Source organism: Sarcophilus harrisii, chromosome 5 (assembly GCF_902635505.1).
Source record: "Sarcophilus harrisii chromosome 5, mSarHar1.11, whole genome shotgun sequence".
In the NCBI taxonomy this organism is placed as follows: Eukaryota; Metazoa; Chordata; class Mammalia; order Dasyuromorphia; family Dasyuridae; genus Sarcophilus; species Sarcophilus harrisii.
In genome coordinates, this window is record NC_045430.1 from 87627476 (window position 1) to 87692007 (window position 64532).

Here is a 64532-nt window from a genome sequence, read left to right on the forward strand (position 1 = left end):
TCACTCAACATCAGTTCGTGTAAGTCTCTCCAGGACTTTCTGAAATCATCCTGTTGGTCATTTCTTACAGAACAATAATATTCCATAACATTCATATCCCACAATTTATTCAGCCATTCTCCAACTGATGGACATCCATTCAGTTTCCAGTTTCTAGCCACTACAAAGAGGGCTGCCACAAACATTCGTGCACATACAGGTCCCTTTCCCTTCTTTATAATCTCTTTGGGATATAAGCCCAGTAGTAACACTGCTGGATCGAAGGGTATGCACAGTTTGATAACTTTTTGAGCATAGTTCCAAACTACTCTCCAGAATGGTTGGATTCGTTCACAACTCCACCAACAATGCATCAATGTCCCAGTTTTCCCGCGTCCCCTCCAACAATCATCATTATTTTTTCCTGTCATCTTAGCCAATCTGACAAGTGTGTAGTGGTATCTTAGAGTTGTCTTAATTTGCATTTCTCTGATTAATAATGATTTGGAGCATCTTTTCATATGACTAGAAATAGTTTCAATTTCTTCATCTGAGAATTGTCTGTTCATATGCTATGATCACTCTTGACCAAGATGAGATGAGTAACTATATCTCATTATTTTCCTTAGAGTGGAGAGATGCTGAGTGAAGAATGTTGCCCCAAATTCAGGTACGGCTGGTTTTATTGAATTATTTTTCTTTGTTGTATTACAGAGGAAAGATCAAGACTACAAGCAAGAAACAAATTCAGAAATGATTGAGATGTTAAAAAGGGATCTATCAAGTTAGAAAGTAAAGACAGAAATATAAAGTCTCAGCCCTTCCCAGACCAAGAGCTGAAATCACCACAGAGGGCTGTAAATGAAGAGTGGAAAGAGACTGTAGAAGCCATGTGGAACAACACCACTTCCCCCCTTCATTTCACCCATGAGGGAAGTGAGACACAGAGCAGGAAAAATGGCTTACCAAAATCATGCATATATTGAAGTGTTGGGGACAAGTCTTCTGAATGCAAATACAAAGCTCTTTCTAATCCACTGCTTTTCAGGTACCAAAGTCTTTCAGCTTGTCCAAGAATTCACAGGTCCCAAGAATGCTTTCCAAATTTCTTTTGGAGGTGAGGTCAGGTGAGAACCAAAGCATTAAAGGATAGAATGAGAACCAATGGGTGGAAATTATAGGTAGGTTAATTTCAGCTTAATTTAAGAGAATTTAATCCAAAATGAGCTGTCCAGAAACAGATAAACTTCCTCCCAAAAAAAGACAGCACCTCAGAGTAGAAAGGGCCTTCCCTAGGGATTATTTAGTCTAACCAACACCTACCTAAGACATGATTCCCCTTATAACCTCTCTGATGAAGCGTCATCCAGCTCCAAATACTTTTGGTAAGGGGAATCTACTGTCTCTCCAGGCCCCATTTGAATTTGGGTCAGCTCTACCAGTCAGGAATGTTTCTTTTCATCCAAAAAAATCTCCTCTTCATGTTGAGAAGACAATAAATGATATCCTTCTGAAAAAATTCTGCAGAACCCTGTAATTTCAGCAGCTCTCCTCTCTAGAACCAACAGAGCAAGTCCACTTCTTATGCCAATGCTTCCCATTTTTGAAGCAATCAATCCTGAGCCTTCCCTGAATCCTACCCCAATTATTCTGCTTTTTAGATCTTTAACCTCTGATCTCCTTTAACCTTTCCTTGCACATATTCCTTGACTCAGTTTCTGGTACCCCAGGCCTCCATTCCTCTTTACCTCTCAGGAAAGAATAGCTGATCTTGGTTGGATTTGGTCTTCCTTAGGTCAGTGGCAAGTTTCCAGGCAGCTGCTGCAGGGAGCATGTATCTAGTTCAAAAGATCTAATTACATCCTCTAAGAGGAGATTATCATACCTGGTGCACAACTTCAGTTGGACCAAGTTTGGTTGTTGTCAGTGTAATTTTTGCCTTGGTCACTGTCTTCAGTTTTCCTCTCAGAAAGATCTTCAAGTTTGAATTGGCCAATACTTCCACAGAAAGTTACCTCCAATCTCCAAAGAAGAACTGATTGGTGATCCAACCCCAAGTGTCCCCAGTTCTTAGTTTGGTCAGTTAAAATCTCAAGAAACAGTTATCTTATCAAACCTTAGAGTGGCCAAGAGGCCAATAGACTTATTAAAACAGACTTACCACCCTAATTGCCAGGAATTGTTAAGTCATTTTGGGGTTTTGAGGGTAGAGCATCAATGGTATCAGAGATATGGAAGGATGAAAAAGGGGCCTAAAGGGATCTAAAATAGATCCTTGAAGCTTAAATGACCCTTTATTGTAACCCCATCTCAGCTGTCAGTACAAGGCACATTCCTACCCTTTCCTAACCTCACTCATTGTGTTGTCAATGATTGGTTGTTTGGTTTTTTCATCTGTAACACGTTTGTGTCTACAACACCATCACCCAATCAAGTAGATTTTTCTCTATCCTGGATGAGCATCAGGGACTTTAGGAAGAAATTTAAACTATTCTGCTTTTAAGCAGAAGGTTTATCCCTCAATGTGCTCAATGTGTGTGTGTGTGTGTGTGTGTGTGTGTGTGTGTGTGTGTGTGTGTATGTGTGTGTGTGTGTGTGTGTGTGTGTGTGTGTGTGGTGTATGGAAAGAGTTAAATGATTTAGCTATTGAGGACCCAGGTGAGAAGCTTTAGTCATCAGTGGTTGGGCTTAAGAATGGGAGGGTTTCTGAGGACAGATTGTGTAGATGAGATGTGAGAGAAGACTCAACTTCTAAGATTTTTTTATTACTCCTCTCATTGTCTTGCTATTAATTATCAGAGACTGTGAAGAAGTTGTGTATTTGAATCATTCTCCTTGTCCCCTTGGAATAGCTAGGCGATTTAAGAGCCAGAAATCAAAGCTGGAAGATACATCACCTATGAGCTCAACAGAGGCCATGGCTGAACACTCAGGGGTCAGTGAAGAAGATGTTACAGGGTCACAAAAACTATTGTTTTCAGAACAACAGGTACCCCCAACTAGATTATTGGAAAATATGACATTGGAAGACATTTCTTGTGATCTTGGGAACATCCAAGAACCCTTGATAACCACATCAGAGCCAACTGGACCATCTTCAACAGTTGCGGCTGTTACCACTCAGTCAAGCTTGCTGCCTATGGCTAGACCATCTCCGGCAGCTTGTGAATCTGTGGAGGTGCTAGCACAGCCAGATGTGGGAAGGAGAGTAAAATGTAGCGACATATGCATGGCAGAAAGTTCTAGCTCACTTTCTAAAGTTCAGAAAGTAGAAGTAACCCCACAGACTCGGGGAGGTTTGGAATCTGTGACAAGAAACACTCATGTAACCTCAAGGCCTTCCCCAAGACCTACTGCCTCTAAGGGGGCATCCCAGAAGCCCACCGGGACAAGTCTAATAGCCAGGAAAGCCTTCCAAGGGCCCACCTGGGTAAACCCAACACCCTGGAATGCCTTGCAAGGGCCCACCTGGGTAAACCCAACACCCTGGAATGCCTTGCAAGGGCCCACCTGGGTAAACCCAACACCCTGGAATGCCTTGCAAGGGCCCACCTGGGTAAACCCAACACCCTGGAATGCCTTGCAAGGGCCCACCTGGGTAAACCCAACACCCTGGAATGCCTTGCAAGGGCCCCCCTGGGCAAAGCCAACAGCCGGGAAAGCCTTCCAAGGGCCCCCCTGGGCAAAGCCAACAGCCCGCGAGGCTCCCCAAGGGCCCCCCTGGGCAAAGCCAACAGCCCGCGAGGCTCCCCAAGGGCCCACCTGGGCAAAGCCAACAGCCCGCGAGGCTCCCCAAGGGCCCACCTGGGCAAAGCCAACAGACCGGGGCTCCCCAGGGCCCCCTGGGCAAAGCCAACAGACCGCTGGTCCCCAAGGGCCCACCTGGGTAAACCCAACACCCTGGAATGCCTTGCAAGGGCCCACCTGGGTAAACCCAACACCCTGGAATGCCTTGCAAGGGCCCACCTGGGTAAACCCAACACCCTGGAATGCCTTGCAAGGGCCCACCTGGGTAAACCCAACACCCTGGAATGCCTTGCAAGGGCCCACCTGGGTAAACCCAACACCCTGGAATGCCTTGCAAGGGCCCACCTGGGTAAACCCAACACCCTGGAATGCCTTGCAAGGGCCCACCTGGGTAAACCCAACACCCTGGAATGCCTTGCAAGGGCCCACCTGGGTAAACCCAACACCCTGGAATGCCTTGCAAGGGCCCACCTGGGTAAACCCAACACCCTGGAATGCCTTGCAAGGGCCCCCCTGGGCAAAGCCAACAGCCGGGAAAGCCTTCCCAAGGGCCCCCCTGGGCAAAGCCAACAGCCCGCGGGGCTCCCCAAGGGCCCACCTGGGCAAAGCCAACAGACCGCGAGGCTCCCCAAGGGCCCACCTGGGCAAAGCCAACAGACCGCGAGGCTCCCCAAGGGCCCACCTGGGCAAAGCCAACAGACCGCGAGGCTCCCCAAGGGCCCACCTGGGCAAAGCCAACAGACCGCGAGGCTCCCCAAGGGCCCACCTGGGTAAATCCAATAGATTGGAAGGCTTCTGAGGATCCCATTTTGGTAAACGCAGCAATCTGCGGGATCTCTCAAGGGCCCATTAAGGCAGACGGGAATGTTTCAACATGTCCCAGAGAGGGGACTGGAGTTTTTCTTAGAGAAGAAGAGCACAGGTTCCGCCAAAAGGTACCTCAAACTGCAGTGACTAAGTCTCCATTGTATTGTCAAATCAGATTTCCCATGAGAAAAGGGTCTTTAGTGACCATTTTTTCACTAACAGAATCAGGACTTTTTAAGACAGGGGAAGACCTATGTGTGTGTGAAAAATTCCTGATGGGGACATGCCAGAATGACTCATCCTGCCTCTGCTATCACACCTTGTTACCCTTCCACTGGCAATTTCATCATAAGTATGATAACTGTTGGTACAGTGTTCCCATTGGAACCCAAATGCACTTGGAGATGATTTATGCTAATCCCAATTATAAAGCTGCAAAAATTGTGTAAGTATGGTTTAAAGGATCCTTTCTCTAATAAGGTAAATGATTGTGAAACTGAAGACTGGGTGGGAATCTTGGCCAGGGAATAGTTTAGATGTTTGACCAACGATTTATGGAGGAGTCAGCAATGCAATATTGTGGCATGTAAGCTCTGTCTTCAGAGTCAGGCACCTGGACTATGGTCCCCTTTTATTTTTACATTGTTTTTGAAGATATTCCTTCCTTCTTCACTGAGTATTGTTTTTCATTTAATTCTAGCTACATTGATTTTGTTAATGCAAAAGAGGTTCCATTTTATGTAACCAAAATCATTCTTTTAATCTTCCGTGATCATTTCTGTCTCTTGTTAATTCTTTGATCTAGTTGTCATGGTTGTGAAATAAACTTTTTAGCTCTAATAATCTATAAGCTCAGGGAAAAGAGAGACCATGTTGGATTGGAAGAGGGGGGTGACTTAGGCTTGGGTCAAGTTAAAGGCTAGCTAGGAATTAAAAAAAAAAAAAAAAAGAGAACCTTGGGTAGGGAGCACAGCAAAGGCATGGAGCTAAAATTAAGGGTTTGTTGTGTTGTATTTTTTTTTCCCATTGACAGTGTCTAAACCAGTCTGACCTAAAGTAAAGAATTGGGCATGGTAAAAAAGAGATAATATTTTATTTTGTAGGTTATAGGGAGCCAAAGAATAGTGGAATAATAATGGTGGTGCTTTATCAAGATTAAATGGGTAGTGTAGAAGATAGATGGGGGGAGAGGGTGACCAAGCTATTCCCATGGTCCAAATGTAAGAAGATCCTCAACCGATGGAACCTCTAGAATGGTAATAGCCACAAATAAGTTTCAGGGAATCAAATAACAAAAATGGGGGGGAGGAGAGGGAGATGTCAAAGATACCAATGATGTTTTGAGTCCATGTAGTTAGAAGAATGGTAAACAAAAATAGGGAAATAGAGAGAAGCAGGATTTGTTTGGGGATGGTGGTTTATGAGAGGAGAATAAAGAGAGAGAGGGAGATTAGTTGAATCTAAGACATACAAAGAACAGTTTGAAGTAATGCTGGGTGTGCAAGTAAAGATATCTTGCAAGCAATTGGGCCTGGCATTTAGGAGAGACCACTGAAGGAAAGATGTAGGTCTCCCTATAATCAAAGCCATAGGAATAATTGTGATTCCCCAACTTGGATCATTGAGAAGAATGAGCTCAGGACTAAATCTTAAGAGGGAGTAGGAGAAGAGGAAGCTTTTCAAGGGAACTTGGGGAAGAGGAGGAAGAGTAAGTAGTGGTTGACTATAGCAAGAAAGAGACCACATTATCCTGAAATCCAAAAGATGAGAGGGTAAATGAGGGGAAAGGAGAATGACCTACTATAAAAAGAAATGAGAATTAAGGGGGGGAAAAACTTTTGGATCTGGGGGCATACAAATTTTTGTAATTTGTATTTGAGTGTTCCCTAAAGAAGGAAAAATGATTTATTGAAGTAATGAACCTCTGAAAAATACACTGAAATGTCCTTCCTTGAAGAAAAGACATACTGCTCCTGTACATTTGCTCTGAGGTACAATTTTGTTTTGTTTGGGGTGGGGGGAATCTGGAGGGCTTGAAATTTTATGACTTATTCTGCCTTGTTCTCATAATCCTCTCCCTTTGATTTTTCTTAACGCAAAAACTGTTTCATTTTGTGTAATCAAAATCATTCTTTTAATTTTCTATGATCATTAATGTCCCTTACTAATTCTTCCCTTAACCATAACTGTGGGAGGAAAAAAAAACCTTTTCTCCTTTTCCTTTATTACTGTTTTTTCTTTTGTTTTGCTTTATGATGTAACTTTCTATATTAAGGTAATATATTCTTTAGGGAGTTATTGTAGTATGTGATGTGAAATATTGCCCAAAATTTGGTTTCTACCAGGCTACCGTTAGAGTTTTTCTAGTAGTTTTTATCAAATAGAGAGTCCTTTCTCTCTTGTACTTGGGGTCTTTGGGTTTGTCAAACACTAGATTATTTTGGTTGCATCTGAGTCTCGTTTATCTGGTATGTTCTCTTGATCAGCTTTTCTACTTTTTAACTAAATCACCATATAATTTTGGTGATTATTGCCTCGTTGTATAATTTGAGATCTGATAGTTTTTTCCCTTTTCTTTTTTTATTCATTTCCCTTGAGAGGTTTGAATTTTTATTTCTCTAGTTGAATTTTGTTCTTATATTGTCTAGTTCTACAAAGCAAACCCTTGGAAAGGTCATTGCATGACACTAATTCTGTAAATTAGCTTAGATAATATAATTTTGTCTTATGTTGTCATGACTCAATCACAGTTATTATCTTCCTAATTATTTCAGCCTGTCTAGTTCTATAAAGAACAAGTTGTATTTGTATTGACCCTGAGCATATCTTGATTAATTATAAGATATTCAATATATTTGGTAGTTATTTAGAAATAATTTTTGTCTCTTCCTTCTGTTAATAATGTATAGAAAAGTTGATTATATTTGAGTTCATTTTCTATCCTGCTATTTTACTGAAATCATTTCAAATAATTTTCTTCAAAATTCTTAAAGTATTCTCTAAATAAACCATGTATTTGAAAATAGAAATAATTTCATCTCTTTGTACAGGCATTTTTATGACTTACTGTTGGAGCTAACATTTCTAGATCTATGTTAAGTAAGAGGAGTGACAATGGATAATCTTGCTTTGTCCTCTTAATCTTATGTTTCTATATTACAAATGCTCTTTATTTTGGATAGTAAGTTTCTTGCATTGTAGATAGGGTCTAGTTATTCTATGCTTCATAGTATGTTTAAATGAATGTTGTATTTTATCAAAAGGTTTTTATGCTTCTGTTGCTCTAATCATGAGTTTAAACTTGTCATTACTATTATAATCTTCCTAAAGTTAAAGTATCTCTGCATTTGTGGTATCAATCTAATATGGTCCTAGGGAATAATCTTTTAATATATTAGTACAGCCTCTCTTGCTATAAAATATACTTGACTTTGTTCAAGTAATTCTAAATTTTGGGATCGATTCACAATTCCGTTAAAAATGTATTGGTGTTCAAATATTTAAAAAAAAAAAAAAAGACCCAACTCCTCTATTTGACCATTTCTGAGGAGGTAGAATTGATTTTTTTGCATTTTAATTCATCAATTAATGAATTAAAAGAATGGCTCTGGAATCAGGAGGACCTAAATTCAAATGTGGCCTCAAACACTAGCTATGTGACCCTAAGCAAGTCACCTAAATCTGATTGTCTCCCTCCCCCCCCCCCCCCCCCCCCCCAAAAAAAAAAAAAACTTATTAAGAGTTGTTATTTACATTGTTCTTGGAGATAGAGCTAAGATGGTGCAGTAACAGGAAGTAATATAGTGAGTTCTTTGTCCCCCTTTTCCCCAACTCCAAACAAATCTAAAAAACGTATCACATCAAATTCTGATGGTAAAGTCCACAAAAAAAGTGACAAGGAGTAATTTTTCCAGCCTGGGTGGCAGAAGGAACTAGACTGAAAGGTCTGCAGACATTAGGCAGAGAGTACCCAGAAGCTCATGGTTACCTAAAGCATTGGAGAAACCAAAGAAACACTATGAAACAGGGCAAAAGAGGGTCCCAGACCCAGATGAGGGCATTGAGTTCAGGGGTCAAGAACAGGTGCCAGCTGGCATGTCGCCTATTATTCAGTTCTGGGTCACAGAACCATAGTAGATTAAAACAACCAAATCTGGGTCCTTGGTCCTAAATTCGCACTAACAAAGAAAATAGGTTAAAATAGGATTCTACCACTAAAAGCTAACAAAGATGCTCAAGAAACAAACTGTATGAAGTAATAAGAAAAGTTAATTTTCTTCTATGTTTTTAAATTCTATTTTATCTCCCCCCACTTTTTTTTTTTTGGCCTGAGGCAATTGGGGGTTAAGTGACTTGCCCAGGGTCACATAGCTAGGAAGTGTCAAGTGTCTGAGGCTCAGTCCTCCTGCCTTCAGGGCTGGTGTTCTATCCACTGCCCTAGCTAGTTGCCCCCTATCTCCTATTAAAAAAAAAAAAAAAAAAAAAAAAAAAAAAGTTTGATCTGGAAAATATAATGAGAAAAAAATTAAGAATTATTGTTCTGCCTGAAAATCATGACCCCCCCCAAAAAAAAAGAAATTTTAAAAAGATAACTATCCCAAACTCTTAGAACCAGAAATTAAAATCAAAATAGAATCTACAAGTCATTTCCTGAAAGCCCCAAATGAAAACACTTAGGAATAAGAATCAAAAGATTCAAGATTTAGAGTAGAATGAACCACCACAGTAAAGTCTAATTAAAAAAAAAAAACCTTTCATTTCATAGATAAGGTAACTGAAGAATTGAAGAAAAGTCAAAAGAATTTGCTCAGACAAAGCCAACTGCTTCCTGAAATTTAGTAGATAGTATTCCTTCTTATTTGATACATGTTTAACAAGATCTTTTTTTCATGTTGTCAGAGAATCCTATACCAGCAACAAGGAGAGCCTATCCAAAGTCTCCCCAAGAATTATCTAATCCATATTTATTTCTTGGAATACCATACTCTTCCATTTCTTATTTTGTAGATTCTAAACAGGGCATCTAGGTGGCACAGTGGATAGAGCCTGGAATTGGGAAGATTTCTTTCCCTGAATTAAAATCTGAGTTCAGATATTTCCCAACTGTGCGACCTTGGGCAAGTCATTTAATCTTTTGTCTCAGTTTCCTCATCTATAAAATAAACTAGAGAAGGAAATGGCAAACCACTCCAGGATCTTTATCAAGAAAATCCCAAAATGGGGTCACAGAGAGCCAGATACAACTGAACAATGATCACAAAGATTATAAATAATGATTGAGGTTGAATGATGGGAAAGGATGATTTCCAAAGGGTAGGGTGGCAAGAGAAGGTTCCATTTTAGGGAACTGTTTACATGTAGAATTCATTTTCTTTCCCAGATATCTTGGTAAAATCTTCTACTTGGACATGAATTTAAGGATATTCCAGTCATCCTCTCATTCCTGTTTTGATTATGTGCGGAGGATCTGCTGTAAAAGTGACAGCCCACTTGCCCCACCTTCTGAAGTTTATTACCATAGTAACTACAAGTGGATTCCCTATGACCAGGTAAAGGAAATCAAAATTCTGATTGGGGCAGAGGAATGCATCCTGGGAAAAATAGGAATTCTCAGTAGAATTATGCTGCTCCATAGGATAATTAAGCATTTCTTCACAATATGGGTTTGATCTGCTAAGTAAATAAAAAGCGTAGGCTTGCCTTAAATGGCTAGAACTATCAGGTGACTTATCCAGGCATAATTGATGAAATATTTTCTCCTGGGTCTGAGAGAATATTGCTGAAATATTCATATGCAAAGCATTAAAGGAGAGGCTAGGCTAAACTAATTAGCTAGGTAGAATATCAAAATAAGAAATTCAGTTAATGGACATTTAGCACTTCTACTGTGTCTTCTGTTAATGTTTCATCATTATTAGAATGCAACTCCTTGTTGGAACCTGAAGCAGGCTCCAGGTTTGGTGTTCTAGTTTACTGCATCACCTCACTACCCTTGGACCTAAGACTCTTAAAATTAATTTTTAAAATATGTTTTTATCTCTATCCTCATTTCTAAAGACATCTAGCTCTCTACTCAAAGCCCAGTGAACTATATCTTAATTTTATTTATTTATTTTTGCTGAGGCAGTTGGGGTCAAGTGACTTGCCCAGGGTCGCATAGCTAGGAAGTACTAAGTGTCTGAGGTCAGATTTGAACTTGGGTCCTCCCAACTTCAGGGCCAGTGCTCTATCCACTGTGCCGTCTAGTTGTCCCCCAAAAATTTTTTAAGAAAAAAGGGGAGGAAAAATTGAGCAAACTAAAAAGTGAAACAGGAGGATCAACCACTGAAGCATTATGGCATAACTAGCACTGTTAATAGCTGTACAAGATGCAGAAGAACATGGGTCCTCAGTCATCAGGTTTTATCAAGATGCCTGGGAAAGAAAATGAAATCTACATGTAAATAGTTCCCCAAAATGTAACCTTCTCTCACCACCCTACCCTTTGGAAATCTCATCCCTTCCCATCATTCAAGTTCAGTCATTGTTTAGAAGCTTTGTGATAGTTGTCCAGTCACTCAAACTGAAAAGTCATGACCCTTTTGGGGGTTTTCTTGGCAATGATACTAGAAGGGTTTGCCTTTTTTTTTTCTCATTACAGATGAAGAAACTGAAACAAATATGGTTAAATGATTTGTCCAGAATTATGCACCAGTGTCTGAGGCCAGATTTGAACTTGGGAAGACTTTCCAACTCTATCCCTAGCATTCTATCCCTTAGCCCATCTAGCTGTCCCTCAAACAAGACAAAAAATATCAATGCAATATGTGACTAAATCTCTAAATTAGGTGCTACATGAACTTGGAGATAGGACAAGTCACTGGTTAGAATGGGCAGTGAAGAAGGTAATGAAGGAACTAGATACCAAAAGAAGGGTAGATTTTTAATGGGAGATGGAGACTATAGATGAGGAAGTTAACTCAGACTCGGAAATATGGACAGAAGATCATCTATGATTGTTTTCCTACAAGAACCTCTTTAAGCAAAATTGCAAAGGACCAGACCATAGAGAGCTTTAAATGTCAGACTAAAGAATTTGGCTTTTGTCCCATTGACCATGGGATTCCTCTGAAGGTATGGATAAAATTTCTGGGTTGCTAGGGCAGAAGGGAGAATGAAGAATTCAGAGTACTAGATTGAGTCTAAAGACTGTAAGACCCAGCTCTGTCTGATTACTGTGTGTGACCTGGTCTGGTTCCTTTAATTTTTTTTTTTTTTTTTTTTTTTTTTTGAAGCCTCTGTTTCTTTCTTTATAAAAGGTGAGGGTTAACTCCAAGTTACAATTCTAACATCTGATGGTTTTGAATGGATGGGAGATAGTACTAACGCAGAGAGAAAGTGAGGTGTATGATGGAGCGAGAACATATAAAGCAAGTAATGAGGAATTCACAAAGAGGGAACGGAACTAAGAAAACTTAAGCAGAGAAAGGAATCGGGAAAGGTGGGACCCAGCCCTGACATGCAGTGACCTCTTTTTTTTTTTTTTTTTTTTTTAAACAGTTCTTATTCATGTCAGGCAGAGAGAAGTCAGAATGTTTTCTAAAGGGGAAATTGGGGAGTTAGAGAACAGGACTACTCAGATTGAACTCTGGGGCTTTTTTGGGTGCCAATTTAGAACGCGTTACTTGAAAGTTCAGTGTTAACCCAATATTTCTCCATTTCTTCTCCAGGAAAATGAGAATCCATCTAGCAATCTGCAGACCCCGAATGGGACAAAAAGAAAATTGACAGCTACCCAGCTAAAGGAAATGTATATAGTAAAAATTAGTCGGCCTAAATACGTTCCTCTTTACCAATATGTGAATAACCTCAGGTGAGGAGTTCTGGCTTTGGACATTTTATTTTGGAATGGTATTGGGATCATTCGACTTTAACTAAGACTTACTGATGAGAGGTTGAAGGGACCTTAGAGATCACAAAATCTAATTGCCTATATGTTATTCATATATTCATATATATACATGTACCTACATGTACGCACAATCCCAACCCATGTTGTATATAAAATTCTCCCCAATTAAGATTAAAAACCAATCTGTCCTGCCTCAGTTTCTCTGGCACTACCACGCACACACACACACACATCTATCTATATATACACACACATACATATACATATATGTATATATGTGAGTTGACTGTCCAATTTTAAAGAAATGTAAATTGTCCTTTCAGTTCTACTTGGTTTTTAGCCTCCAGAATAACTAGATAGTCTCCAACCTCCAGGGCCTCATTGAGAGGGGGGAAGAGACTTTGTGTGGCTTTTCTATTCTGTTCCATAAACATTGATACACTGGGTACTGAAGTTCAGAGACAAAAAGCAAACAATCTTTGCTCTCCTTTATATTTTGCTAGGATAAAGGACAGTATTAGAAGAGGGGATTTATGTAAGATATAGGCAAATAATCATAATCTGCTATTGGACATCTCCTGGCATTCTCTGGGCCTCTATTCCCTTTCTGTAAACTGAGAGGAGGGTCATTTAGGTGGTGCAGTAAATTCAGTGCAGGGCCTGGAGTCAGGAAGACTCATCTTTCTAAGTTAAAATGCGGCTTCAAATATTTACTAGTTGGATGGGTAACCCTGGGCAAATCACTTGATTTCTGCCTACTTCAGTTTCCTCATCTACAAAATGGGCTGGAAAGGAAAGGGCAAACTATTCTAATGTCTTTGCCAAGAAAACCCCAAATGAAGTTGTAAAGGATTGGACATGAAAGGACCAAATAACAACAAATTAAGGAAATTGGACTCAACTTACATGATTTCTTCCAGCTCTACATATATTTTGACTTTTGCTCACATCTCTAGAGAAACACGCCTTTCCTTTTCTCTTGATAGAGGGAGGCTAACTGTGAAGAGAACAGGACTTTCTTTGACTATCCCTGGTTCTAAATGTGACTAGACCATCTTTTTCACTTGTCAATTTTTTTGAATTAACACCTTTCACTCTACTTCTTCATAACTGAGCTACTCACACCATAAATGCTTCTTCATTGCCCTCATTATCAATTCAGAGATCACTTCAGAGATTATTAACAGAGAAAATATTGTTAAATATTTATCAACCATTCAGTGGAAATAAGCTTTCATTTCCTGGAAAATGTTGGAAATCTTTTTAAAAATTTGTAATATTCCTAAGGTTATCCAAGTTAAATCCTACTCAGTTCTGATCCCAACCCATTGTTCATTTTGGCGTCTATTCAACATATGTCACATGTATATGACATATGTATATGCATATGGCACACAGTATAATATTGGTGTGTGGTTTCCATATCTAAAACATGTTTTATATATATATATACACACACATGTAGACATGAACACAGGAGAATGCATTTATCTGAAGACTATTGGCTTTCTTCATGAAATAAATTTTACTTTTGTATAACTAGATTATTTAAGAAGGGAGAGAGTATTAACATTTGGATTAGGGATCAAATAAGACTTCTAGAACAAGATAGAATCTGAATTGGGTTTTAAAAAATTAGAGATTCTAGCTTGGGGTAGCTGGGTAGATCAATGGATAGAATTGAAATTGGGAGTCAGGAAAAGCTAAGGTCAAATTTCATCTCAGATACTTATTGTGTGACTGTAAGCAAATCACACTGAACCTCAGTCTGTCTGTTTCTTCATATGTGAAATGGGGATCATGATCACACCTACTTGACAGGACTGTTATAGGGAGCAAATGATCAAAAATTAATTTATATAAAAAACTTAATGATATTTGCAAACTTTATAGTGATATATAACTAACATCACCATCATAATCATTCTAAGAAGTGAAGATCAGGAGGATGTACAACTTAGGCATGGGGTACAGAAACTGGCATATTGACTTCCTAAAACAGCTGGTGGATCAATTTGGTACCAATGTAGAATGTATAAAATGGAATAATAGAAATAACTCTGGAAAGGGGAAAGGAGACAAATTTATAAAGTCCTTACTAGGAAAGGAGGTGGGGAGCTACACTGCCAGTAGGTAATAGGTTAAAAGCCAGATTGTAGAGTTTATATCTTTCCTTAGGGCAAAAGACTCAAGTCTTTTTGAGGAGAGTGACATGATCTGCCCTATAATCTTAACAATGTGTGTGTGTGGTGGTGGTGGGAACCCTAGGAAGATCTTCCAATCGCTGACCATTAATTCTGTCCTTCTAATATCTTCTACTCTAATATTGAACACACTTTCTCAGTCTGTTTTCTTTCTTTTTTTTTTTTTGATAGTTTTTTTTTTTTAATTATCAAAATACATGAAAAGGTAGTTTTCAACATTCATCCTGTGTTCCAAGCTTTTCTCCCTCCCTTTCTTCCACCCCCACTTCCCTACTCTATATTTTCTTTTAAGCTCTTGCTCTGATTTTATTAAAAAATTCTTCTAGATTTCTTCTAAACTTCTCACCTGCTACATTTATCAGAGGATCTAGGCTTACTTTCTCTCTCTCTCTGGATATATTAACATTATTTGCCCACATATCTACCACTCCTTTTCCCAATTGCCCAATTACTTTAACTCAATTACCTCTCGGCCAAATGAATATTTATAAGTAGGCAGCTAGGTATTGTAGTGCATAGTGAGCTGGAGCTGATGATGGGTTAGAGTTCAAATCCTAGCTCAAAGTAGTATCCTATAGTCTTTCAATCTCAGTTACTCCAGGATCAAATATTTTAGAACAGAAAATGTGCTTGGAAAGCTTCTACAATCCTATTCCCAGTCTCCCAGTTTCATAGATAAGGAAACGGGTGCTGTGAAATGAATTGCTCAAGATCATATGGGTAAGTTAATGGCAAAACTAGAAATCAAATAAGTGTCTAAGAAAAAAAAAAAAAGCACAGTTCCTGGTGTTTGTTTGTTTTAGATTTTTTTTTTTTTTTGGAAGGGTTTCTACTTTCACATATATATGTATACTTATGTGTCTGTCAGATAGGAAGGGAAATATTAGAGTATTATAGTGAGACTTGGAACTAGACAGACCTGGCTGTGTATCCTGCCCCTAAAACTCACTAGCTATGCAACTAGAAACATTTCAGCTCCCCCAAATCCCTGACCCTCACTTCATTTTTCTAACTTATGAAAGGGGGATCACAAGAACGGCAGTTACTACTTTTCACAGTTGCAATAATGTTCAGATGAGTGAGGTATAGACCTTTCAAACCTGAAAAAACTAGAAAAGTTCTAATGTTCTTATTCCTCAAGAAGGTTTTTATATTTAGACATATATTTCGGGGAAAAGGGTAAAGAGTCTCCCATCTGCAGTGAAAAGCAGAAGAATGACTCATGTAATGCCTTTCTTTCCTGTGGTCTTTTCATAATCATATAGGACTCTGTCTCCCTCTCCCATGTCATTGAACATTTCCCGTCTTTCTTAGCTATTTCTTTTGCTTCCCAGGATATGGCATTCTGAAAAACTAAACCTGTCATTGTGGGGAGAAGAGGCAACAGACATCTATATAGGGGAGCATCCCTACAAAAGTAAAGTGACAACAATGGCAAAGAAAGATTTTTTCACAGTGGTGGAAATGGCACCTTCAGAGCCTGCATATCAACACTGTTGTCAGCTCTTCCACACCTCCATCCCCCCTGAGCAGGCCGTGGTGTTAAGAATCTACAGACTCTACAACCCTTACTTCTGGAAGCTATACCTAAGGTGTGTTCAAGGTGGGAGGTAATGAATGGGGCAGAGAAGGTACCAGGCCCATGATAGATGAAGGTACAGGGAATAAGGACTCCTTTTATATAGAGGTTAGATTGTTACCTTGGGTGCTTTCCCATAATTAGATGGTATGCACTGAAGGAATAGGTATTGTTGGCTTTTGGAAAAGACAAGTGATATTGGAAGTTGTGTGTGTGTGTGTGTGTGTATACAGACACATATAAATGAAGTTATTCCTTCCACATCATGGGGGTTAGGGGAATAGAGCATTTAGGGTTAGATTTAGATACTTCAATCTGGAAAATCCACATAACGTTTTTTGGCCCTCCTTTCATACTAGAGAAGAAATCTGATTTTTTTTTTCTTTTATTGGGTGTTTACAGATCTTATTGTAAAATTTGGGTGAAGTATTTGGTCATAGGATATTATACAATACTATACATATATTTTGTGCATTTGAGTTTCTAAATTTTTTCTGTGTTATCTGCTGGCCTTTGAATAGATAATATTCTGCAAAACTCCTCCAAAATTCCCATTTAATTTCTTATGTCAACTGCTGATGTATTGAAACTGGTATGGGGAAAATCACAATATAGAAGAGATAACTGTACTTGTTGTAGTTGGATATATTACCAAAGAGTAAATGATAAGCTGAGGAAAAAGTCATGGTGGAAATAGTTTGTAGAGAATTGGGCTGAAATGAAAAGAATACATTTAAACAAAATCTTCCATTCCTTTATCCCCCACAGAGAGAAGAAGAGGCTAAAAAGGCTCCAAATTCCTAGTCCTCTAGAATACCATCTTTTTTGTCAAGCTCCCATTAGCTTGGAGGAACTGACAAAGTATGGCCTGTGCCCTAAAAGAGCAAGTATGGAAGGCCTCTTGGGCTGTGGACTCTATTTCTCCCTTTCTGCTAATATTTTAACTTCCAAAAAAACTGTTAATTCTGGATATATGACAGTGTTGGCCAAAGTGCTAATTGGAGAAAAGACCCTTGGTAATTCTTTATTTAATTCTCCACCCTGTAAGGAAAATGGCTATGAGTATGACGCTTGTGTGAATGATATGAACACGCCTACCCTTTTTACTGTGTTCCGAAGAGAGCTTACCTATCCCTACTTCATTATATTTTACAAATGTGTTGAAGATCCAGTTCACTTGGTCTACTGACTTGGAAAGTAAGGGAATTAGGGGGGAATGAAGAGTTGGGCCCCCTGTTTTAACCTGCTTGGGCTTCATGCCTCGTGTTCAGTTTTTTGCTACTTTGGGGGTTATTCTATCAAGCCTTCCATTCTCCATACAATCTTGCATTTGTTATGCTCAGTTCTGTCTTCCCCCCCCCCCCCATCTCCCTTCCCCTTCCTGTCTCCTCCATTGATTCTGATCTATGCTAATCCCTAACCAGGGTCCAAGTAAAAGGCAGCTGGAAGTGAAGGGTCCTCCCCCCAGTGTTACTGTGGTCTATGATTTTATGTAATTTGCCAACTTTGATTATTTTAACATTTAAATAAATATTTTTGATCCTTAAAATTAATTAAAATCACTTTTTAAAAAAATGAACTGACTTCTTATATTCTGAGTTGCCGAAGGGGAGAAGACTGTCTTTAGCTCCTTGACGATCCTAACCCAGCTCTACAATGAACTGATTTGAGAGATGTCCAAATTTATTCTTCCCAGGCTCCAAACTTGCTTGTGGGAAATTCTGCCAGGCTTTCTGTCATTATTGAACTGCTCCTTGAAAAAAATACAGCAGATGCTGTCAAAATGGTCATGTACACAATTCAGTGGAAACCTGTACTTGTGTCTGGCACAGTGATAGGCAGAACTGTCTGCCCACACCTCAGGATGCTAGTTGTCACACCAGAAAGATAGAGGGGGGGGTTCACTCACTTGACGATCTTGAATGCCTCTTAAAGTCTTCCAGTCTCTACAGGAATAATCTTCCAGATTGACCTGTTCATATGACAGTTCCATCAACGAATCTTTAGAGTAGTGCTGTCTTATCTGATAAGAGCTGCTTAGCTTTTTTAAAGGTAGCTATATGGCACAGTAAAGAAGAGAATGCTGGGCTCTTAGGAAGACCCGGGGTAAAACATGATCTCTGAGACTTAATAAGTGAATGTCTACTGTCTTTCTTAGTTTCTTCAATTCTAAAGTGGGTAGTGATAGCATCTAGCCCCCAGGGTGCTTGTAAGGATCAAATAAGATTTTTTTTTTTACAATAACTAAATAATTGTCTGCCATACTACCTATTCTACCTTCACTTCTCTTCCCTTCCCTGTCCTTTCCTTCCCTTGCTTTCCCTAACCCCCTTCTCTCCTCTTCTCACCCAGTTGGATGGGGACTGGACCAAACCAGTGAATGAGTTTGGTCAAAGCAAAGAAATAAATTGTTTCCTCAAACATGGAGTAGTTTCATTTGGTTTCAGTGGAGGGAGTTCCCAAAGAGCTGAAACCATGGATCTTTGAAGTAATAATAATATAGTTGACAGTGGTTTAGCACCTCAAGTAAGTTTGCCAATAACCCTTGGGTTGTTATAGTAGAATAGCGTTTTTCCTATTTGAACGCTATTGCCAATTTGACAGATGAGGAAATACAGGTTTCGAGAGGTAAAGTGACTTATCCAACAGTATAGACTAATGGGAGGTATGAACAGTTTTCAGATCCAAGATTTTCTGAGTCCAAATCTAATAAGTCTTCTCTCCCACAGAAACTTGATTTAGAAAGTTTAAGTCAGAAGGGGATATTGTAAATGTGCATGAGTAAAGTAGGTGAGAAGTTGACTTTAGGGAGGAGAATATGGTCTAAATTGGGGAGAAATGGAAGAAATTTGAAGGAGAATTTTCAAGTCTAATAATTAATGTAGATTCCTAAATTTCTCTTCCTTTCATCTAGAAGTAGAGTTATTCATAGCTAATCATCATACAATGTTGCTGATACTATATACAATGTTTTCCTGGTTATGCTTACTTTGCATCAATTCATCCAAATCTTTCCAGTTTTTCTGAAACCTGCCTGTTCATTTCTCATTGTACTATAGTATTCCATTACATTCATATACCACAGCTTGTTCAGCCCTTCCCCAATTGATGAACATCCTCTCAATTTTTTTTGTTTTAATTTTTAATATACTTTTAAAAAACATTGCTTTATAAATCATGTTGGGAGAGAAAAATTGGAGCAAAAAAAAAAAACCCATGGGAGATAAAATTTAAAAACAGAAAAAAGTGAACATAGCATGTGCTGATTTACATTCTGTCAGTTCTTTTTTTCTGGATGCAGATGGCATTTCCTGTCCAAAATCTATTGGGATTGCCTTGGATCACTGAACCACTGAGAAGAACCAAGTCTTTCCTAGTTGATCATCAAACATTCTTGCTGTCATTGTATACATTACATTGTATACATACATACAATACATTGTTATTTCAGGTTCTGCTTGTTTTGCTTAGCATCAGTTTATATAAATCTTTCTAGGTCTTTCTAAAATCAGCTTATTGAATCATTTTTAATTGAACAATAATCCATTACCTTCATATACCACAACTTGTTCAGCAGTTTCCCATTTGATGGACATCTACTCATTTTCCAATTCTTTGCTACCATGAAAAGTACTACTTATTAATATTTTTGGACATGTGGCTCCTTTTTCTTTCTTTTTTTTTTATATATAAACAACCTCTTTAGGATACGGACCTAGTAGTGACATTGCCAGGGCAAAGGTTTGTTTGCCTATAGATGGCTTTTATTTTTTTTTTCCTTTGAAAACTGCCTGTTCATAACCTTTTAACAGTTTATCAATTGGGGAATAAATTGTATTCTTATAAATTTGACTTGGTTCTCTATATATTTGAGAAATGAGGCCTTTATCCAAGATACTTGCTATAAAAACTGTTTCTCACTATCTATAGTCATATGAAAAAATGATCACTAGTGATTAGAGAAATGCAAATTAAAACAACTTTGAGGTACCATCTCACATTTTTCATATTGGCTACAATGACAGGAAAAGATGATAAATGTTGGAGGGGTGGGGAAAACTGAGATGCTAATGCATTGTTGGTGTTGTGAAATGATCCAACCATCCTGGAAAACAATCTGGAAATAAAACTGTGCATACCCTTTGACCCAGCAGTGTCATTACTCCAAACCTCTCCAGCTCTTTTATATAGGGCCAACTAAAGAAAGTCCATTTTCCTCCTATTTTGGCCAATGTTTCCTAAATTTGAAGAGAGTGATTCTGTCCATGAAGATTGTTCTTTTTCCAGACTAAACTCTTCTATACTCCTTCAGCCTTTTATTGTATAATGTGTTTTTCGATTGAGCATATTATACAGAAATCTACTACAGCCTATGTGAGCTGATAAGACCTTCTCAGTCTTCCAGGAGAGCCCCTCCTGGCAGACTCCTCAGCTTTCTTCAAGAGATAAGATTGGGGGGGGATCCTTTAACCCTTTTGGGTGCAGTTCCTCAGCTTGCCTAGGGAGCTAAGGTGCATATCTCTCAACACTTCTAGGGTATCCTCAGCCTGCCTGGGGAGCCATGGTGGGTACCTCTTAGCCAGGGTAAAGGAGGCTCAGAGTTCTATGGGGAGGATATTTCCAGATCTGCTATTAATGTCAGAGTAGGCTTGGGTTGAGTTTTAAAACTAGCATTTGGCCACTTCTTATTTCAAAGGACAAGATCAGAATGAGTTATCTATAAGACGGGGGAAAATAAGGAATCCAGATGCACAGGAGAAGCCATATCCAAATAAACGAAACACTGATTATACAACTTCTCCCTCAGGCCACGGAGGAGACCCGGACCTGAACATAGCCTCTAAAGCAGAAGAATGCAGGATCATCTCAGGAAGAGAAAGGGGAGGTAGCCAAGCCTGATCTTTCCCAAGAGAGCAGAAAGACTTTGGATCCATGTCAAGAGGGTCTCCAGGACACAATGACAGAGAAACCATTGCTAGAAGAAGGTAACCAGAACCCAAGGAAAATATTGCAAATATGTAAAGAGACATATCCAAGATCCCTCCATTTTTATTCCTTAATCATGAGACTTAGGCAGAAAGGAGCTATAGTGAACATTATGTCAAAAACAGAATCAGAACTTTTCAAAATGGGGAAAAGTCAAATGTGAGTGATAAATTTCTCATGGGAATGTGCCAGAGTGCTTCAACCTGCTCCCACTATCTACCTTCCTAGGCTTTCTCTGGTAGTTTTGTCCTAAGAATCATGACTCGTGTTACAGTGTCCCCATTGAAACTCAAAAACACTTGGAGACGATTCCTGCTGATCCCAATCATAAAGTTGCTGTGTTTGAAGAAGAGTGAATACTATTTGAGGATTTGCTCAAACTACCACTCAAGAACTAAAGGTAAGGCCAGAATCTAGGCCTGGGGATGACTGGATGTTTGGTGACTGGCTCATGGAGGAAACAGTCAGCAACGTAATATTGCAGCACATGTGCTCTATCTTCAGTCAGGCACTTGGCCTTTGGTCCCTGTTTAATCACTGATTGGCTACATGACCTTGAGCATTTACCTCTCAGGGCCTAAGTTTCCTGGGAATGGCTAAGTGATCCCTAGGGTCCCTTTTAGCTCTAACCTTCCAAGAGTCATGGACAGTGAAGAGACCAATACATCCTGAGTTGAAGAATCAAGTAGGGTAGGAGTGGAGATGAAGATTAGAAAAGTAGCTTTGTGGAGGGCTGAGGAGATATCATTTTTATTCTATAGATAATAGTCAAAGCTAGGTAGCATAGTGTATACAGTACAGGCCAAATCTAGCCTCAGACACTTATATACCTGGGCAAGTCATTTAACCCTGTTTGCCTCAACGTCCTCCCCTGTAAAATGAGCTGGAGAAGGCAAGCAACTCCAGTACCTTTGCCAATAAAATTCTAAATGGAGTCACAGCATGTTGGATATCACTGAACAACAACAGTTTTTGAAAGTTTTGAAGAGTAGGAGTATTTTTAAATAAATATATATATATATATATTCTGTTTATATTTTTAAAAAAAGAATAGAAAAAAGAAAGAAAAGGAAAACAAAATACAACAAAATAAAACATTGTCATGTGTCCAGCAGAATATCAGGGAGGATTCAAAATATATAACAATAAATTTCCTGTTCAAGAAAGGATATGTAATAATAGGAGAAATTATTCAGATAGTAGAGGTATTTTGAAATAGCATTGTATGAAGATTAAAGGGGTAATATAGAACATAGATGGGAGTGGATAGAGATATCAAGTTACTCATGGCCAATTGTAGAAAATTATTCTGCTATAGAATACCCATAATGCAAAAGAGTTTGAAGAAATCATTGATTTAGAAACAAATGTGGGGTAAAGAAAGAGATATCAAGGATGCAACTGAGGTTTTGATCCTTTGTGATTAGAAGAATGATAATACCATGAATGGAACTAGAAAAGCCAGGAAAAGAATCAGGGTTTGTATTGAGGAAGATTAGTTGAATTAAGATGGGAAAAGTTGAATTTGAAATAATGATGGATACATAGCCCAAGATTCCCCCAGGCAGTGGAGATATGGGCCAACCACTGGAAAAGACAGACCACAAAGAGGGAATTGGTAAAACTGCATACATAGTAATTGTGCTCCTCTTGCAGTTGAATCTCTATCCCAAAGATATTTTAAAAATAGGAAAAGGATTTACTTGTACAAAAATAGTTATAGCAGCTCATTTTGTCATGGTTAAGAATTGAAAATCAAAAGGATGACCATCAGTTGAGGAATATTATTGCAATGGAATACTATCATTGTATAAGAAATGCTGAGCAGAATGATTTCAGAAAAAAACTAGAAAGACTTACTTGAACTGATGCTGAGGGAAGTCAGCAGAACCAAAACATTATACACAATAACAGCAATATTTTATGATGAAGATCTTTGAATGACTTAGCTATTCCTAGCAATACAATGATTCAAGATAATCCCAAACAACTAATGATGAAGCGTACTATCCACTGTTTTTACTTTACTTTTTTCTCTCATTCTTTTTTTTTTAAATTTGAGTCATCTTGTACAAAATGACTAATATGAAAATGTTTTACATGATTGAACATGTATAACCTATATTTGATTGCTTACCATCTTAAAGAAGGAAGAGGGGAAGGGAGGGAAGAAGGAATTTGAAACTCAAAACTTTAAAAACACACACAAATGGTAAAAATTATTTTAACATATAATTGTCATATATATATATACATACACACATACATATATATTAAAGGAATAGTTGTATTCTCCAAGACTGAGATTATAGAGAGAAATAAGCTAAGACCTGGTTCTTAGTTGGGAAGGGCATACCTGGAACTTGGTAAAGCAAGACAAATGCAGAATTGACCATCAAACACACACATTCACACACACGCACACACACACATACACACACACACACACACACACACACCCCCCACACACCACACAGTCTGTCTCTGACTCTCTCTGTCTTTGTGTGTTTCTCTCTTCTCTCTGTCTCTCTCTGTGTGTGGCTTTCTCTCTATCTCTTTCTGTCTCTGTCTCTGTATGTCTGTCTGTCTTTGTCTTTTTCTCTCCTCTCTCTCATGTCACTGTCTCTTGCTATCTTTGTTTCTCGATGTCTTTGTTTCTCTGTTTAGGTCTCTCTATCTCTTTCTATTTCTTTCATACACACCCATACTCCATTCTAAAAAACTCTACCAATTTCTTAAAACAGTCAGGATAAAATATAAAATCCACAATTTGGAATTCAAAGACCTTCACCACTTGAATCCCTCCAAACTTTTCATAACTCCAGGGCTGATGTTTTACTCACTGCACCATCTGGTTGACTGACACATACATGCCAGAGCTAGCTCAATGTTTGGGAGAATCCGAAGAAAAGTGTGGAATAGGGAAGGTCTAGAGAGTTAGTGTGCTGATCTCATTGTTGTATGCTTGTGAAATCTGGACAGTATACTAGCACCATGCCAGGAAATTGAATTATTTCCATCTGAATTATCTTAAGATGATCCTGTTTAACATGTATTGGAATATCTGCCATTTAGGGGAGGGGGTGGGTGGAAGAAGGGGAAAATTTGGAATAGAAAGTTTTATAAGGGTCAATGTTAAAAAATTATCCATGCATATGTTTTGAAAAAGAAGCTCTTGAAGATCATCTGGCAAGGTAAGATACCAAACACTGAGATCCTTTCTTGAACTAAATTACTATTAAGCATTCTGACTATACATCAGAGAGCAATCCCATTGGGCTGGCCACACTGTACAAATGTCATATGCATACTTGCCAAAGACTATTTTATGGAGAATTCACACAAGGTAAGCACTCACAAGATAGTCAGAAAAAGCAATACAAGGACATTCTCAAGGTCTCTCTTGAGGACTTCAGAATTGATTTATTACCTGGGAGACACTATTACAGGACTTGCCAGTATGGTGTGTCCTCATCAGAGAAGGTGCTGTGCTCTAGGAGCAAAGCAGAATTGAATTAGCTTAGAAGAAATGTAAAAAACACAAAGTTAGACAATTCACCCCAAATGTGCATAGGAGCTATATAGCAAACCTGTGGCAGAGCATTCCAGGCTCTCATTGGTCTGATCAGTCACTGTCAGACACACTAACTTGACTCTAACATAGTGATGTCATTTTGGTCCTCTTCGAGAATAAAGGACAACAATAATATGCCTGGAACATAATAGGTTATTAATAAATGCTAAGTTCAAAGAAGAGAAGAGTACACTGTCTCAAAAGCCAAGAGACAAAAGTTTAAAGTGGTTTAGGAGGTGAGATGCTGTTCTATGTTTAGATTCTGCAAAATAGCTTCCCAATTTTCCCAGAAATGTTTGACGTGAATTCTTCTGTATGTTGTATACCTAATTGCTTCCATGCATCAACTTCTCTATTTCTGAATTACTTGTGCTTTTTTTACTTTTACTTTTTTACTTTGATATTCAGTTTTATTTTTGTTTATTTTGTGTTTATTGGATTTTTTTGTATGTTGTTTTTCTAGTTTTTAATTTTCATACTCAGTTCATTGACATATTCTTTCTCTCTTTAATTGTTGTAGAAAGAGTTCAAGTACAAATTTTCTCCTGATGACTTCTTTGACTACATCCCACAGATTGTGTTGTTATTGTTGCTATAAGTTTTAATGAAAGACCTATCATTTCAATGATTTGTTCTTTGGACCATTAATTCTAAAGGAATAAGCTATTTAATCTATAATTAATTTTAATCTTATTTTCAATAACCCTTTGTTAAATATAATCTTATTTCATTGTCATCAGTAAAAGATTTACCTTCTAAATCTTCTTTTCTGAATTGTTTTATGAGGCTTATGTAGTGTAATATATGATCAATTTTTATAAAGATGCCATACACACTTTAGAAACATTTGCTATTACTACTGCTTTTGTTCAGTTGTTTGTTTGTTTTTTCAGCCATATCTGACTCTTCATGATCCCATTTTGGGTTTTCTTGTCAAAGATATAGTAGTTTGCCATTTTCTTCTTTGACTCATTTTACAGTTGAGGAACTGTAGTTGAAAAAAGCGTTGTGAGTTATCTTCTGAGGCTAGTGTCTGAGGCTAGATTTGAACTCAGAAAGATGAATTTTCATGATTCCAGGTCTGACACTTTGTCCATTGTGGCACCTAACCATCCTTGTCTTCTTCTTTCTCTATTCATAAACACACACACACACACACACACACACACACACACACACACACCTTCTTTCTATTCTAACAGAATAGTTGGCAGAATTCTATCATAGCTAACTTTTCTAAAATCCTATTCAGACCCTTAATCCCTTAAAAAGTTTTTTTTTTAATTTATCAACTCTGTTGAACATTGAGATTCTCTACTATTATCGTTACTATTTATTGCTTTCTATTGCTTGTTTAGTTTTTCCTTTAAGTATTTAGATACATTAGGTGGAAATACACTAAGTTTTGAAATTAATTTATTGTCTATGATGCCTTTCATCATAATCTCTGATTATCAATTTTTAAGTCTGTTTTTGCAGATCATGATTACTCAGATGTAAGTTCAGATGAAAAATAATAGATTCTGTTCCAGTTTCTTATCTTATGCCATGTGAATCTTTCAAGTATATTTCTTTTAAACAATATATTGATGGATTTCATTTTCCATTTCTATAGAGAGCCACAGATAGTAGGGGAACTCTGGGAGAGGTACAGTATCCTTCAGCCCAGAGGGAACCTGCTGACAGTGTCTGGTTCGGTTCCCCATCTCTTCTTGGGGTGTCTCAGCCTTCCTGAGAAGTCAAGGGAGGTGTGACCATCTGTATTCTACTTGAAGCAAGGGATACTTACAGTAAAGGGGCATTTACATATCAATGGCAGGTTGCTTATAGTTAGCACTTGTGCAGTGTATTGTGGTGATGTAATTGTACTAGGGTATTTAGGGATGGAGAGGATTTGAAATAAAATAAAAATCTTTGACCATCCTCATGGGTCTCCTGCTTCATCACTCCTCCACTAAGTCTAAGGACTTGGGTTAGTCCCGAGATCTTTCAGAGAGCTAGCCTGGATGGTAGGCACCCCAGCGTAGGGGCTTTAGAAAGCATAGTGCATTTTGGTACCTCAACTTGGAGATTCTAGAAAGCACACTACACATTTCATTCTGCTGTTGTTTTCTGTTTTATAGGGGTGCTCTTTTCATTCACATTTAGAATTATGATTTTAATTTTAATTTATGTCATTTAATTAATGACAAAAATTGTCTATCTTATTCTTTTGTATTTTGCTCATGGGTCCCTCCCTACTCCCTTTACAAAGAAGAAAAAAGTTGTGAAGTGGAACAGGAATCACTTCCATACCATTGCCCTATATTTGATGCAGTCAGCCTCTCTTTCCTTGTCCTTCCTTCCCCTTATCTAGAACCTAAACACAGATTTTTAAAACCATTTCAGAGTTTAAGGTTTGTTTTGCTTATGACTAATGCCTCCCTAAACCAATAAGTTTTATTTTTTATTAAACTTATTCATCCCTCTTATTCATAACTCACTTTTCTTTCTGTCTTTCCTTCATTTCACTTTTAAATGTGTTTTCTATACCAAACTTTGTGTAGATGTTTTACACTCTTTTACCCAGTTCAGATGAAATGAATTTCCTATAACATTCCTCATTTATATAGATTTTAAAATTTTGTTTCCAAATTATATGTTCTTCCACATTTCTTCTCTAGTATGAACTTTTCCTCTTTCCTTTTTTAAAGACTGTCAAATGGAACAAAATCAATCTCAGATTTCTGTCTTTTTTGAGCTTCCTCTATGACTGTTGATTCAAATTCTGAGGGGTTACTTTTATTAGTATTCCCTCATCCCTTAAAATGGAAACACTTCATCCTTATTAAAGTCCCATTGGATTGTTCACGTGCATCTACCGTTTTTTTTTTTTTAATTTCTCTTTACTCAGAAACAATTAAGTTGTACACTGGATAGAGATCTGGCACTAAAGTCAAGAATATCTGATTTCAATTATAACCTCAGACATTTATTAGTCATGTGACCCTGAGCAAGTCATTTAATTTTTGCCTTAGATTTCTCAATTATAAAGTAGTTTCAATCTCTGAGCATTTTTGTGAGGATCAAATAAGGTAATATTTGTAAAGGGCATAGCAAACTACTTCTCCATCCACATTTCTATTTTAAAATTTCCACTAAGCTCTGGAACTTATATAAAAAAGACTTGTTAGTTCCCTGTCATTACAAATTTATTCACTACCTCCCATCCCATTTGTATTCAAGTTTTCTGGGTAAGTTATTTGCAATTGTAAATCTATTTCTTTTGACTTTTGCAATATCACAACCATGTTCTCTACTTCTTTGTGATAGTGGATATTAAATCTTGTGAGATTCTGACTGTTGTTCCTCAGTACTTTGAACTCTATTTCCAATTACTTGCAGTATTTGTCTTGACTTAGAAGTTCCAGACTTTGAGTACAAACATTCCTGGAAATTTTCATTTTGAGTATGCTTTCTATTTTTTCCTTATACCTATTTTTAATTTTTATTTTTAAAATTCTTTTAAAAAATTTTCCCCAGGTACATATAAAAATATTTTTTATTTATATATGTATAAAACCATGAGAAGGAAAAAAAACAGAAGAAAAAGGGGAGAAAGTGAACATAGCATGTATTGATTTATGTTCATTCTCCATGGTTCTCTCTCTGGATGTGGATTGCATTTTCCATCCAAAGTTCACTGAACTGCTGAGAAGAACCAAGTCTTTTACAGTTGATCATTGAATAATCTTCTTGTTGCTGTATACTATGTTTTCTTGGTTCCACTTGTTCCACTCAGCATCATTTCATGTGAATCTTTCCAGGCCTTTCTAAAATCAGTCTATTCATTTTTTTATAGAACAATAATGTTCCACAAGAGGTTTAGCAATTGTTAATGCTGTAAAGTTACCCATGCATATATCCTGTAAATAAAAGGCTATTAAATAAAAAAAAGAAATTAAAAAAAAAAATATATATATATATAAATAAATAAAGTGGGTGGCACTTGAAAAAAAAAAAGAACAATAATGTTCCAGTACTTTCATATACAATAACTTATTCAGTCATTCCTCAATTGATGGGCTTCTCCTTATTTTACAATTCTTTGCCACCACAAAAAATATATATTTTTGCACATGTGGGTAATTTCCTCTCTTTTATGATTTCTTTGGGATATAGACTCACTAGTGGCATAGTTGGATCAAAGGGTAGGAACAGTTTGATAGCCCTTTGAACATAGTTCCAATTTGTTCTCCGGAATGGTTGGTATTTTGCAACTCCAACAATACATTAGTGTTCCAGTTTTCCCACATCTGCTCTAACATTTATTATCTTTTCCTGTCATCTGCCAATCTGTGAGATAAATACACCTCATATCTCACATACCTCAGAGTTGTTTTAATTTGCATTTTTCTAATCAATAGTGATTTACAGCATTTTTTTTTCATATGAGTATAGATGGCTTTAATTTCTTCATCTGAAAATCCTTTGACCATTTATCATTTGGAGAATTTGAGTATTCTTTCAGGAAGTGATCTGTAGATTCTACTTTTACTTTGTATTCTTGTTCTAATTATCTCAACAATATTTTTCATGATTTCTTAAAGTGTGATATCCACGATGTTTCTTTGGTCATGATTTTCAGGAAATCTAATGAATCTTACATTATTAAATAAATGATAATGTTTTAGGTCAGTTTTTTTAAAATATAAAATAACTTTTTTCTCATTCTTTTGATTTTGTCTTATTATTTTTATTTTTCTCATAGTTATTAACTATTATTTAATCCATTCTTATTTTCAAAAAGTCTATTTTATACTCTAGATGAGATACCTCTTGTGCTAAGCTGTTCATTCTTTTTTCCAAGTCTTTCCTCCCTGCTCTTACTTTTTTTTTCTAATTCTTTCCTTCATCACTCTAATTTCCTTTATGATATCATCTAATTTTTTAATCTTGCTTTATTTCTTCTAGGAATGCTAATGGATCTTATGGTTAGCCAGTGTTTTTCTTTGAGGCTTTGCTTATAGATGTTTAGGAGTTATTCTCTTCTAAGTTTGTATCTTGGGTTTGTCTAGCCTCATAATAGCTATTTTTCTTTTTTGTTTTCTCTTTTTTTTTCCAAGAACTATTTCTAAGATTGGGACTTTGTATTAGAACGGGCTCTTCACACTTCTGGCAGGATTGTCATGGCCATGAATGTTTCAGTTCTGCTGCTATTTTCTCTTGGTATTGAGTGCTTTGTTCTTCAAAGATCACAAGATTGCCTCAGTTCAGGAGCTTCCATCTTTTAGCAGGCACTAGACCATCAAAACAAAGGCATGATCTGATTACTTCCCTCCTGGGCATTCCACAGTCCACAATCCACAATTATATCTAGATTAATAGCTACATATTTGCTCTTGGTTGGCACTCTAGTAGATAATACTAGTCCCCTACTAAGTGCAGTCCCCTACTAAGTGAAAGGCTCATCAAGTTCAGAGCAATGCAACTCTCTGATCTTGCTCCTTTCTCGGTGCTCAGACTCAGTCCTGGGCAAGTGCACTGTTCTCTGTTGAAAGATCTGGGGACTAAATTCAAGATTCTAGTCCTCTGAGAGACTGAGTATTGCTGGATTGCACCAGGGAATGAGTATACAACCTCAATCTACCTTTGTTACACAAATGGTGTCCTGGTCACTTGTAGGTCAAATTTGTGTTTTGGGTTTAGATAGATGCCACAATATGGTTTTTCATTAAATTTCTTTATCACTTGATGGTCTCTAAGAACTTTGTTGATGTATTTATGAGGCATTTGGACTACATTGGTTCCTCCTATTTTTCTGCCATTTTTCTGGTCTCCTCAATCATGTCTTTTTTATGACTTAGTTCTCTGAGAATCCCTCAGCTTCATTCTACTTCACAAATTCTCTATATTTTTATCCATATTCTTTTCAGATTCCTTCCTCTCATTTCAGAGGGAATATGTGTCCTTTATTCTTTTGAAAAGTAACCCCTCTTTTTGTACTCTGTATCCATTCCTTCTTAACTCCTGTGAGACATTGCTTCATAACTTTTATTTGTTCTCATATTTATCTTTAATTTCTTCCTTTTAACTGATTTCTTCCTTACCTACAAATATGATCAAGTGTCTGCTGATTTTTCTCCTTTCTCAACAAAAACGTATTTTCTCTATGACCATTTTCCTTGGATCTGTTCTCCCACTTAAGCTTTCCTTTAATTTTTTCTTTGTCATTTTCTAGTCAAACTTCTTCAAGGGGTGAATTACGTTTATTGATATATTTCCTTAAAATCCATCCACTCCTATAATCTGGTTTTCATTCTAATTATGTCCATAAAACACCTTTTTAACAAATCACTAATGGTCTAATTATCTAAATAAATGTATTATGTTGAATTATCATTTTATAATATATTATATTATGTTATAATTATCTAATTCATCACCTTCCTTGACTACTCTGCAATTCTGTTTGTTTGTTTTTTTAATAATTGAGTCTACATATACCTTTTTGTGGAAAACCAGAAATTCTGCCTATTCTAAATGGGGAAATATAGTAACTTCATGGCGTAGATATAGAGCCGTCTAAGTTTTAGCTTGATGATGCTCCAGAACTAGTCCTGGACTTGCTGTTTGAATGCACTGTGCTTTTTCAAAACCACAGTCTTTGTGCATGCTATATAGCATTCTTGCTTGTTCTGTTTTTCATGCTTAAGAAAGTTAAGCTTCAGTTAGCAATAGAATGTCTCTTTTAGGTAAGATCCAAGTGCTTTTTTCTTCAGGTGATGGGTATAGGGAAGAGTTTAGATACTGCATGTTTTTCTATGTGAATTGAATAAAGGATATTGTAAGCACTTCTGTTCCAGATCCTCCCTTTCTGACCATTCCAGTATCCCCATCTTTTTCAGATAATCTTCTTTCCCCCCTTTTTTAAGTTTAAGTGTACCTCAAGGTCATAGGATCCAGGATTTGGAACTGGAAGAGATCAGATTTGGACCTTATCTTACAGACGAGAAAACTGAGACCTAGAGGGGTCAAATGCTTTGTCTAAAGTCACAGAGCTAGTTTGTGTTGTGGTTAGAACATAGAATGCATGCTTCCTGAAATTCCCGAAGTTCTGTGAGCAAGAACTTGATTCCATAACATCAGAGAGCCCCTCATTCCACCAAAAAAAGGAGCCCCAACCTGCTCTTTCCCTGAGAGCTCTTTAATTCATACTTATTTCTGGAAATGCCATACTCTTCTAATCCCCATTTAGGAGACTTTAAACAATGAATAGGACTGGAGGATAGCAAAGTATGAGATTTACAAAGGATAAAATGGTGATAGAAAAACCATTTCTGAGGGTTGCTTATATCTATCTCTTTGTGTGTGAAGGTGTGTTTGGGGGGTGTGGATGTGCATATATATACATATATACACCTATAGACTCCCAGATAGGGTAAAATCTTCCACTTATTCATAAAATTAAAGAGTATTCAGACCTTTTTTCCACTACATTATTGCTCAGTGGCTTTCCTTTTTAAAAAAAGAGCTTATCTTCCCCCATTTGATGTCACTCACTGTTATAATGGTGGGGTCTGGGTTTTCTAAGAGCCAGAAAAAGGCCAGCAGGATTTGGATAGGGGAGGAAGAATGCAGTCTTCAAAGAATAAAGTAGCAGAGTTAGATTGCTGGACAAGATAATTCCTTGATCTCCTGTCTATGTATTCTACTCAGTCAATAAACGAGTAAGTAGTCTTGCCTTAAACTCTTTGAAACATCCTAGTAGTCTGTTACTTTGTCCAAGTGAAACTGAAATAAGAGTCCCTTCCTGAGCTTAAGGAGTGCTGCTGAAATATAATAACATGTCATTATGGGGGATTCTGTGCTAAATAGTGAGTGAATATCAAACCCAGAATTCAGTCAACAGATAGTTAGCATTTGTTATGTATATTTTTCCTCACTGTCTCATCAAGAATTCATTAGTGAATCAGACAAAAGTCAAGTTCTTAAATACTCCATAGTGCCTTCTACAGCCACCTATATGGCCATTGAAATACATTGTTCTCATCTACCCATTCTGCCAGAAGTCTTCATATACTTGGGATAGACATCACCAATGGGCCTAAAATCTGTCCATTACCCACAACCTGCAACACAACACAAGCCTGTCTGCTGAGCTGATTTATTGGGATGTGACTGCTGTGCATGCTTCATGTTTTTGAAGGTAAAAGTGAATGTTAAAGGTGGATAAGCAGTCCTAGCCAGCCTTCATACAGAGGTACTTATACTCCCCAATCCAAAAAAAAAAAAAAAGAACAAGGAAAAAGGAGGAGAAAAAACCATTTCAGGAGGAAAACTAGCCTATGTAAGAACTGACAGTGTATTTTATGTTCCCTAATCCTCTCAAGCCCACTTACTCTGCTTCCCCCTTCCACAAAGAAATAACAGAAGTGGATTTTCTCATTTCTTCTTGAGTAGCCATGCTTTTGTAACCATAGATTCTCAGACTCTATGACAGCAGAGAAAAAGCTCTGTCAGATATTACCCAGCTGGAAAGACTCCAAAGATAAGACTATATACTTTCAGGAGATCTGAGGACCACCCTAGATAAAATTCAAGGGGTTAAATACCAGCAGAGTGGCACATATTGGGATCACAACTCTTTTCACTAGTTCTAGGCAGGTTATAACATCCATGACTACAGACTTACTGAGCTTTGAACCATTATGGCATAACTAGTACAGCTCTGTGCTAAACATTATACAAGATGCAAAAGACATTCTCCAAAAACCTGTTTAGTCTTCCTCACTGAGAAAAAGGCTTATCAAATGTTATATAGCAAGACAGATATTATTACAAGGCAACGTTGTGACTCAGGATCATTTAAATGATCTTAATTAGATTTTACAGGAATTCACAAATTACTGTGAATAGGATGAGCTGGAGGAGGTAATGAATGAGGTAGGACCCAAACGAGGGGTAGGATTAAAATGGGGAAAGGAGATTGCAGATGGGGAAGGCAACATGAACAAAGACTCAGAGCTAGAGACAAGAGGTCCTTGAGGCACAGTCGGAAAACCATCCATGATTTTTTTCCTGTAAGAAAACTAAAAGCTGGGAAAGTAAAGAATAGATTATGGAAAGCATTGAATGTCAGACCAAGGAATTTGGATTTGACCTAATTGGCTACAGGGGCCCTTTGGAAGTGGAGTTACATTTTCTGAACTATTTGGGCATAAGAGTAAGTATAGCATAGAATACTGAAAAGAGAGTCTAAAGACCTATGTTCAAGGCTCTGTGAGATTGCTCTGTATCTTGGTCTCAAGTTCTTTGCTTTTCTGAGTTTCTGTTTTCTCCTCTGTAAAGTGAGGTTATTCTCAGCTCCCCATGTCTCTAATATCTGATGCTATCAAGTGGTAATAGTATTAAGAAGGTAATAGTATTAAGATGGAGGGAGATCAGACGCCTAAGACAGACAGCAAGAGATCCAAAGAGAGGAACAAACAATGAGAGAGTCAGGAAAAGTGGATTCCTCAGCAAAGTGTACTGACCTGACACCCAGTACTATTCTCTTCCTATTGCTTTCAATCATATCACTTAATTCTGAAAGGCAAAGACACAAATAAGTATAAATGTGTGTATAATTATTTTATACATATTTCTATTTATCACTCTTTCCTCTGGATGCAGATAATGTCTTTTTTCGCATGTCCTTTATAGTTTATTTGAGTATTTATAATAGACAAAATAACTTCTTTGCTCAAAGTTTTTCTTAAAATAATATTGCTGTTACTGTATACAATGGGGAAACTGGGATCCAAAAAGTAAAGCTTCTCAGTGTGGGGATGGAGCTAAGATTGGACTCTGGGACTTTTCTGAGTACCTGCTATAGGAATGGGGCAATATAAAAAGTATTTCTCAGACCCCAAAATCACCCCATTTTTTGGTCAAGAAGTACATGACTAGTTCCAAAATTTATTGTTTTCTGTGACTGAGTTTAATATACTATAGAAGAGGAACAAGTATTATTAAATTTAATGAATTTCTTACAAATTAGGAGTGACCTCATACTGAAAGTGATTCATTCGTCCAAATGCATCTTTCTCCACAAATATTTGCCCAAGCTTAGGTAAAGATTCCTGGCCTTTGACATTTTCTTTGTGAACAGGGCCAAAGGATTCCCGCTCTTCTATAGTTTATGTCTTTTCTTCTGCCATCTTAGAGCCAGTTGTAGTCAGTGGAGTCTTATTCTTACAGAGTAGCTTCCTTTGAATATAGCTCTGCTTTTCTTCCCTTCCCTGCCAAGGACTGAAGAAGAAGGTTTCCCCTTTGTACTGAGTGAATTGTCTTAGGGTTAATCAGATATTACTGAACTATTAGCAAGTTCATATCCAAATTACCTATGAGAGTACAATATTAATAGGAGAAGGCAACATGGTGTAGAGAAAGACTTTGGGACTGGAATCAGAGGAGGTGAGTTTGAATCTCACTGAAGTTCACTGTGTGAATCTGGACTAATCAGTTCATCTTTTAGTACCTCAGTTTCCTCCTCTATGAAATCAGGGAGGTAGAGGCAGAACTTGTATAATCCCTTTTGGGGAATGAAATATTCTTTTTTAGTCACAAATTGAAATAAATAACCCTAAGATCACTTATAGCATCTGGGGTTCAGTGATTCAATGGGATTCAACAAATACTTATTAAATGACTACTATGTGCTGTGGATACAAAACAAAAACAAAACAAAAAATCTGTCCTCCAGTTCCTTGCCAATCCCAACCCTATTCTACTTCTCAGAGATGTCCAAATTTTTTCTTCCCAGGATCCAAACCTGCCTCATGGGAAATGTTGCCAGGCCCTCCCCACTACTAAAGACTGGACCAGCTTCCCTTTTAAGGAGTACAGTAGATTCTGTCATATTTATTATGTTAGGGTACACAATTGCCTACCTTCCCACTTTGTGCCTGGCACAGTGCCTATGTAATATAGGGAGAGGTGTCTGCTATACCTCAGGGTGCTAGTCATCACTTCAGAGGGATGAGGGTGATTCATTCACTCAATGCCTCCTAAACGCCTCTGGGCACCTGCCAGAATAATCTTTCTTGTATGTTGATCTACTTATGACATATCTGTCCAAAAATCTCTAGTAGCTATTCATCACCCATCTGGTAAATTTCCAAATATGCTGTTTGGCCTTTACTGATGCCCAAAAGCTGGCTCCGCCACACCTTATCAGCCTGATCTCTTGTTATTCCTTGAAGGAATCCTGTGCTCCAGCCAAATCAGAAAAATATGGCCTGAGAGCATACAAAGCATTTGCTGTCCTGCACCTTCGCTCATTCTATTCCCCTGCTTACACGTTCCCTCCTTGCCTTTTCATTCCTTCCCTGGAAAGGTTCCATGATGGAGATTATGTCTTCGAAGGGGCAACAATTCAGATGGGGAAGTATATCAGTAGGGAGTTGACCACTGTTTTTGTTTGACCAAAGTAATAAATTGTCTCCTCAAGCATGAAGGACTTCAAAGATCCATGGGTACTCCTTCTATTGAAACCATTCATTTTGTTTTAATGGAAAAAGTATCCATGGATCCTTGAAATAGTAGTAGTAGTAGTAGTAGTAATTGCCATTTATATAGTGCTTCAAGTGAGTTTTCCAGTGTCCATGGTACCCCATAACTAAACCTCCTCTTTTGCCCATTTGACAGATAAGAAAATACAAGCAGGGGTCGAGTGGTGAGTACTGTGTTTAATGATAGATGCCACAGTTTAAAAAGGATAGTAATAAATTGGAGAGTTTCCTTAGGAGGAGAACCAGGGAAGTTAAAGGTCATTGATCTGACACTGATTGGTGGAAAAACTGGTTGGGTTGAAGGCCTGAGCCTCTGAACTTCTGACTTTTGTGCATTCACCATCAGTTGTGTGACACCCACCCACCAAGTTGCTACTTCCCAATCTTATTCATGCCTTGCGTACCTATCCAGCCCTCTGACCAGTTTTCACCTTTATCTCTGGAGCAATAATCAAATTTAAGACCATTACTAGAAAGGATAAGCCAATTGCTTAAACTCCACTCACTATGCCTCTAACTTCTCTAACCAAAACATCCCTTCCTGAGCACCATTCTTTTATGCTCCATTTAGGGGTCTAGAACAAAATTTATTTTTTCCAATTGCCCTGAGCCTATAGAGTAGCCTATCCAGTGGAGGTAACAATTTACTCCTGGCAAGCTTGGCTCTTTTCTGCCAAGTATTTGACCCTGTTTCCTTCAACCTGAAGGAGTTCATGGAAGCCTTTTCAATGCTTTTTCTCTATTTCATCGTGTTTCTTAGAGCACAATAACAGATGGTCATTGAGAGTGGGTAACCATTTATTTAAGCAAAGGATGAATTGGAAATTGGGGAAGGAATACAGATTAAAGAAGAAGATAGAGTATAACTGACTCAGGAGGAAGTTAAGATCTAGACTCAAAGATGTCTGCACCTGGCAGTCTTTGGCGTAGTAGGAACTGGGAGTCAAGAAACATCTTTTGAGGGAAAGGGGGTTTGGGAGCTAGCTTTCCCCACTTGCATGTAGCACTGGGGAGATCTCCTTTCTATCTTTCAAAGATTGTACTTTGTCTTTCATTTACCATCTCTCAATGATCCTCTAGTCTCTTTGAAGAATATCCCTCAGTTATATGAGACCCATAGTCATGAGCTCATAAGTTTCTCAATCAGGAATCTAACTTCTTACATTTACATAGGATCAGAAGACTATTTTTTAGGGATCTGACCAATACCCTTCTTCATTCCCCATCCCTGTACAGGTATTTTATATATTTGAGAGCTTAAGTGTAAATGAAGAATTATGCAAATAAAGTGACTACAATATCCCTATTGGCAGCTAGGTGGTGCCATAAAAAAATAACTGAGTCTGGAATCTGGAAGATCCAAGGTAAAATCAGCCTACTAGCTATATGATTCTGGGCAAATCAGTCCCTTAATTTTTTTTGCCTTAAATCCATCAACTATAAAATGGGAACAATTACACTTACCTCACAGGATAGTTGTAAAGATCAAAAAAGATGCTATTTGTGCTTAGCATAGTCCCTGGAATGAAGTAGTAACTGCATAAATGTGTATTTCCTCTCCTTCCTACTCTTTGACCCAGAGATTCCATTATTGGGTAATATTCAAGGAGGACTAGCACCTCTGGAGACCCACCTTTAGTGTCTACCTATTACCTAATTCTCACCTGTGGCTTCATGAAGCTCTAGCATGAGCAGTGACCATATCCCAGTAAATCATCTTGACAGACAAATTAAACCAAGTTGAGGGTAGCTAACATAAGGGGGAATGCCTATTCCAAGCATGTGAAGCATTTTCCTGGCAGGAATGGACAGAAATTGTTGTAATGGCCGTAAAGATGACTTAGCTTTTGGGTGGCCAAGAGGCCAGTAGGTTTATTGAAACATATTTACCACTCTAATTTTGAGAGGTTATTATAGTTAATTTGGGTGCTTTTAGAATAACCAATAATCAATAACCACAGGAATATAGAGGGATAAAAAGGGGATCTAAAATAAGGGAGATATAGGCAGCAGATTTTATAGTTTTCCCTCTGAGACTGAGCATTATGCAAAAATCAAGGTTTTCTGGATGTGAGGATTATATATTGAAGAAGGCCCTTGATGAAGCTTAGCTTTTCTAGTGTGATAAATCCATCTGGCCTTCAGGACAGGGGATCATTCCTACACCTCAAATTTCACTTCTAAGCATTTTGTGTTGTCAATTGATTGGAAACACAAAAGAAAACTCTACTGGCAGTCTTTGGTGTAGTAGGAACTGGGAGTCAAGAAACATCTTTTGAGAGAAAGGGGGTTTGGGAGCTAGCTTTCCCCACTTGTATGTACCACTGGGGAGATCTCCTTTCTACCTTTCAAAGATTGTACTTTGTCTTTCATTTACCATCTCTCAATGATCCTCTAGTCTTTTTGAAGAATATCCCTCCAGTGTGTTTTTATCTGAGCTATATATAGCTATATATATATAACTAGAGTTGAAATCACAAGAAGAAATCCTAGAAACTTTGTAGTCTAATCACTATCATTTTACAGATAAAAGAATTTTAATATAAATGTGACTATAACCAACTACATTGGAAGAAGTAGATTTTCCTTCACTTTCAATGACAGTCAGGAATGCTAGAAGAAGATGAAATATGATATCCACAGGACCAGAAGGCTCATCCACCAATGTCCTTATGAAGAACCAGATAGGAGGGAAAGAAAGAGAGAGAGAGAGAGACCGAAAGAGAGAGACACAGAGAGAGAGACAGAGAGAGATACAGAGAGAGAGTCAGAGAAAGAGAAAAAGAGAGAGGGGGGGGGAAAGAGGGGGAAGGAGGGGAAAGGGATATTGAATGTAAGTGTGTGTGTATACCTGCCCATGCATGAGTGTGTGTGTGTGTGTAAAAATGAGTTAAAAGATCTAATTAATAAGAGCTTAGATGAGAGGCTTTAATTCATAAAGGACTCATTTCCAAATTATATAGAAAATTGACTGTAATTTATAAGAAATCAAGCCCTTCTCCAATTGACAAATGGTCAAAGGATATAAACAGACAATTTTCAGATGAAGAAATTGAAACTATTTGTAGTCATATGAAAAGGTGCTTCAAATCACTATTGATCAGAGAAATACAAATTAAGACAACTCTGAGATGCTACTACACACCTCTCAGACTGGCTAAGATGACAGGAAAAGATAATAATGAATGTTGGAGGGGATACGGGAAAACTGGGACACTAATGCATTGTTGGTGGAATTGTGAATACATCTAGCCATTGTGGAGAGCAATTTGGAACTATGCTCAAAAAGTTATCAAACTGTGCATACCCTTTGATCCAGCAGTGTTACTACTGGGCTTATATCCCAAAGAGATACTAAAGAAGGGAAAGGGACCTGTATGTGCCAAAATGTTTGTGGCAGCCCTGTTTGTAGTGGCCAGAGACTGGAAACTGAGTGGATGTCCATCAATTGGAGAATGGCTGAATAAACTGTGGTATATGCATGTTATGGAATATTATTGTTCTGTAAGAAATGACCAACAGGATAATTTCAGAAAACCTGGAGAGACTTACATGAACTGATGTTAAGTGAAATGAGCAGAACCATAAGATCATTATATATGACAACAATAAAATTATACGATGATCAATTCTAATGGATGTGGCTCTCTCCAACAATGGAATGATTCAAACTAGTCATCATTATCTCTGGTAGTATCTCAGGAAATATAACATGGCCAACACAGGTCCCTTTCAGATCACCAGGGTGGCCAGCACAGGTATCTATGAGAGCTACAGCAGGTCACTGCTCCAATGATTTTCTAGCCATTGGAGGGCAGCAATGTTTGCTAAATATAATGGCTCCATCCAGGGCGCCTGTGGAAGTCCTGTCCAAACAAGAATTGGTAGCCATAGGAAGGACAAATCAAACAGGGTTGCTACCTGTGGCAGTCCCAATCCAATCATCTGTGGAAGCTACTGAAGCGCCAACTCGAGCAGAATTTTTCTGTGAGTCCTTTGTGCTTGTCTTGGATCATTATGTTGTTGAGAAAAGTTAAGTCATTCATAGTTGATCATCACACAGTGTTGTTGGTGCTGGGTACAATGTTTTCCTGGTTCGGCCCATTTCACTTTGTATCAGTTCATACAAGTTTTTCTAGTTTTTCTTAAATTAGCAGACCCATCACTTCTTATAAAGCAATAGTATTCCATTACATTCATATGCCACAGGTTGTATAGCTATTCCCCAATTCATAAGTATCCCCTCAATTTCCAATATTTTACTACCACAAAAAGGGCTGCTTTAAGTATTTTTGCATATGTGGGATCCTTTTACCTTTTTTATGATCTCAGTGGGTCCAAACCTAGTAGTGATATTACAGGCTCAAAGTGTATGCATTGTTTGATTACCTTGTGGGGATTGTTCCAAATACCAGAATAATTGGATCTGTTCAAAACTCCACCGACAATGTATTGATGTCTCAATATAATTCATAGCAGGGCTTCATGACCAAGAAACAATTCTGGGACTTTGCTGTGGCTGGGATTATCCAGAAGGTGAGCATAAAGGATTATTATTATGACAAGCTCAGGGTACAGTGTGTTTGTGGGTCTTTAGCTCTGGAAAACAGGATGTTTCCTAATATCTTGAGACTTTTTACACCTTTCTAATTAACTATCTTAGTTAAATTCTTAACATTTGACTTTTTCATTACATGAATATACCAATATAGTTCAATAATTCTCTAATTAATCAATACCCACTTCTAGTTCTTTGCCATTATAAATATATTTAGTCCTATGAGACATTTCCCTCTGTTTTTGATTTCTTAGGAGTCATTGCCTATTTATGGTATTTCTAGGTCAAAGAATTTGTACACTTTACTAACTTTTTGGTTCTTATTATTAATTATTTTCCAAAATATTTGGACTATCACAAATACATTAGTATACCTAGACTCTAATATTTGCCATTTTTCAGTTTATTATATTTGCCAGTTTGACTGATAGATGGTAAAACCTCAAAGTTGGTAAACATTGTACATCAATTATATATATGTATATATATATGACATACACACACATTATTATTACTGAATTTGGAGCATTTTTTCAAATGGCTGTTGGTTGCCTACATTCTTCTGAGAACTTCCAGTTCATATCATTTGACTCCTTAGCTATAGAAAAATGCCTTTTCTTCCTATATATTGGCAATAATTCTCTATCTTGATTGTCAAAATCTTTTCAGAGATTATTAATGCAAAAATTTGTAAGATTTGTTCTAAATTAATGATTTATCTTCTAATTCTAGCTATACTGATTCATGTAAAAGCTTATTATTCTTTTTTGTTTGTTTTTAAAGCATTTGTGCTTTTATTTTTTTTTTTAATTTAATAGTCTTTTATTTACAGGTTATATGCATGGGTAACTTTACAGCATTAACAATTGCCAAACTTCTTGTTCCAGTTTTTCACCTCTTACCCCCTACCCCCTCCCCCAGATGGCAAGATGACCAGTAGATGTTAAATATATTAAAATATAAATTAGATACACAATAAGAAAAGCTTATTAATCTTATCATTCCAAATTTTCAGTTAGTCTTCTGGGATCACCTTTGTCACTTCTGGCCAAATATATCTCCTTCCCTGCTCCTTTACTTTTTTAAATGTGACATTGAATATTTAAGTGCTATGTCTTTTAAAGCATAAGTGGCATATGTTGGACATCTAATTTCTCTCAGAATGATTCATAGTTTTTATCAAATAGAGAGCTCTTAATCCAGTAAGTGTTGTTTCTGAGATTATCAAATATTAGATTACTTTCCTTAGTAGCTTCTAGATTTGGTCTGTCCACTAATCAATTTTTCTATATTTTATCCAATGTCAAATAGTTTTGATGAAGGACTGAAGGAGAAGAGGGCTTTTCATTCACAACACAGCCCTGTCTCTAAATTCTCTAAGAGGTTTTGTTAGTACTGAATCATTAGCAACTTCATACTCAACCTCTTTGTAAGATTTCTGTCAATGAGAGGAAGCAACCCAATTTAGGGAAAGAGCTTGGGATTAAAATCAGAGGATCCAGATTGGATCTCCATTGTGTCACTGTATAAATGTTGACCATTGATTCATCTTCCAATGCCTCAATCTTGTCCTCTATAAAATGAAGTAGGTAGAGGATAGATGACTGTTTTGGGGGGGAATGGAGAGTTTCTTCTTATGTACAGATGGGAATAGATAATCCTGAGATTTTTTCATACTAAAGTCTGAATTCAGTTTTGAACTCTTGCTTACTGACTCCCAACCTGTGTACTTGACCCAGAAGGCCCTCATATTTTGGAGCTGATGAACAAAGTGCATTTCTTCCCTTGGTATTTGTGATGCTAGGAGCATTCACTATAATAGAGGGCAGTGTCAAGTTTTCCAAGTCACAAGTCATATTTAATGGTCTTTTAACCATGAGGAGCAGCTGCATCTTATTTTTTAAAACTACGTAATTAATGATACTTAAGAAATCCCTTTCTCTTTGTAGAAGATCCGATTCACTTAATTTTCTAGTTTAGGAACACTTAATTTGACATTATTGATCAGCCAATCTCTAAAGTGAATCCCTCTTGTGCTTAGACAGGTTGATTCTACATTCTGGTTCCCTAGAAGCTCAGAATCTTCCCTCTTTTCCACATTAAGTTGGCATCCATCATCCATTAACTCCCTTTTTCTTGGGTAGCAACTTGCTTTATTTTTTTATCCATATACTTTTGTTGGAACCATATGCTAGCTGCTACTATTTCTTGGAATAGCTAAGTCACCTCCTTGAATCTTTCCTATCAGGGCACTTGAGGAATATTTTTTCCCAATAGTATTTTATTTTTCCAAATATATGTATAGATAATTTTCAATATATATTTTTTCTCTATTTTTTATTAAATCTTTTTAATTTTCAAAAGATAAGCATGGATAATTTTTCAACATTTACCCTTGCAAAACCCTATGTTTCAATTTTTCCCTCCCTTCTCCTTACCCTCTCCCCTAGATAGGAAGTAATTCAATATACAACATATACTTTTGTATTCTAAATTTTTCTTCTTCCTTCCCTTACCTCCCCCTTCCCCAAGACAGTAAACAGTGTAATTTAGATTAAATATGTGCAATCATTTTAAACACTTAGGTTTTTATCACTTCACTAATTGTCTCATTCTGATTATTAGAGTGTAAGAAATTGTGTAATAAAGTGATTCTCCTTGTGCCTTTGGAATGGCTATTCGATTGAAGGGCCAGAAATCAAAGCCAGAGGACATGTGACCGAGGAGCATGATAGAGGCCCAGTTTGAGGGCTTTAGGGTAAAGATAGATAGAACAGATTACAGTTCAAAGGGACCTAGTGGGTAGAGGACTGTAGGAAACCCAAGTTGGAGTACTTCTAGAAGAAAAGATTTCTTATTGCTCCCAGGATGATCTAAACCAAAGCAACCTAGATTCTAGGAATAACACATCTCAGAGGATATTTGAGAACCATCCTTTAGGAACCACAGTAAGGTCAAATCTTGCACCTCCAGTGGTCATGGTAGGGCCAAATCAGGCAGTTTTAGAAGCCATTGCCACATCAACTTGAGCAGGTTGTGGTACCTGGTGTTGCCAATACAGGCAAGATGGGGAGCTTTGAGGGGATAATTAGGGATGCTTTGGGAGCCCTTCTGGGGCCATATCAGACAAACTGTGGAGCCATAATTGCACTAATTTAAGCAGCTTTGCAAGGTACAGCCAGGTTTCCCTAGGTGCCAGTGGCAAGTCCGGTGGCATTAATTCAGACAACTTTGCAATCACTGTCAGGACCAATCTATGCTCCAATGGGTACCCTGATGGACCCAGCTGGATTATATTTGGAGACACAAATCCAGGAAACCTAAGGAAAGCTCAGGGGACAACATTAGGCCATATTTGAACAATTCAATATCTAACGCTGGGCCATCTCTTAGGGGAAAGATCCAAACTAGATCATATATAAAAGAGGGAACAGAGAAAGTCAAGTTGGAGTGCTTAAAGATGTTTTTCAAGGAGAGGAACAGGAGAAATTTCCGTCAAATAATAAAATGCTGATGGGGCTCCTTCTCTCAGAGCAGGAGCAGATCAGCTGAAATAGATTAATACAACATCATCTCAGGAGAGAGGCAGAAGGCCAAGTCTGGGCCTTCTCAGGCTTAAGCCCCTATTGAAAGGGTCTCAGATACAGTGACAGGGGAAGCACTGCTCAATGAAGATAACTCAGTCTGCACTGTAACTATCTGAAGTAGCAGATCTAAGGGCCTCCCAGCTATAGTCCTCAACTGTAAAGTTCAGGCAGTGAGGAATTATAAAACTGGACATTATGTCAGAAACAGAATCAGGAGTTTTCAAGGTGGGAAAAATCAATAAGTATAGAATATTGGTAGAGACATTCTCAAGGGGTTCAGCCATCCCCCAATTATCATAATTTGTTACCCTTCCACTGCCAGCTTGATCATAAGAAAGATGGCATATGGGACAGTATCCCCAGTGGAACCCAAATGAACTTGGAGATGATTCCAGGCATGAAATTGTGACACTTGAGAAAATGTGAGTATAGTTTGAGGAATCCTATCTTTTATTAAAGGCTATGTGACTGCAGTTCATTGGGCTAACGGCAGGGCCAGAATCTAGGCCAGGGGATAATAAATTTGGTCACCAGTCAACATGAACATTCAAACATGCGAAAAAAGATTGCATAAGAAATTGTGAATTATTACACGGTTATTATTTTTTAAGTTTGTTAAATTTGACAGAATTGAACAAGTAAAGGAATGATACAGATCTGCTTTAAACTTTTTTGTTTAAGCATGTATATTTTTAATATTTTGATATTTTAGTACTTTTTTTTTTTTTTTTTTTTTTGCACCTGGCCCTTTCCACTAATACTCCTTTTCCATCATCTCGGTAGAGACTTCCCTTGTAACAAATAAATGTGTTTAAGAAAAACAAATCTGTAACTTGGCCATGTCCCATTCCTTATCACTTCTCTGCCAAGAGTTGGGAGGAGTCTTCTGAATTTGCAACTGGTCATTGCATTGATTAAAGTTTTGATGTTTTCCAAAGTTGTTTTCCTTTACATTATTTTATTTATTTACTTTTTAAAGTTATTTTGTCAGCAAAATAAGAATTGCTTTTTAATTTTTTTATTAAAGCTTTTTATTTTCAAAACATATGCATGGATAATTTTTATTTTTATTTTTTAATAGCTTTTTATTTACAAGTTATTTACATGGGTAATTTTACAGCATTGACAATTGCCAAACCTTTTGTTCCAATTTTCCCCCTCCTTCCCCCCACCTCCTCCCCTAGATGGCAGGATGGCATGGATAATTTTTTAACATTAACCCTTGCAAAACCTTATGTTCCGATTTTCCCCCTTCCCCTCCCCAGATGGCAAATAATCCAATATATCCTTTATATTATTTTAGTTTTCATAGAAATCATTCTCCTGGTTTTATTTATTTTTCTCTATGTAATTTCTTAAAGTTTTCTTCAAATTTCACTGAATCTATCACATTTGTTACTTTGATTACATTCAGATACCTCTGTGTTCAGCCAATTAATAGACACCAACTTTGTTTCTCATTCTTTTTTGCTATAAATATCTTTGTACCATTGACTCCTTTCCCACTATTTTCTACTCTTTAGAGTAGAACATGCCTATTCATGATATTGCGAAATCAAAGAGTCTGGACAGTTTAGTATCTTTTTGGATCTGGCTTCAAAATATTTTTCAAAATATTTGGATTAACCCACAGCTTCACTAATAGTGTGTTAGTGTGCCTAGCCTTTCCAACATTTACTATTTTCACCTTATGTCATCTTTTCTGTCTATTAGCTGGATACTATCACTTCAGAGTTAAAATATTTGCATTTATCTTATTAGTGAATTTGGAGCATTTTTGCAAATGATTATTGATTTCCTACATTTCTCCTGAAAAAATATTTATTCATATCATATAACTCCTTATCCATTGGAGAGTGGGTCTAATTCTTATACAGGATATACCGAAAGTCTTTTTTTTTTTTTTATACCAAAAGTCTTAAAGCAATTAGTAGCTTAAAACTGCTCTAAGATTTTTGTACCCTGTATATATTGGTAGCAATTTCATCTATATCGGATATCAAACCTTTACCTAAGATATTGGCTGCAAAGATTTTGTTCCAAATTACTAAATTATCTTCTAACTCCACTACATTTTTTGTTTAAGCAAAATTTATATGAACAAAATTGTCTGTTTAATCATATGTTCATATCTGCTCCTTGATGAGTTCATTCTTATCCTAGATGTAGTTATAAAACACATCTCCTTCCATATCCCATAATTTATTTTTTTTTATTGATATTGCTTTCAATATTTAGTTCAGATGTCCTTTAGAGACTTATTATGATACATGGAATGGGATGTTGTTCTAAAATACTATCCATAATATGTTTAACATGATTGTAAATTCTAATCTATATCAGATTGTTTAGCATTTTGGAAAGGGGAAAGGGAAGGAAGGAGAAAGAAAACTTTGGAACCCAAAAATCTTATTTAAAAATGAATGTTGATGTGTCAGACTGTCCGGGCACACTCCTGACTATCCTATGTAATTGGAAAAAATGAAATTCTAATTACATAAAATAATAATTTCCATGAGACTGCTTTATAATTTTCCCAGCTATTTTTGTTAGTGTTCTTTACCCAGTGGCTGGTATCCTTGAATTTATCAAAATCTAGCTTATTGTGGTTAATTGCTTCCAGGTCTTATTTATCTAGTGTGCTCCACTCATGCACTACTTTCATTATTAATTACCAGAACCATATAGCATTGACGATCATTATCTTGTTTCAGTTTAAGATTCACCACTGATAAGTTCCTTTCATTCTTTCCTTGAGATTCCTTCCTTTGAGATGTTTGATCTTTGGTTTCTATAGATGAATTTTGTTATTATTCTGGCCAGTACTAGAAAGCAAGACCTTGATAAATTGATTGGTGTCAGCTCTTTAAATTAACTAACATAATATAATTTTGACTCAAACATGAATAGTAACACCTCTCCATTTATTTAAACCTATAGTTATATCTATAAAGAGTATTTTATATTTTTACTCATATAAGTCTTGAGCATGTCTTATTTAACTCCTGTTGTTTAGTCATTTTAGTTGCAATTATTCCTGACTCCTTTTTTGGCAAAGATACTGGAGTGGTTTGCCAGTTCCTTCTTCAGCTCTTTTTACAGATGAGGAAACTGAAGCAAACAGGGTTAATGACTTGCCCAGGGTCACATAGCTGGGACATGTCTAAGGTTAGATTTGAACTAAGGTCTTCTTAACTCCACGTCCTATCCATTCTATCCACTGCACTATCAAGCTGCCATCTTAGAAAACTTTGTTTCTATGTTTCTAATTGCATATATTACCTCTTTTGTTTAAATAGGTATTACAATAAGTTTTTTCATAAGGAGAGGTCTACTTATTCCAATGATTTTAATGTTTTTAATATGAAAACATCATTTTTTATAAAAGGGATTTTATGGTTCTGCTTATATAATGGTGATTTTAAAATTTTGTCATTATTGTAATATATTTTCCTAAAGTTGAACCATCTCTGCTTTTTTTTTTTTTTGGCTGAGATAATTGGGGTTAAGTGACTTGTCCAGGGTCATACAGCTAGGAAGCATTTAGCTTCTGAGGTCAGATTTGAACTCAGGTCCTCCTGACTCCAGGGTCAGTGCTCTATGCACTATGTTATCTAGCTGCCCCAGTTATTTTAATCTGTATTGCTTTTAATGACACTGAGTATTTTAAATGTGTTTTTGATAGTTTGTACTTCTTTTGAAAGCTTTTTAACAATACTGACTATTTAGCTCTTGGGGAATCCTTCTGCTTTGTTTTTCTCTAGCTACAGTTTCTCTATCTTTACCTACCTTCTGTTCTTTCATTCCTTCTCACCTCATTGGGAAGATGTACCCCTAATTCTTTTAAAGGGAGTCCTTCCATCTATTCTGAATTACATTCCTACTTAACTCCTGTAAGATATACTCATAAATTAGCCTTGCTCTTAGATACATTTTTAGTCTCTGCCTCTACTGGTTTCTTTCTCCTTCATATGAATACACTTGACTGTCCTGTGAGACCCTCCCCTAATTCCCCAAGCCATTTGCCTTTTTTTTCTTGTACATTGCCTTATCCCTTAATATGTAATCTAATTTCTTTCCATGTCTGGATCAAACATCTTCAAGGATTGAACTACACTTGGTGGTTTTTTCCCTTAACACCCATTCATTCTGTAATCCACTAGAATCTGACTTCATTCCATCCCACTTTCATCCTAAAAGTCTGTTCTCAGAAGTTGTCAATGAGGCTTCTGATTTCTGTTTGTTGATATAGATATAGGTGATGGATGTAAGTATGATATTGGTGATATAGGTGATGGATATAGTATGATATAGGTGATTAGCTAAAACCTATTTATATTGGCAAATTAAATTGGAAGTTTGTCTGAGACCAATTTGTTAGGAAACTTATAAATGACCTCTGCTGGAGAAGAACAGACCACACCAGAGTCACAGGACTGCATCAGATGTTTCTAGAAGAAGGGAGAAATCTACTTTTTTCCCTTTGTGTCTTTTATCTGTAAGGTCTACTTACAGATAAGGTCTACTTATCAAAGGGGACTGACCTCTTTGATTTTTTCATTGTTATCAAAGGGGATTGCTCCCTTTGATTTTTGTTAAGCACTACCCATTTTTTCTCTCACATTTGGGAAGGGGCAATTTAATCATTTTATTAACCAACAGATTATTAAATTTAAAAGGATGGTCATTTGGCCATCTCTTTTAGACTGAACACAAACACTTCATCAAGCATTTCTTAGGACTCATGAAAGGAAAAATGGATAGTGTGTGAAAAAAATCAAAGAGAGCAATCTCCTTAGATAACAATGATAACAATCAAATTCTATATCCAAAAAAAGATGACAATGAGTTAGTAATTGTCTAATCCCATGACCTCTTTTCAGTTATTCCCTTCCCTGATCTTTAGGCAACATTTCACACTCACTAGCTGCCTCCTTGAACTTCTTTCTTCCTCAGCCTGCCATAATGCTGTATTATCTTATATCTTCTCCAAATTTTCTGAGCATTCCAATGTCTCCTTTGTCTGACAATTTTCTCCATTTCCTAAATGTGGGTGTTCCCCAAAGTAAATTAGCAACAAGAAAATATATTCCAAACTCTTCCTGAGGACTATTTAATCCATCATACACATTTCCATGAATGTTTAGTCTTCCAATTCCCATCTTATAAACTATAAATAATGAAAATAAAGGGAAGGGATGAGTTTTACAAGAAGTAAGTTAGTGAGAGACAGAGAGAGGACAGAAACAGACAGACAAAGACAGAGACAAAGAGAAAGAGATCCCATTTCTAGGGATTGCCAACATATGTATGATATGTGTGTGCACATATATATAAAACATACATTTATCATGTATATGATTGATGTGTATATGCATGTGTGTTGTTTATGTGCATGTGTGTGTGTGTATGTGTGTGTGTTTGTGTTTTATTTCTTCCCCCAAAGATGGTGAAATCTTCCATTTGGACATGACCCTAAAGCAATTCAAGAATTCTTCCCACTATAATATTGCTCAGACTCTACTATGACTTATTTCCCTCCTCAGAAGTCCTTTCCTAGAATAATGCTCAGGTCTGGGTTCCCTACAACTAGGTAGAGTCTAGTAGTGCTAATAGGATTTGAATCAGTAAGGAGGAAAGCAGCCTGGAGAGATGAAAAGGAATTCTTAGAAGGGTTGAATTGCTGCACAGGATAATTGGACATTTCCTCCATAGCCTGTGGATGTTCTCTGATCAGTAAATAAAGGGGAAGTCTCTTCAATCACTGGCAGCCAATTAGTGCCATGTTATTTTGTCTAGGCTTCACTGAGGCTGTGTTACCTCCTTGGATAGGAGAACTATCAATGAAATATCCCCATGCATAACATTAAAGAGAAAAAAAAGATAAACAAATGAGATGATTATCAGACTAAAAACTTAGTAAATGATTATTTGGCACTGATGTATATCTTCCTCCTGCCTTTGAACTCTTTCATTTAAAAAATATCTTTTTGTTTATATTGCCTTAATTTCTGAAAATATCCTTCCCTCCTCCATTACTTAGTGTGCCAAAAAATTTAGTAAAGAATAAAAAAGAAAAAAAAAAGATGGAAAACAGTTCAGCAAAACTAACCAATGTGACAGCTGAATCTGACAATCATGACAGTTTCATGTCCTATAGTCTTTCCAAATACATACCTCCTAAAGGGAGGAAAAAAAAAATAGGTGGGACCTCATCTTTTCTCATCTTTTATTAGGACCAAGTCCTTGTGACCGTGGGTTCTCAAAGTCTAAGGCAGCAGAAGACAAGTTCTGCTAGATCTTGCCAAGCTGAGAATGGTCCAATAATAAGCCTCAAGGCTTCAGGACCACCCTTCCTAAAACAGAATGAATTTAACTCCAGGTGAACCTGAGGATGATTTGTGTTAGAACTACAACTCTTCCTAACAAGTTCTAGGTATGGTATAATCTGTGTTGGTGGAGGGAACCTCCATAATTACATAAGTACCATTAATGTGTAATTGGTTGGTCATTTTCATACAACACATGTAATTATACATATGTATATGTATATATACTCACACACATATGAATATCTGATATGCATTTATCACGTGTATGTACATATATATGTATGTATAATATTAATATTGTGTGTGTCTTTTTCATTTCTTCCTTGTGGACAGTTTTCCTCTATGGAGAGTTTTAAATGCCGGAGTAGATCTGGATTTTACTTTATTGTCCACAGGAGCCCATTGAAGGTAGGTCTAGATTTTCTGGGTAGTTTAGGTATGAAGGAAAATGTAGCATAGAATACTGAATTGACCCAAAGAGACCTTAAAGGAGGGAAAGGGACCCAATGTGCAAAAACTGTTTGTGACAACCCTTTTTCTAGTGCTTCATGTAAGTTTCCAGCAGATATTTTTCAAAGATGTGAAGTCTGTCCAGAGTTCAGCAGTGTGTGTGTTCAAGGACTGTCAAATTTGGATTTTCCCAGAAGGCTTTGGATAGGTAGTAGGATGACCCTAATATGATACAGGATTGACCATTCATCTTTGAGGACATCCAAATAGACAGTGCCTTGGGTATCCACATACTTAAAGGTTCTATCTCTTAAACTAAAAATAGTTAGAAATTTGATTACTGTATAGACAGAGTGGCTATGACCACCCCCTTTGCTGTTTTCCAAAAACAGCATAGCTATCCCATTTCATCATTTTATTCAAACATTTCAGGGACTTAATTCACATGGTTTTTTCACTTGAAGCAGGGCAGCTAGGCTGGCACATAGAAACTGTCCTGTCCTTTAGCCTCTTTGGGATGCTTAGAGCCCTGTACCTTATTTTCAGGTTGTCCCCTTTTTGGGGGAATATTCTATCAAGCCCCTCATTCTCTATACAATCCTGTCTTTGTCATGCTCAGTTCTTCCTTCATTTCCTTTCCTCCTCCTTTCATCTCTGTTGCTTCTGAGTTTTTCTATCCCCTACCCAGGGTCCAAAAAAAAGAATTGAATTAAAAGGCAGACTGAAATGGAGGGGCCTCCAACATTCCTGTGCTCTGTGATCCTTTTTGTAAGTTACTAATATAAATTGCTAAAGAGTAGAATAAATATTTCTGATGCTGAAAATTTAATTTATATCATTTTTGTAAGCTAATTTCATTCCTTAAAGCTTGAATTGCTAAAGGGGTGAAATCTTGAAGTTCTTCTCCAACCTCTTGGCAATCCCAACCCAATTATACAACTAACTGCTTAGATAAATGTCTGATCATATTTTCTTCTTAAGCTCCAAACCTGCCTTGTGGGAAATTCTAACTTCCTCTTGAAAGAGCACAGCAGATGCAGTTATATTGATCTTCTTGGGCCACAGAAGTGAATGTCTACCTACTTTGTAATTGACACCATGAAAGTCTGCCTTCAAGTGGTTCATATAGGCTAGTTGTCATTTCAGAAAGTGAGAAGCATTCACTCACTTGAATTTCTTGAATGCAGCCTTTGACAGTCTCTTCTATTTTGAAAGGTTCGCGTGATTCTTCTGTCCTAGAGTCAAGAAGATTAGAATTAAAATCTGGCCTCTAACCCTAAGTAGGTGACTCCGGGCACCTTGCTTTTCTGTCCCAATTTTTCAGCAGTAAAATGGGGATAATAATAACACCAATCTCCCTGGGTTATTGTGAGGATCAATTGCAATATCATTTGTAAAGGACATAACATAGAATAGACACCCATTAAAAGCTTGTTTTCTTCCTTTCTTTACTGCAGTCCCAAATCTTATTACACTAAACCTGTCTCCAATCTGATCTCTTGTCGCTCCCCTCCTTTCATCTTGTGTTACCAGACAAATCAGACAGATGTGGCCTGAGAACACATCTGGAATTCCCCTGTCTCTCTGTGTTAATGCATTCTATTTCCCAGGCTTGGAAATGTAAACATTTTCCTTCCTTTCCATCTCCACTTCTGGGCTTCCTTTTAAGGATAGCTGAAATTCCATCTACTTTTATGATGGTAGATAATAAGCTCTCTCTCTCTCTCTCTCTCTCTCTCTGTCTCTCTCTCTGTCTCTCTCTCTGTCTCTCTCTCTCTGTCTTTCTCTTTCTTTCTCTCTCTCTCTCTTCTATTTTGCAAATCATTAATATAATATTGGAATTAATTGCTCCATTTCAATGTTTGAGAGAATTTCTTTACGGTTTCATCTGATTCTGAAGATTTTTTTTTTTTGAGAGTTGGTAGTTTGTTCAGTTTCTTTTTCTAAGACAAAGTTGTTTAAGTTATCTATGTCTTAAGTTTAAAAGAATTGCACATATTTAACTTATATCAGATTACTTGTTGTTTTGGGGAGGGATGAGATAAGGAAGGGAGGAAGAAAAATTTGAAAGACAAAGTCTTACAAAAAATGAATATTGAAAACTATCTTTACATGCATTTGGCAAAATAAAATACTATTGAAAGTTTTTTTTAAGCATCTATTTTTTGCTTAATCTGAGCATTTTAGACTTTTATAAAAATTCAGCCATTTCATTTAAATTGTCAATTTTAATGGTAGACAGTTGGGTAAAATATTTTCCAATAATATCCTTTATTTATTCTTCATTTATAGTTTCATTTTTTTATGTTGGCAGTTTGGTTTTCCTCTTATTCATATAAGCTGTGTTTTCTTTTTTTTTTTTTTATAGATCTTAGTTTTCTTTGTTCAATTTTGTAAAATTTCCATTTTACTAATCTCTTTGGTTTTTAGAATTTCTATTTTTTTCATATACTGTTTTTCTAAATTGTTTTTCTTTTTAAGTCCCATTGATGTAGTCTCTCTTCTATTGTTGCAGAAAGCGTTTGAGAACACTTTTCCTCCAATGACTGCTTTGAATACAACCCACAGTATGTGATCTTAATGGGGTGCAGGAATTGAAACCAAAAAAAATATTGGGGCTTTAGGATGGTGTTGAAAGGTGTCTCAAAAGAATTTGTAGGCTTAAACCATCCCCAAATGAAAGAGGCAATTATTTTATTATGCTGTTGGCAGCAGTCTAAATTCCAAAAGGGAGTTTAGTGATTAGCAAGAAGAAAGACTGCTGCCATAAGGCAGGCAAAGTTCATAATGAATTAGCTAACAGTAAGGTCAATGAAAGGAATTCAACAAAGGCCCACTTAAGGAAAACAAAGGCACTCTCCTGTCCTGTCCCTATGGCCCACCTGGCCACCAAGAGCATGGTCTTGATTCACCTTATTAGTCTTATTGTTGGTATAATCTTTAATAAATTATCTACCATTTCAATACTTTGTTCTTTGGCCTGAATTCTAGGATTAAGTTATTTAATCTTAATTAAATTAATTAATTTTAATTCATCATTCAGTGACCCTTTTCAAAATAAAATTGTTATTGTGGTCAGTAAATGATGTATTAATATCTGATTTACTGACCTATTTTGTGAGGTTTTGATGCCTTGAAAGATGGTCACTGAGGAGGGTTAACTGAATGAAGTCCTCTCAAGGGAATATGAACTTGAGACTTTGCAATAATAACTTGAATTTTGGCTAAAAAACTGTAAGTGTTTGATTATCTTGGATGAACTTTTCTCCTCCTGTTTTCCCCCACCTCTTAATTAGCATTTAAGGACTTCTTTTAAAGAGATGATGGGTTTGGGAATTCGGGTAACAGAATTCTCTCATCCAAAAATATCTGCTTGTATAGCAGTTCCCTTGGGAAAATTTAAAGTAAGAATTTGTTATTTACTAATATTCTTTTGTTTCTGGGATAGATTTCTGCATTTAGAATGTAAGCCTGGACTCCCCCCAGACAATGGGAGACAGGGTCAGAGGGGAGTGGGGGCTTCTGCATTTAAGATCTATTTAATCATGTTTTGCAGTTTGTGCTTTGTACTCCTTTACTGACAACACCTTGTCTGTTAGGAGTTTCCCTTTCTCTTAAGATCAAACTAACTCCTTTTTTGTTGTTGTTGCTTTTCTACCTTGAGAATCTCGGATTTTAATTCGGGTAAGGGTTATTGTTTCACATAGTCACCTTTTGTAAAAATGCAATGCACAGCACACACACACACACATACACACACAAACACTCATTTCTTTCCTATCCAACAACTGCCAGAACCATATGTAGCTAACTTTTCTAAAATCCTCTTCAGATTTTTAATGAATTTTGTTTTTTTATTATATTTGTTTACCTCAAAAAGTTAGACTTTTAAGATTCTCTGATAATATAGTGTAGTGAAATTTAAAATTGATTTTAATCCCATTTTGCTAAAACTTAATCAACCTAGATTTAATATACCTTTTCATGTTTCCTCCCTCTTATAAAATTCAGCCACTACTCATATCCTAGAGAAATTTGCTAAAAAGTCAAACCATTACCTTATAATTACCTCCACTTTTGTAATCTCACCTATCACCTATTTTCCAGAAAAACTTGATTAACCCAAAAGGTCAAACTCAACAATTTAAACTATTTTAGCAATTACTTTAGTCTGCAGACTAATCCCATCACCTGAGAACCTTTGTCTTATGAGTCAAATCATATATCATGGCAGTGATTAAGGGGGTTTCAGAAGGGGAGATCCAAATGATGGAATTTTAATTACATCATTGATTGCCAATCAGAAGATACACCTATGTTGCTTGAGAGTTTATTCTATAATTTTGCTAATTCTTAGAAAAGACCCTGTCAGCTCTCCTCAAGGTCTTTGATCATGAGAGAAGTCATTGATCCAATTTATTGGTTATTGTTAAACTAATTGATTGTGCTTAGAACCTAGTTTCTCAGCTTACTTTAATTTCTACTGAAAGTATTACTATTACTGCCCAGAGTTTCTTTAGCTTTTCCTTTAAGTATTTAGATGCTATTCCATTTCATGTATTTATGTTAAGTATTGCAATTAGTTCATTGTCTGTGGTACCTTTCATTATGATGGATTTTGCCTGTTTATATATTTTAAAGTCTATTTTTGCTATAGGCTTGGCTGAGAGCATAATTACTGTATCCAATTTTCTGAGTTCACCTAAAGTATAATAGATTTTGCTTCAGTTCCTTATTTGAATGCTGTATGAATCATTTCAAGTGCTTCAAGTGAATCATGTTTTAAATGCTTCTTTTAAACATATTGATGGGTTCTGCTTACCGATCCATTTTGCCATGCTCTTCTGTTTTAAAAGGGGAGTTTATTCCATTCACATTCACAGTTATGATTGTTAGTTGCATATTTCTGTTCATAATATTCTCTTACATTTTGTCCTTTGAAGATGGTTGTGAAGGGTAACAGTTTCCCTCATGCCAAAGTTTTATGCTTGGATGCAATTAGCTTCTATTTTTCTGCTCTTTTTCTCTTCCCTTCACTCAGAACCTAGTCACAGGTTCTTTCCTGTTCTTTTCTTTCTACTCTTATAATCCCCTCTCTGAGTTTAGGTTTTGTTTTGCTTGTAACTCACTTACTATTCCCCCTTATTCAAATCATCTTTCTCTATCCATCTTCTCTCCTGTTTCACTAAATGTATTTCTTTGACGAATTTTGTATATGTTTTACCCTTTTTTAACCAGTTCAGATGAAAATGAGGTCCCAGTGATGCTTACTCCTTTAATCCTAATTTTTAAAGACACTTATTTTCATCCCTTCCTAATTATGTGAGATGAATCTCTTCCGCTTTCTTTTCTAATATATACTTTCCCCTCCTTTTCTTTTTTCTTTTAAGATCATCTCACATCACTCCTAGGCTTTCTGTCATATTTAATTCCTCCTGTGACTTCTGGTGACACTAAGGTTCTAATGGATTACTTATTTCAATTACCTTCCAAGTACACCTCTTAGAATAGAAACATTTCATCTTGATAAACTCTCTTCTGGTTATTATTTGCTATAAAGATGCCTCAATATTATTTCTTGAATTTTCTGATTACTACTCAGTCTAGTAGTCTTCTTAGAAGAGTTGTTGGGGTATGAGGGTACAAAAGCACTGAACCCCCAAATATATTGGGGTTCTATGATTCTTCTCACATGACCCACCAACTGTTGTGGAAAGGAGGTTGAACAGTGTGGGGCCAGTATTACAAGATGTCTCAAAAGAATTTGTAAACTTAGACCATCTCCAAATCAAGAAGCAAAGATTTTATTATTATTCCATTAAAGCAAGTTAAGATAATTGTTATGACACTTAGTAAGTGGCTAATCCTAAAAGGAGTTAGTGTGGAAGTAGGATACTTGTAGTTTTAATAGAAGAAAATTTGGGGCAGCTAGATAGCACAGTAGATATAGCACCAGGATTGGAGTCAGGAGGACCTGAATTCAAATCTGTCCTCAGACGCTTAATGCTTCCCAGCTGTGTGACCCTGGGCAAGTCACTTAACTCCAACTGCCTAAAAAAGAAGAAGAAAAATAACCTTAAAAGTTGACATCAAAATTTAGCCTTCTGATTAAATACAGTAAGTGGGGTCATAATAATTTTGTCAATGCAAGGAATTCAACAAGGAATTCCAAGATAATCTTGTCAATGCTCCTCTCTGGGACCCACTTCTAAGTTCTAACACTGAGTTGCTACCAAGGACATGTTTTTTGGTTGAGCTCTATTCACCCAATCACACTCAACCACTCTACTCATTTATTCATTCCCATCCTTACAACTTTCATTCATAAAATTATACTCTCAAAAGTTAACAATGAGCTAATTATCTAATTTAACAAACTTTTCCTAGTTCTCACCTTCCCTGATTACTCTGTAGCATTTGACACTGACTTCCTCGAAGTTGTCTTTCGTCCTTGATCTGATAACATTCTTGCCCATTCCAGGTTTCCTTCTATTTTTCTATATCAATGTCTCTATTGCCATGTAACCTTTTTTCTCTCTCCATCTCCTAAGTTTAGCTATTCCTCAAGTTCATAACTAGATATGGAGCTTGAAGGGACCACAGCTGAATCTGATACAATGCCTTCTTTTTGAAGATAAGGAAAATAAAAGCCCCCAAAGATCAAATGATTTGCCTAGAGCTAGTTGATGATTGAAGTACTTTCCTCCCTCTAAGGCATTCAGGGTTAAGCTACTTGCTCAGGATCACACAGCTAGTAATTGTCAAGTATCTGAAGCCACATTTGAACTCAGGTTCTCCTGACTGTAGGGCCAGCCTACCCACTGGGCCATCTCTAGCTGCTCCAGAACACTTCTTGAAGCTTAACCAAGTGTCCTTTCTCTTGTACTCTACTTTTAGCAAGTTTATCTTTAGCAAGATAGATTCCCTATCATCCAAGAACAACCTCTATACCACCAAGAAAAAGCCCCAACCCAAACTCTCCCTGAGAACTCTTTAATCTATATTCATTTCTTGGAAAGCCATATTCCAATTCTCATTTTGGAGATGTTAGACAGTGAATGGGATGAATGAGAGGAAGGGGTGAGATTTACAAGGAATAGGGTGGTGATTAAAAACCCCATTTCTGGGGACTGCTTATATGTTTTATTTATTTCCTTTCCCCCCACTTTTTCCTCATTTCTTTTCCCAGAAATGGTAAGTTCTTCCTTGGACATGAACTTCAAAAGCTTCCAGAACTGAAAAAATTTTAAAGATGAATGTTAAAAATTATTTTATGTATAATAAAGAAAAAAAAAATACTAGTTTGTTTTTTTTTTTTTTAAAGAGCTTCCCAAACTTTTCTTATTACAGTATTTCTTGGAGGTTCTTCTGTCAAAAAGACAACTTAAATTCTCCATTGGTATGATAGATCTGGATTTCCCTACAATCAGTTAAAGGCAAGGAGAAACTACACAGAGAGCAATAAGGCTAAGAAAATCCAAGTGAATAAAGGAAAGTAAAAATGTAAGTCCCTCAGCAAAGTGATAGTCTTCCATGCAGTAATCTATTACAATTCTCAATCATGTCACTCATCTCAATTGGGAACAGTCAGCCTATTTTTGAATGGGTGAATCAGGAGCTACAAAGAGGGGTTTCTTAGTGCAGGAATGGAGTTTGAATTGATCTTTAGGGCTCTTCTCTGTAAGAAAGCTTTCCTTGGAACCTCAATACTTCCTGTTTTTGTTTTGGTCTGCATTTTCTTTTGTAATATGGCTAATATGAAAATATTTTGCAAGGCTGCATATGTATACTCTATATCAAATTGCTGAAAAAGTCAGAGAGAGAGGGAGAGAGAATTTGAAACAAAAAAAAATTTTAAGAATGTTTTTAAAATGTTACATGTAATTGAGAAAAAATTAGAAAGGAAAGAAGGAAGGAAGGAAGGAAAGAAGGAAGGAAAGAAGGAAGGAAGGAAAAGTCTAGTTCCAACCCCATTCCTATCCCTTATGTTATAAGAAAATGGTGTTTTTCTTTTTCTAGCTCTCTTTTGGTGAGACAAGGGCAAAGAAGAGCCTCCAATTTCCTGTGAAGGGGAATAAAGGGAATGAACTATGTGTTCCCTTTCTTTCCAGTGGTCTTCTCAAACTGACACCAAATTATATCCCTATAGGTGAAACTCTGACCATTTCCTGTTCTTCTTGACTCCCTCTTCTGCTTCCCAAGTCATGGTTTTTAGACAACTCAAAATGCCAGCCATGGTGAGTGAAGATCTAACAGATACCTATAGTGGAGTTTATATATATTGAAATCAAATGGTTAGAGTGGTTGGGAAAAATTGTTTCACCCTGATGAAAATGGTGCCTTTGAAACTTGTATATTACTTCTACTATAAGCACTTTCACTGTTATTTTCTCCCTAATTAGGCTCTGATGTTAAGAATCTACCAATTTTATACTCCTGAGCTCTGGGTGCTATACCAGAGGCATGGGCAAAGTGGGAGGTAATGAAAGATGCAGAGGAGTCTCTTTTATGAAACTTTCTCAGAACTGGAGAACCTAGAAAAAGAAAGCCTAGATCTCAATATAAAAAGAAGTTCAGAAGTGTTGGTTGAATGGATCTATTTTGCCCTCCATGCAAAAACTACCTTTTCTATTCCCTTGGAACAAGTAATTCCCTATGGTTCAGTCATGGTGCTAGCCAATACTGATTGACGTCTATTTGATTTTAAGACTTTACCTCTTAAGCCAGATGGCCAGGAGTTTGACTTCTGTATGGGCCATGTGGACATGCTCTCTGTGAGCAAAGAAACACATACCCATTCTTTTTGCTGTGTTCTTAAAATAATATAGCTACCCCTATTTCATCATCTTAAAAATGCTGGAGACTCAGTTCACATGGTCTTCTGACTTGGGACACACAAGTCTGGGCACACAAAAACTGCCCTATTGTTTAGTCTTCTTGGAATGCAGTAGAGCCCTTTACCTCATTTTCAAGCTATCCATTCTCTTTGAGATATTCTGTGAAGACCCTCATTCTCCACACAATACTGTCTTTGTCATACTCAATTTTTCCTTCCTTTTCACTCTAATTTCACTTCCCTCTCCTCTTCTCTCTGTTGCTTCTGATCCACTATAACCTTTAGCCAGAGTCCAGTGTAAAGGATTAAATTGGGTAAAAGCCTGAAATGGAGGGGTCTCCTGTATTATGGTTATCCCTTTTACATTGCAGGAAGTTAGGGGAATGGAGCCCTCACAATCAAGAAAATCTGCACAAAATTTTTGGCCCTCACTTCATACCAAAGAAGAAGTCTGACTTTTTTTTTTTATTTCCATAGAGTATTTACAATATTTTATTGCGAAATTTGGGTGAAAGTTGTTTTCTATATCATCTGCTGGTCTGTGCGTTTTACTTTCAGCTTTGTCAAAATTCCTCCAAATTCCCATTTTATTTCTTATATTGATCTGTAATATATTGAAATCTTAATGGGGAAAGTAGAGGTTTGGAAAAGATAACTATATGTGCTCTGTGATCTTTTGTATAAGTTACCAAATTGAATTACTTTATTTTTTAAATTTATTTTTTAACATACATTATTTTAATCAATCATGTTGAGAAAGAAAAATCAGAACAAAAGGGAAAAAATCATAGGAGAGATAAAAAACAGAAAAAAGAACTGAACATAGCATTCACACATTCTTGCTGTTATTGTATACAATGTATTCCTGGTTCTGCTTGTTTCACTCAGCATCAGTTCATGTAAATCTTTTCAGACTTTTCTAAAATCAGCTTATTAATCATTTTTTATAGAATAATAATATTCTATTACCTTCATGTACCACAACTTGTTCAACTATTCCCCGATTGATGGACATCCACGCCTTTTTCCAATTCTTTGCTACCACAAAAAGAGTTGCTACAAACATTTTTGCACATGTGGGTCCTTTTCGCTCCTTTATGATTTCCTTGAGATATAGACCCAGTAAAGGAACTGTTAGGTCAAAGAGTATACACAGTTTTATAGCCCTTTGGGCATAGTTCCAAATTGCTCTCCAGAATGGTTGGATCATTTCATAACTCCATTAACATGTATTAGTGTCCCAGTTTTCCCATATCCCCCCCAACATTTATCATTATCTTTTCCTGTCATCTTAGCCAATCTGAGAGGTATGAGGTAGTACCTCAGAGTTGTTTTAATTTGCATATCTCTAATTAATAGTGATTTAGAGCATTTTTTCATATAACTATAGATAGCTTTAATTTCCTAACTTGAATTACTTTAAATATTTCTGGTACTGAAAATTGGTCCATATCACATTTTTTAAAAATTAGCTTCATTCCTTAAAACTTGAGTTGCTGAAGGGCAAAAAATTCCTGAAGCCTTCTCCTTCATTCCCTTGGCAATGGCAAGGCTTTAATAACTACTTAGAGAGATATCTGATTTTATTCTTCTTAATCTCCAAGACAAACTTGTAGGAAATTATGCCTGGGTCCCCTCTGCTAGAGGAGCTGGACCAACTTCCCTTGGAAAGAGTACAGCAGATACTATCTATCATATGAGACCATACATTTTAATATTTATCTACTTTGTGTCTGGCACAAAGGCAGAGGTGTCTGCCCTCAGAGAGCTTATAAACTAATTGCTATTTCAAAGGGAGGAGGAAGACTCAATTACTCAAATTTCTTGAGTGCTTTCTACAAGGCAAAGCCCTTATCTGTTTAGCACCTTGTTTCCCAAAGTGCAGGAAGCACTTCCCATGGAACAAAGAACTTAAAGAGATTGAATCAATCAAGATTTATTAATCACCTATTATTATATGCTAATTTCCAAAAATAAAAAAAATCAAAATAATTCCCCACAGTTCAGAAGTTTATATTCTAACAGAGAAACAATATGTAGGTTTAAATAATCTGGGAAGAGAAGGTACTAGCCCCAAAAGAGGACCCAGAAAGATTGACTCTAGAGTCTTAGTGCAAGACTTAAGCTAATCTTGAAGGGGTCCAAAAAAGCAAAGAAGGGAGAGTGTTCTAGGCCCAAGAGATAAGAGATGGAGTATCATGTATGAGAGACAGCAACAAGGTCACTAAAGATCATTTATAGTCAGTATAGGCATAGAATGTGTTTAGGGAAGTCAAATATAAAAAGGTTGGAAAAGATAAAATGAATTAGCTTGAAAAGAGCTTTCAGTGCTATGTTTATATTTATATACAATATAAATTTGAGCTAAGAGGAAGTCACTGGAATTTATAGAGTAGGAAAGTAACATACTCAGACCCCAAATTGAAGCCACGTATTTCTCTGGTGGAAGTTACCTAGATGTCTGCAGTTGGAGTTCTCCTAAGTGGACAAAATGGATTGTGCAGCCTTTGGGGAATATATTCAATACATGCACTAGAGAGCACCCAAGATGGCCATTGGACTGGTGACTGAAGGAAAATGTCATATGGTGGACAATGCAAATATGATACTCTCTTGCTGAGTAATTTCATTTAAGTATTTATTTATGTGTTTCTCCCAAAGAGTTTCTGAAACCACATGTTCCAAAAATCTCTGGAGCCCATTTGATTTATTCTTTATGATGAGGTGCACCATGATATTACACTCAGTATTTTCTCTGCCAATCTGGAGTCACAATTCCCACTTTATAAACAAAATGTCTCAGGCTTGAAAGGAAGCCCAGTGACAAAACATTTCTCCATGAGGCCTGAGACGCAGTATCACAAATGCACACACCATCCACAGGAAGAATGTACCCATGTAGGGAAAACCTGCCAAGAGCAATTTGTTCTGGAACACACTCACAGAGTATATCCATTTTGAGATGTGCCTGTGGAGGGACATATGTGAGAAAGGATATTCTAGGTGAGGGGATCAATGAGTCAAGATGGGAAATTAGAACAAATAGACCATGTGGAGCATATATTTGGGATGAGGAAGAATATGACTTGACTGTACACAGGTAATCTACTTCCCAACCCCACAGAAGGATGCCCTTTTTCCATTTCTCGCCCCCCTCCTCTTGTGGGGAATTGCAACAGGGTGAGAGACGCTAGGGTTCCTGGAAGGTGCCTGAGGCCTGGCAGAATGCCCTATCCTGTGGTTATGGCTGGCCCTGCCCCATTGTGGTGGGGTGTGGAGAAAGTCAAAGGGTGGAGACTGGTTCCTGGAAGGTTGGGCCCCTAGGTTCCTACTGACTACTGGCCAAACTGTCTTTGATCTCTGGGAAAATCATCATCCCAATTCTATCCTCTGCATCCCAGTTATTCCAAATATATAGGCTGGCTTCAATTCAATGGTCCCCTGGAATTTCTGGCTTCAGGACTTCCGCCTACCTCCTATTTTTGGAGTTTGGGGTTGCAGGTTTCTCCTCCTGGCATGTTCTAAACTTTCCAATATTGCTTTGGAGCCTCTTTGAAATTAGTCAACATTTCTAAGATGAGAAGTAAATGGAAATCTTAGATATTATAAACTGATTTCTAGATGGAAGTCCTCTTACTGGGGACCAGTTGCCTCCTCCAAGCCCTGAGATCCTAAAAGCTCCATAATGGATGATCTTTGACCTCCTTTAGATCCCAACTCTTTTCTTATATCACAAGCTGGGATTTGAACTAGAGTATTAAAGCCTCTCTTCTGAGTCTCTGTTTTCTACCCCCCCTCCCCCCCAAATTAGAGGGCCTTCATGTGTCTCAGGGCCATCCATAGCTTTCCTTTCCACCACCTCCCTCTGCCCCTGGGTAACCGCCCTGGCTCTGTGAGCTCAGGATAAAGCCCCAGCCCTCCCCTTGTCCCTTGTGGCTGCCTCCCTTTTCCGTCTGTTGAGAGAGGAAGCCAGGGGGGTATCAGGGCCTGCTCTGCAAGGGCACTGATAAAGAGGCAGCCCATGCTCCCACCTCCTGGGGCCACTGTGGTCAGGAAGGCAGGCTGACTCCCTATAGGGACACCCTCCTCCTCCCCCATTCTGCCCCACACTCTCCACCCTTCTCGGGAAGCTGGTTGCATAACCAAGAAGGGTATTTGGCAACATTTCTTGTGGTCTGATGGCTGGGTGTGTGTGGTAGGGTATTTGGGGTGGAGAGTGACAGAAGTCATCTTCTCTTAGGGAAGGGACAAAACAGGCTGAGAATGGTTGAATCAAGCGGGAAAGGGGACAGACCCTAGAGTCTGGTTCTCTTTGTGTCACTAATTTACTGTGTGTCCATAGCTAAGGCCTTTCAATTTTTGGCCCTAGTGTCCTCACCTAGAAAATAGAGGTAGGGCTAGAAAGTCTCTTGTCTGATTTTTGAATACTTCTGGTATCCTTTATTTCTGTTCATCTTTGCCTGATGGG

The 64532-nt window shown here is 37.1% G+C and overlaps 1 protein-coding gene across 1 annotated transcript; it reads left to right on the forward strand.

Annotated features, from left to right (window-relative positions):
• The first annotated feature begins 3861 nt into the window (after positions 1-3861).
• Positions 3862-17396, forward strand: LOC116419516. The gene is made up of 6 exons (XM_031940180.1): positions 3862-4978; positions 9914-10082; positions 12243-12339; positions 14359-14442; positions 16162-16220; positions 17256-17396. The coding sequence occupies exons 1-6, from the start codon at positions 4221-4223 to the stop codon at positions 17394-17396; spliced, it is 1308 nt and encodes a 435-aa protein (XP_031796040.1). The 5' UTR covers positions 3862-4220.
• Positions 17397-64532: the final 47136 nt, after the last annotated feature.

Coding starts and splice junctions, on each gene's coding strand:
- LOC116419516 (XM_031940180.1), top strand. CDS start 4,221: ATGCCTTGCAAGGGCCCCCCTGGGCAAAGCCAACAGCCGGGAAAGCCT. Junction 4,979..9,913: donor TATAAAGCTGCAAAAATTGT/GTAAGTATGGTT, acceptor TTTCTTTCCCAG/ATATCTTGGTAAAATCTTCT. Junction 14,443..16,161: donor ACAGCTGGTGGATCAATTTG/GTACCAATGTAG, acceptor CCCCCTGAGCAG/GCCGTGGTGTTAAGAATCTA.